The 72089-nt window shown below is 35.7% G+C and overlaps 4 protein-coding genes across 4 annotated transcripts; all 4 read right to left on the bottom strand.

The window, feature by feature from the left end:
• Positions 1–9830: 9830 nt before the first annotated feature.
• On the bottom strand, positions 9831–10886 carry LOC131167672 (polygalacturonase inhibitor-like). The gene has a single exon (XM_058126493.1). The coding sequence runs from the start codon at positions 10884–10886 to the stop codon at positions 9879–9881; it is 1008 nt and encodes a 335-aa protein (XP_057982476.1). The 3' UTR covers positions 9831–9878.
• Positions 10887–21697: 10811 nt separating this feature from the next.
• On the bottom strand, positions 21698–22954 carry LOC131167671 (polygalacturonase inhibitor-like). The gene has a single exon (XM_058126492.1). The coding sequence runs from the start codon at positions 22877–22879 to the stop codon at positions 21851–21853; it is 1029 nt and encodes a 342-aa protein (XP_057982475.1). The 5' UTR covers positions 22880–22954; the 3' UTR covers positions 21698–21850.
• Positions 22955–24511: 1557 nt separating this feature from the next.
• LOC131167670 (uncharacterized) lies at positions 24512–42570 on the bottom strand. Its single transcript, XM_058126491.1, has 5 exons — positions 41673–42570; positions 27329–27413; positions 27076–27245; positions 26099–26373; positions 24512–25013 (listed from the first exon to the last, which is right to left on the bottom strand). The coding sequence occupies exons 1-5, from the start codon at positions 42046–42048 to the stop codon at positions 24837–24839; spliced, it is 1083 nt and encodes a 360-aa protein (XP_057982474.1). The 5' UTR covers positions 42049–42570; the 3' UTR covers positions 24512–24836.
• Positions 42571–69373: 26803 nt separating this feature from the next.
• On the bottom strand, positions 69374–71189 carry LOC131167478 (cytochrome P450 93A3). The gene is made up of 2 exons (XM_058126280.1): positions 70272–71189; positions 69374–70030 (listed from the first exon to the last, which is right to left on the bottom strand). The coding sequence occupies exons 1-2, from the start codon at positions 71187–71189 to the stop codon at positions 69374–69376; spliced, it is 1575 nt and encodes a 524-aa protein (XP_057982263.1).
• Between the last annotated feature and the right edge of the window lie 900 nt (positions 71190–72089).

Genomic DNA, 72089 nt, shown 5'->3' with positions numbered 1-72089 from the left:
GCCTAGAAAAGCCAACAACTATTTATCTTATATTTTATAATTATAATATTTTTAGTAAATGTAAATAGAATATCATGTATTATAATATTAAAATATAATTTATTAGTTAATATATAATAATAATTAATAAATAATAATCATAGCATTACATTTTATTACACAACAATGTTGAATTCTTTTGTATATTAAATCATTATTAAATTTTACTATTATATATTTGCAATCAATGATATTAATAATTAATATTTTATTCTATTGTTTATAGTATTTTATTATTTAATGCTATTCTATTGTTTTTTATAAGTTATAGTATAATTATATGTAATATATTAATAATAATGGTTTAATATTTCTATTAAAAATATTATTATATATTCATATTCAATGATATCATAATACAAATATTATTTTTTAAAATTTATGTAATCTATTAAAGTATATTATATATAAAGATTATATTATAGTATGTGTGTGCCATGTCTATTATACAATAGTATTATATTTTTATATATTATATCATTATTAAATTTTATTAAATATAAATATTATTAATTATAATAATTAATATTTTATTTTATTTTAATATTAATATTATAAATATAATCTAATAAATTAATAATCTTACCACAATTATATCATAATATTTTATTGTTTAATATTTATACTATAAATGAATGCTAAAACATGCTGCAAAGTCCAACGGTGGCGGGTGGGGTTTTATTTATTTTTTATTTTTAATCCAACTTTTTCCTGTTTTTTTTTGTCATCTCTCTCTCTCTCTCTCTCTCTCTCTCTCTCTCTCTCTCTCTCTCTCTATGTCAGGCCAACAAACACGACATCTATGGGCCCTTCTAACATTTTTAAATTTATTTTTGAAATTCCTCTCTCCCTAGTGCTGACATATAACCCTGATTTTTTTTTTACATCAAGTTTTACAAGTTTTTCTTTTATTTTAGTTTATATTAAAATATTTAATAAAGGTTCGGTGAGAACTTTATTTCACACTTTAATGCTTCCTAAACTCGCTGGACCATTTAGCGAGTTTTACATGGTGGACGGTAAAATTCAAAAATACCTCCTGAGTTTTTTGAAAATGACATTCCACCCTACATGTCTTTAAAAACTATCAAAAAAATCCCTAAAATTTAAATTTAGTGACAAAATGAACATTCCATTACTTGATCATTAGTCAACTGTTAAGCATACATGGAAAAAAGAATAAAATGATAATTTTGTCAATTTTTATTCACTTGTGATAAGATAACTTAAGAAAATGACATTAATTTAATAAATTAAGTTGAAAAAATTGTTAAGTACATGTTGAAAGAGTAAACTTGACAGTGAACGGTGGTAGCAATGGTTGACGATGGCTCCCGACCAACCGCTTCTATTGATTGGCGGTCACCAACCTCACCTAACAGCTGCATTTGTTGATTACTTTGGTTTAGTATCTGCTATAAATAAAAGTGTGTGTGTGCAATGTAGCATGTGGTGTTGAGAGAGTAAAACCAGTGAGAGAGAGAGAGAGAGAGAGAGAGAGAGTTGTTCTTTGAAGTTCTTTGTATTTATTTTCAGATTGAAATACATTGTTATTGTAATTTATTCTCACTGATCAAGTTTCAATCACAACCAGTGACTGAATGTTCCTCTCCACCCATGAGTGGTATCAGAGCGTCTAGATACGCCGAAATCCTCCAAACAGTTCTCCCATATTTGAAGTTTCTCAAAATCCAAAATTGAGCTTACCATTGTGAAATTTGCGTCAAGACGATTCCAACGGTGAAAACCACGTCTCAAATAGACTCTGGGAAACTCCGCACACGCTTGCGCCTCCAACATTTTCAGCGCCTTTCCCACGCGCCGCATGCGCCGACGAAGACTTCGGCCATCAACGACATGCGCTCCAACCGCCCTGCACGTGTCTTCCTCACACAGTTGGTGAAATCCGACCCGGCCACCCGATCCAACTCGACCACCCGATCAGAGACCCGGCTCAATGACCCGCGACTCGCAACCCTGTTTCGTCCCCAAGATTCGACCCGCCTTCCGACCTACGTCTAGCTGCCAACACGCGGCACGCGCAAAAGCTACCATGTGGCCCTACGATAAGCATTAATGTCGTTAAACGGTCATTAAGTTAAACCAACCTAGTTTAAAAACCACCCGAAATTCTTGTAGCCGGTTCAGTGATTTTTGGACCGATTCTTTGCAACCCAAAATCGATTTCTAAGATTTTTTGACCTTCTAAACACATTGGTGGTATCAGATTTTCCAAAATCAACCCCCATCTCTTTGTTTTTATATATTAAATTCAATGGCGAACGGTGCTACCTAAGCGGTCATTCCAAAATTGACCGGGGAGAATTATGACAAATGGTCTATTCAAATGAGAGCCTTTCTAGGTGCTCGGGATGTCATGGACATTGTTGAAGATGGGTGCAGAGAAAGCCCATCAAAAGAAGTCGAAGCAACTATATCCGATGCTCAAAGAACGACCTTGCGAGCCGATCGAAAGAAGTATTGCAAGGCGAAGTCCATAATCTACCAAGGCCTTGATAATGCCACATTCGAAATCATCTCCTCCACCAAGACATCCAAAAAAGTTTAGGACTCTCTCCAACAAACACACAAAGGTGCAAACAAAGTAAAGAAGATTCATCTTCAAACATTGCGAGGTGATTTCGAATCTCTAAAAATGAAATCTACTGAATCTATTGCATGTTGACTACTATATATGAGTTATGGTAGTATCAAATCAATTGAGAAGAAATGGAGAGACTCTCAATGACAAGAGAATTTATGAGAAAATTTTGCGATCTCTGGATTCAAAATATGATTATATAGTTGTGACCATGGAAGAAACAAAAGATTTGGAAACCATGTCCGTAGAAGAACTTGTGGACTCACTCCAAGCCCATGAGCATAAAGTCAATAGAAGGAGTGATGATAAATCACTAGAGTAAGCCCTCCAAATGAAGTTATCCCTCACTGCAAATAGATACAACAAAGGGGGGACGTCACAGCAAGGAAGAGGACGAGACCGAGGATCTCGTGGAAAAAATTCTGGAAACTTTGAATCTAGAGAAGGTGGAAGAGGTGGAAGAGGTCCCACTAGAGAATGATGCAATCAATAGAACTATGTTCTACAATTCATAGGACAAGGAAGAAGAAGAGGATACAATAACTGCCCAAACGTAGACAAAAGAAACATTCAATGCTATAACTGCCACAAGTATGGACACTATAGCAATGAGTGTTGGGGGCGACAACAAGAAAAAGTTAGCGAGGAGGCTAACCTTGTCGAAACTGAACATGCAGATGGAGAGTCGTTGATGCTGATGGCACACAATTCAACTCCCCACGACCAAAGTGTTTGGTAGCAACCATATGACTAGAAAAAAGAACATGTTCTTTGAACTTGATGAGAAAGTTCAGGGGGAGATCTCTTTTGGCGATAACTTTAAAATCCCAGTCCGAGGGAGATGAGATGTTTTGATCAAAGAGAAGTTTGGAGATCATGCTTACATCTCCAACGTCTATTACGTGCCAAATATGAAGACTAACATCTTGAGTCTTGGACAACTTGTCGAGAAAGGCTGTCGAATTAGCCTTAGTGATAAGCAGATGGTGATAACAAACGCTCGAGGAAAGCTTGTTACTCGAGTACAAATGGCAAAGAATCGAATGTTTCCACTCGCCATTCAAAATGATACACCAAGGTGTTTGAGCGCTATCATCAAAGAAAAGACTGGCTATGACATCTAAGGTATGTACATATGAATTCTGAAAGTATGAAAAAGTTGGGAAGTAAGAAGATGGTGAAAGGCTTACCCAACATCTACCACCCAAATATGATATGTGAAAGCTGTGTTCTGAGCAAGCAACATAAAAACAGCTTTGGAAAGCAAGCCGACTAGAGATCCACCACACTGCTCTAGCTAATACACATAGACGTTTGTGGTCCATTAAGACCATTTTCAAATGGACAGAATCAATACTTCCTCACATTCATCGACGACCACAGAAGGAAGACCTGAGTCTACTTTCTGAAAAGGAAGTCAGAGGTGTTTGACAAATTCAAAAGTTCAAAACTCTTGTGGAGAAATAGAGTGGCTACTGCATCAAGACACTCCGGTCAGACCAAGGAAGAGAGTATAAAGACGAAACTTTCCTGGAATTCCTTAGGCAACAAGCGATTCAAACATAATTCACACTGACATACACTCCTCAGTTGAATGGTGTAGCCGAAAGGAAGAACTGCACAATCTTTAACATGGCCAGGAGCATGTTAAAGGATAAGAATGTGCCCAAGAGTTTTTGGGCATAAGCAGTGTCATGTGCAGTCTATCTACTCAACCAGTGTCCTATAAAGAGTCTTGATACAATGACACCGCATGAAGCCTAGAGTACTCACAAGCCCAATGTAAGTCATCTTAGGGTGTTTGGCTCCATAGCCTACGCCAAGATTAAAGAAGCAAAAAGGACAAAACTGGATAATAAAGGAGAGAAGTGTATCCTTGTTGGATACGGTGACAATACCATGGGATATCGACTCTACAATCCCATCAACAAGAAAATCATTCATAGTAGAAATGTCATTTTTGAAGAAAATGAATCCTAGAGGTGGGACGAGGCTGAAACTTCCAAAGATGCAGAATTAACACTTGAAGAAGAAGAACCCACACAGACAAAAGAAGTGGCTATCGAGTCACAAGTTCCCTAAGTGCATACACCTCCACACAGTTACCATTCACCATAGAGGAATGAAGTTTCATCACCAATTGAGCGTGAAATCTCAGACATGAGGCCTAGAGGTGCCCGTAACCTAGCTAATCTGTATGAAAATACAGAACCAATGGAAGAGTATGTTGCTCTAAACTGTTTGTTGCTGACTAACGACTCGATTAGCTTTGAGAAGGCTAACGAAGAAAACAAATGGAGAAAAACGATGGATGAGAAGATTCAATCCATCGAGAAGAACAAGACTTGGGAGCTGATGAATCTCCCGAAGAGCCGCAAAACTATTGGTGTAAAATGGGTCTACAAGACTAAGAAGAACGCTCAAGGAGAAGTCCAAAGATACAAAACAAGAGTTGTCGCCAAGGGTTATAGGAAGAAAGAAGTAGAGTTGATATCATGCAGAACATATGATCAGATTGCTGATATTTTCACGAAGCCACTCAGGCATGATATTTTTTAAAAGACTAAATACAATGCTTGGAATGACAAAGTTAGGAGAGTCAAGTTTAAGGGGGAATATTGAAAGAGTAAACTTGACGGTGAACGGTGGCAGCAATGGTTGACGATGGCTGCCGACCAGCTGCTTCAGTTGATCAGCGGTCACCAACCTCACCTACCAGCTGCATTTGTTGATTATTTGGGTTTAGTATCTACTATAAATAGAAGTGTGTGCGTGTGCAATGTAGCATGTGGTGTTGAGAGAGTAAAACCAGTGAACGAGAGAGAGAGAGTTGTTCTTTGAAGTTCTCTTTATTTATTTTCATATTAAAATACATTGTTATTACAATTTATTCTCACTGACTTTCACTCACAACCAGTGACTGAGTGTTCCTCTCCACCCATTAGTAGAATACGTTTTGGAAATTGAATTTGTAGATGAATTGGGCACTTAGTTCGCGAGTTAACTAGCCTAACTGGTTCGAGTCAAGCAGTTGATAGAAGCATGACAATATAATTAAATTATTATTTTAAAAAAGTTAAAATATATGTAAAACAAATAATCTAATAATTTAGGAAAAAATAATTATATAATTTTATCCCAAAAATTGTTATATCTACAATTTACAAGCAAATTAAATGACTAAATACATCTTTAAAATTAAATTATAGTTTAAAAATCAGCTGATATCAACCGGTTGGTCGAATATTGTCAAAAAAATTGTCACTTGTTTTATGAGTTTAGTTGAATTGCATAACCCTTTTTTTATGAATAAAATTTAATAACACCCCCCTGGGTTGAATATGTGAGAAGTGAGTTGATCATGTCATTTTCTTAAATTATCTTATCACAAGTGAATAAAAAAGGACAAATGAAAGTTCAGTGAAATTAATTATCTGATCACAAGGATAAATTAAATTTCAATGAACATGTTTTTGTGTAGGAAAATTTGTAAGTTAATCATGATATATGCAAGAAAGAAACTATTGGGTGCCTTGATCCCATAATAATATGGGCCCATGTTGCAAGGCACCAGTGGGTGCAGGTGTGTGCACCCACTAGTGCCTTGCCAGGTCTTCATGAATCTAAAACATATAGCATGGTGTGAGAGTCCAAATAAAGTTTGTTTGTTTTTTTTTTTTTTTTTCTTCTTATTGGGGGTTCAAACTAGGTATGTGTGACATAATAACGAGGTAACATATATTCCATCTCATATTCCTTTTTCATCCCTCTCAATATTCGAACTTGAAATCTCAAATAAAAAGGACTCGAGCTTTAACTATTAAATTTTTTATTAAAAAACAAAAACTCTCAAGTAAAATGCTAGTAATAGACACTCTTTGCATTGTTACTTGTTAAAATGTTTGCACTCTCTTTTTCTACAAAAAGATACTAATGACGCGACGTCCCGGGCGGAACCAGGCGAATGAAAAAGTGTGATTTTAGTTTTCGAAAAAAATACGAATAAAGTCGTCACTAACCTTTTAGTGTGGTTAGACTTGATTACTACTCAATTAAAGGTAAAATTAGTCTGCGTTATCAAAATCGGGATGGGGAGTTTGGTTACGCGAGGAGAAGGTACGAGCACCCCCTATGTGCCCGTTCTTACGAATAGTGTTTAATTAATTATAAAATTATCCCAAAGTAAATTCGAAAAGCCTTTTTTGTTACTCCTTTTGTGAATTTATAAAATGCAAATGTATATAAATGCATCACACAAATATTTACATAATATATATTCCCTCAGAACTAGGGTACACGAAGTTTGGAAAACTCGTACCCTTTTGTTACAATCATGAGGAAATAAAATCGAGAAAATAGGTTAAGAAAATACACTCCCAAGATTTTATTTTATTTTTTTTTATTTTGTAGGATTTCTCTAAGTATGAAAAATAATATTTCAGAAGGTTTTTTTGAATTTATTCGAGGATGAAAATTTTCCAAAGATGGATTTCCAATTTCAAAAATATTTCTTATGTTTTTCTGCAGTTTTTGAACTTTTATAACATTTTTGATATTTTTCCCCAATTTTTGAAATTAAAAAAAAAAAAAGACAACTAAAGAAAAACCATGAAAATCAAGTCAAAAATATTTTTGGAGTTTTCTTATGAATTTCTTGAAATGTATTTTTTTCTGATTTTTTTTTCTAATTTTTATCTTTTGATTTTTTTAATGTTTTATGCATAACTATAAACACGAAATAATTACAATCAGAAATAACAAATAACTATAATAAAAAAAACTTAGGCACTGTATAACAATAAACATGATATAAAAAAAATCCTAAATATTAAACATACAACATAAATATTTCTTATTTAAATAAATACAACCAAAACTCTAAATATTAAACATACAACTTGAATATTACGTACTTAATAAATACGGCGACAAAAATTACCCCATTTAAATACTAAAGAATAGAATACTTACCACCACAAAAAAAAAAAAAAAAAATCTTACAATAATGAGAACAAACCAATTAATATTTACAATAAAAAAAAACAAAACAAAACAAGATGATAATAATAATATAAAAAAAAATCTTCACAATAAATATTTTACAATAAAATAAAATAAAACAAACACGTGCATGTGTGTGCATGGCCGGAGGTGAGAACATCACCTGAATGCTGCAGGGATCCAGGGGACTGCAAGGGCTGCCGGAGACGACGATGGCGGTGGAGGTTCCAACGGCTCTCTCCTGCGGCGACGACGATGTTCAACGGTGACGGTGACGGTGGCAACCAGTTGCGGTGTAGGGTGACGACTGTGACGGTGAGTATGAGAGCTGGAGCTGCTGGTTTGGCGTGGCTGCCGGTGAGGGTGCGACGGTGGTTGCTGCAAGGCTTGTGGGTGTGTACACCGTGGGGGAAACAGCTGGGGGCTTCGTGGAGTATGGCGTGATCGTAAGAGAGGAGCTGGGAAGAGGGTGTTGCCGTGAGATGCTGGCTGGAGCAGGGAAGAGGCTGGAGTGGCAGTGCGGGTGTGTGTATGGCCGTGAGCGTGAAGTATTTTCTGGGCTGTGGAGGCTGTGCTCATGGCTGGAGACGATGGCCTATGGCTATGGCAGTGCATGAGAGAGAGAGAGAGAGAGAGAGAGAGAGAGAGAGATGGAAGAGAGGCTAGGGTTGTTGTCTCTTGGGTGCGTCCTCTATGGCCCGTGAAGACTCCCATTTTATAAACCTTAAAACCTTAAGAACTTGTTAGTGCCGTAGCTGGGCTGTGCGTGCATTGCATGGCCCATGCGAAAGCCCCTCCTCCCCTTTTTTCTTTTATGTTTAACTAAGGCCCAAAATAAAAATAAAAATAAAGACTCGATCGGACAAAATTCTGGGACTCAATTAAAATTTTGAAAAATAAAAGACTCAATCTAAAAAAAAATATGGGGACTCTATTTATCAGGACTCAATTAAAATACTAAAACTCCATTTAAAAATATCGGGACTCAATTAAAACATTGAGACTTAATTTTAAAATACCAGGACTCAATTAAAACACCAAGACTCAAATTAAAAATTCCGGACTCATTTTTAAAAACTCGAGACTCAATTAAAAGATTGCGACTCAATTTAAAGAACTCATCTGACTTCCTGGAGTGTTAGGTTCTCTCAAAACGGTCTGGTTAAAATTGGGATGTCGTTAACTAAAATAAGTGTTTGGAAAAATAATACACCAAATGTTAAAATTTAATTGTAAATAGAAAAATATAATAATAATAATAATAATAATAATAATAATAGAGTAATATTATATAAATATGTTGAGAGTTAGAAAAATTGAGATTTTGTTAATGACAATTGACAATTTGATCTTTTTACTTGAAAACATCAATATTAACTAGAGAGGGATAAAAGGGTAGACTTATTAATAGACTAGTTGGGTGGCCGGGTCTCGAACTCCATCCTGTTAAAAATAATATCTAATATCATCATGATTTTTTTAAAAAAAATTATATTAAAATCATCACCTAGAAATAAATATTTTACTTAAAATTCAATTTTACTATGTGCTTCAAAGTTTTAGTTATTAGTTGTTGTAAAAATCTTAAGACAATTTGAATAATTCAACATGTTTTGCATTTTTTTTTTTTTTTTTTTTACAGTAGAATAAAAGAAAACCCGACCTTATGTTTGGAGAGACCTTGAATTTAAATTTGTATTGGATTGATATAAGATGCAATATAAAATTATATTGAAAATTGTCCAACTCCATTCAAATTAAAATTTAAGATATGAAACTCGTAGTCCCAAATGCAACATTAAGGTGAAAAATAAAAGAAATTTGAATTGACTCACCTTTTCTTTTTTGCAACTGAAAAAGAAAAAATTCAAAACAAAACACAAAACACAATCATATTAAATTTTAACTAAATCAATTGATTAGATTTGGTTTGGTTTGGTTGGTTTTTTCCTACATTAAATTGGGAAGAGAAAAAAAAAAAAATTCTCTTCATGTTTTTTTCCACCCCAACCGATGGATTGCAGACCCCTTCGAATGACACAAAAAAATTTTAATTAATTTTTATTAAAACAGACAAGTCCTAAAAGTTGACCAAGCTATAACATCACCATAGTCAAACTACGTGGGAAATAATATATACGTTTCCCCATCGTCATCCTCAGCACTTCAAACTTTAGACCTACTATTTTTCACTTTCCGGCCAATATCCCGCCGGAGATTATTCCGGCCACTGACTTCACTTTTTGCAGCTTGCAAGCGGAGCCCCGCACAAGCACCTGTTATGGAAATAAGATGAGTAATCGAAACTCTGCAACTTCCCGCCGACCGGAATCTTCCCGCACATCCGATTGTAACTAACATTCACATACTGGAGCTCCAGATCCGTCAATGTCGCCGGCAAACTCCCGAAGATCTTATTATGGTTCAAGTCCAGGGACGTCAAGCTCTGCGGAAACTCAACATTCGTCAGATCGAACTGAAGCTTGTTCCTGGACAAATCCACGAACTGCACGGACTTGTTCGTGCCGAACAGAATCGACGCGTCTCCTTCGAGGGCGTTCCTCGATAAATCGATCCTCAAGCTGAAGTTCAATCGCCCCAGCGATTTAGGGATCGGTCTGGACAGCCGGTTGTGGGAGAGATAAAGGTCGGGCACGTTCGGCCAGAAGTTTCCGAACTCCTCGGGGATCCTGCCGGTGAGGCGGTTCCGGTCGAGGTGGAGGGCGCCGAGATTGGGGAGGGTCGAGAGGGAAGGGGGAATTTCGCCGGAGAGGTTGTTGAAGGAGAGATCGAGGTAGGTGAGGTTCTTCAGTTGGCTTAGGATGTCGCCGGGGACTTCGCCGGAGATGTTGGTCCAGCTTACGCGGATCATCTTGAGGCGTTTGAGTTTGGCGACGGAGGGGGGGATGTTGCCGCTGAGATTGGAGAGCTTCCGGAAGATAAGGGTTTCGAGGAAGGGGAGGTCCCCGACTTCGGCAGGGATTTGACCGGAGATTTGGCCGGAAAATATGGTGAGGGCGGTGATGCGACTGGTGTTTAGGTCGCATTCGATGCAGTACCAGTCGCAGCAGTCGGTTTTAGGGTTCCAGGAGGCGAGGTGGTAGGGGTTGTTTAGGGCTTTCTTGATTTGGAGGAGAACCTCTTTGTCTTTTGGGTTGCAGCGTTCCGAGAAAGAAGTAGAAGGGAGGATGAAGAAGAGGAGAAAGAAAGAGAGGATTATAGAGTTTCCAGGATGAGCCGCCATTGCTCTGCTTCAACTCTCTGTCATGAACAATGTTGAAAGAGATGAACTTATAAGAGAGAGAGAGAGAGATGTCTGTGGGTGAATTGTGCCAAGTTGGGTTGGGGATTTTGTCTAGTATTTGTCGAGAGGATAAGCTTTTAAATTTAAATAAAGGAATAGAGAGAGGAGGAAGAGGATAGGCTTGAATTGGTTTGATTCAATGAGCATATCTTACCTAAAGTTTTAAGGGTCCATTCACATTCAGCCACCTTATATTGGTGTATTGGAGTTCATATATATAGCTATGGCAGAAGGGTTTTGTTTAATGGGGCATGTGAATTGCCCCAAAGCAATTGTTTGCTTAGTTGGTTAAATTCAAGCTTTTCAACTTCTTCAAATCTTGAGGATTTCCGTTTTAAGTTAAAATTAAATCTCTATTTCAGTGGAAATTACAGTAAAAATTATAGTTATTGCAAATTTAAATGTTGGTACAATGAAAATAGTTGTAGGACCATTATGCCATAATGCAAAACTTGTAAAAGTAATACTAAAAATTATGAGCCATGATTGTTTACATCTTATGATATAGAGGAAAAATGCCATAATTAGTAGATTGATTCGTCTAAAAGCTTTATTTTTTAAACTCGTATCTCTCTCTATGTCCGAGCCCACTTAATTTTTAAAACTCCTCCCACCTCGTGTGTGTACATTTGACCCTATCAATTTTTTTTTAATTATTTTTAAAACTCCTCTCTCTTTTTTTAGCACCACCCCCGAGTTTTCTGAAAATGATATTTCACCCCTATGTCTTTGCAAACTATCCAAAAAACCCCCTAGGTTTAAATTTAGTGACAAAATGAACCTTTCGTTAGTTGATCGTTAGTCAACCGTTAAGTATATATGGGAAAATGAATAAAATAATAATTTTTTCATTTTTTATTCACTTGTGATAAGATAACTTAAGAAAATGAAATTAATTAGTTTAATAAATTAAGTTGAAAAAATTGTTTTGTTAAATAGAATATGTTTTGGAAATTGAATTTGTAAATAAATTGAACCCCTAATTCTCGAGTTAACCAGATTAACTAGTTCGAGTTAACTAGTTGACATAAGCATGATAATATAATTAAATTATTATTTTAAAAAATTTAAAATATATGTAAAATAAATAATCTAATAATTTAGAAAAAATAAATATACAATTTATATGCAAATTAAATGACTAAATATATCTTTAAAATTAAATTATAGTTTAAAAATTGGCTGATATCAACCGATTGGTCGAATTTGTCACATAAATTGTCACTTGTTTTATGAGTTTAGTTGAATCTCGTATCTTTTTTTTTTCTAATGGATAAAATCCAATAACACCCCCCTCCCTATATGAATTTGTGAGAAATGAGTTGATCATGTCATTTTCTTAAGTTGTCTCATCACAAGTGAATAAAATAGGACAAATGAAAGTTCAGTGAAATTAATTATCTAATCTCACAAGGATAAATTAAATTTCAATGAACATGTTTTTGCGTAGGGAAATTTGTAAGAAGATGATTGATATACTGTAAGGAAAATATTGGGTGTCTTGATCCTATAACAACATGGGCCCAGAGGGCAAGGCACCAGTGGGTGTAGGTGTGTGGGTTACCTGCACCCACTAGTGCCTTGCCAGTGTCGTCATGAGTCTAAAACATATAACATGGTTGTATGCAAAAATTATTATATTAATATAAAAGAAAACAGTATGATTCGGGAAAAAATGTAAATATTAACAGAAGTTTTAAGACAGTAGAGCTATTGCCAAGTAGATTTGCACAATCTTATATATGTAAAGGACAGAAGCATAAAACAGTCATTTTAAAAAAAATTATTTCACTACTTGATGATGAATTAGCGGAGGCAAGTATTGAAAAATTAAATGCTAGAGAGATTTATGAGATTTTTAAAATTTTAAAATTGAGAAAAAGTCAAAAGATGGTCAATGAAGAATTGTGATGATGACATAGATAGACTTAAATTAAGAGCATCTAGTATTGTGGTGTCAAAATAGCTTGATCCTCATGTGTATGCATTCCCATTATTTGAAACTAGAGAGTAATTAAGGAGAAAGGAAGTGGGAATCCAAATAAAGTTTTTTTTTTCTTTTTCTTATTGGAGGTTCAAACTAGGTATGTGCTACATAATAACGAGGTAACACATATTCCATCTCATATTCCTTTTTCATCCCTCTCAATATTCGAACTTGACATCTCAAATAAAAAGGACTCGAGCTTTAACTATTAAAGTTTTTATTAAGAAACAAAAACTCTCAAGTAAAATTCTAATAAAAACTCTTCGCACTGTTACATGTTAAACGGTTTGCCACTCTGTTTTTCTACCAAAAGATACTAAAACAAGTGTTTGGAAAAATAATACACCAAATGTTAAAATTTAATTGTAAATAGCAAAACAAAAAAATAATAGAGTAATATTTTATAAATATGTAGAAAGTTAATAAAATTAAGATTTTGTTAAAGAAAATTGTCAAATTCATATTTTTACTTGAAAACATCAATATTAACTACAGAGGGATAAAAGGGCAAACTTATTGTTTTAATAAACTAGTTGGGTGGTCGTCGACGGATCTCGAACACCATCCTATTAAAAATAATATCTAATATTGTCATAATTTTTTAAAAAATTTATATTAAAATCATCACCAAGAAACAAATATTTTACTTAAAATTCAATTTTACTATGTGCCTTAAAGTTTTAGTTATTAGTTGTAAAAATCTTAAGACAAAATTAGAATAATTAGACATGTTTGCAATTTTTTTTTTCTTTTTTTCAGTAGAATAAAAGAAAAACCCCGACCTTATGTTTGGAGAGTCTTTGAATTTAAATTTGTATTGGATTTAGATAAGATGCGATATAAAATTATATTGAAAATAACTAACCCCTAGGTATAAATTTACCAAAAATAAGTCAATCCTTATCCCTTTACTCCGGAGCAATGTGAGTAGCTTCTGTAACACCCCGACCCTCTACATGGGCCCGAAGTGCTACTAATCCATTTATTTACCTGATAATCCACATACTAATATCATGTACGCAACGGAAAACACAAATATTATCTCCACAAATATAATACCAGAGTTTACTATTCTTATCCATAATCCAAATTAACTATTTACCACATGTAATCACATATATACATGTCTCCAAAACATAATCCACAAATACCAGTATTCACAACTATTCATCTATCTAAAGACTTCAATACATAAAACATAAAACATAAAATATACATCTCAAAATTAATATAAAAATATACAATTTTCTATTTCTATTTCCCAAAAATGCTATAAAATCTCGAACTCTCTAAGCTCGATTTCGAGGAAATCTTGAAAAAGATAAATTCATATTCGGATGAGACACATCTCAGTAAGAGAAGAAATAATATATTAAAACAACGTGTGGCTAACATGAGGTTCATAAATATCATTTTAATAAAATTTACAAAACGTTATCATAAATACTGAAATCATACTCTGAGCTTAATCAAATTAACACATGCAAAATATTTAACCCCACGAGATTACCCAAGGATAGGGGTGATTACCCGTTCATACAAGTAGCACTCCTCTACTCTGATACATTTGGCAACCCAAGGGTCGCTACTGAAGCATACCAGGGCACTCACCTTACTCACTAAGCTCTCAAGTATAAGTTACCTCGTACTCACACAGTTCAAACAAAGGTTTATTAATGAAGGCCCCAATGATAGGGAAATCTATCCGCTCATACAAGTAGGTTCCCTCTGCCCTAGTACGTTATGCAGATACTGCCACATCTAAAGTTACTAGCGCACTCGTCTTTCTCAGCAAGCCGTCAGACGAAGAGTACGCCCCGCCCAATCATAATATATTCTACGAGCATAGATACTTCTAATATTATAATATATTATTCTTTCTATCATTATTCAACCATTCACATTTATTCATGTTCATAACTTAAATATTGCATTGCATTCCACTTTAAGTAACTCTTTTCCATTTACATTTCACATTTCATTCCATTTTCATTTCATTCATTCGTACTACAGCCGCTCTTTAGTCATCATCAGTTAGTCCACATAGAAATGCATTAAAATGTGCTAACACATCTCCTTTTAGCTGTCATTAGTTAGTCTACATAGAAATGCGTTAGAATCTGCTAACACGACTCTTTTCAACTGTCTTACATTTACATGGTTGCATTAACATACACAAGCAGCATGGTTCATATCATATTTCATTCTTAATGCTTTACTTACTTAACATGCATCTCATGCAATTAACATATATTTGCACAGAACTTACATTTATTCATGCCACATAATTTAGTAATAAAATTCAAGCATTGCCTGTAAAATAAGTCAACCAACATTTAACATTTATATACTGAAAATACCTTTCATTTCTTACATAATTATCCTGAAAGTATTTTTCACTTTCATCAGTTCATTTTTGCATATACGTATCTAATAAACAGCCCTACACTTGGAAAAAAATAATTTAAATGATTGACATTTTAAATCCATATCGAAACATATACACGTATATATAACACAATTCATTTTTATTAAATTCATAAAAATTCTAGTTTAATATATATTTTTCCCCTTACCTGGTTTCTTGAACTACACCAACAGTAACTCCGAAAAATACCTGCGGCGCTCACCCGGACCCTAAATCGAAAATCCTAATTCCATTAAATCAATCCTAAATAAAATATTATTTTAATATTTCCTAAACCCATAAATTCCAAATAAATAGTTATACCCTCAAATATAACCAATTTACCTAATTTCTCAAATCTTTCTCTCGCTTTGAAGTGGAGCCTAGAAAACCTCAATTGGAAATTTACTCTAGTTAAAATGACGACGATCGCGACTAAGACCCCATGGTAGTGTCTAATCGTCGATTTGATTGAAGATCTAAGGAGAAATTAAGGATTTAGAGGAAATACACTTTTCCCCAGAAGTGGTACCTATGCCGCTCCCATGATAAATCTACTTTAATAGAAATGTCGATGACGGAGTTAAGAATCCAACGACACCTTCCGTTTTTCAATTGGCGCTCGTTAGGCCGAAAAAATCGAGGAGAGAGAGGAAGAGGACGAAGGAGTGAGAGAAACTGAGAGAAGTGAAGCGTGAAAGGCTCTAGAGGTTTCCAATTGAATTGGATTTCAAATTGAAATTCAATTCATTTAATTCTATCTTTACATTAATAAGCATAAATATATACCCATCATATAATTTATTTATTTAATTCAATTAAATAACATTTAATTAATTTATTAATTCAATTAACTAATATTTAATTAATTAATATTTTATTTTATTTTCTTTTATTTTATTATTTTATTATTTATTTTTTATACTATTTCTTTTTACTTGTTTATTTATTATTTTATTTTATTTTTTTCTAATTATCTTAATCATTTTAATTTTTCGGGTCTTTACAGCTTCTTAATCTCCTCAAGGCTTCTAATTCTTCTTCTTTGTCGTCTGCCTTTGTTGTAGATGACAATGCCCCATATGCCACGTCGGGTATTAGATCCTTGCCTAGTGTCTTCTCTATTTTTCAATCTGATAAAATCAGCCCTTGGATCATTGATACGGGGGCTAGTGATCACATCATACGTTCAGCATCTATGTTTCATGCCTATTATCGTATTGTGTCTAGTGTTCAACTACCAAATGGACAAAAGGTTGAGTCCACTCATATTGGTATTGTCAAGCTTTCTAATGATTTATGCTTAACTGATGTGTTGTGTGTCCTTACATTTAACTTCAATCTTATTTCAGTTAGCAAATTGGTTTCCAACTCACACTTACGATTGTATTTTACTCCTTCACACTGCTATATACATGGCCTTGTGAACAAGAAGATAATTGGAGTAGGTAAAGCAACTAGAGGGTTTTATTACTTACTGTCACCTAGATCCGAGGACCTTCCGAAATTAGAATCTACTATGGCTACTTCTCTTTTACCATATTCAGTTCATTGTATGAATTTTGCTTTATCTGAAAAAGATCTCTCACACTATCATTTGGGACACCCTTTTTTTTTTTTTCACTAAAAGAGGGCGGTACCTCCATTTATTTATTAATAAACCTTTACTTTTGGCGGAAGCATATCATGGTTACAAGATAAGTAAAAGAGAGATTATAGAAAAATAAAATAAAACCCTCCTAGAAACAACACCAGCAACCAACCAAACTAGGATAACAAAACTAAACAAAGCTAACAAAAAAGATAGAGACACAAAAACAACCATAAACAAATCAAAATTCACCAAACAAAACTCAAGGGTTGAACTAACGACGAACGAAAGTGAGACCCCATCTATCCATTTGAACAATATCTTTCAAATAATGTGGTTTGGGACACCTTTCTGGTTCATAACTATCTTTGTTACAAAATGACATTCCAAGCACAAATAAAGGTAGTCTTATATCTGTCACATATGCCCATTAGCAAAACAACACAAGTTATCATTCAAACCAAGTTTGATCCACATGATAAAACCTTTTGAAATTATACACTGTGATATTTGGGGTCCTTTTTACATATGTGCAGTGGATGGTTCTCAATATTTTTTTACTATTGAAGATGATTATACTCGAAGTACATGGACTTTCCTTATGGCACAAAAATCTCAAACTCGATCCATTCTACAGTATTTTGTTCAATTAGTTTCCACTCAGTTTGAGGCCACAATCAAAGTATTAAGGTCAGATAATGGTCCTGAATTTAATATGAAGGAGTTTTTCCAATCAAAAGGAATTATCCATCATTTGAGTTGTGGAAACGCCTTAGTAGAATGCTATCATTAAACGAAAACACCAACACCTATTAAATGTAGCCCGAGCCTTAATGTTTCAAGCCCTTTTACCCTTAAAATTTTGTGGGGATTGTATGCTTATAGCCACATATTTGATTAATATATAGAACACCATCTTCATTTTTAAAAGACAAGTAACCGTATGAAATGTTATTGGAAAGCCACCCTTATATGATCAATTACGTATTCTTGGTTGTTGTTACTATGCATCAATACTTAGTCAAAACATATCAAAATTCGATCCTCGAGCAAAGGCATGCATTTTTATTGGGTATCGTCATGGCATTAAGGGTTATAAGTTATATGACTTGCATTCAAAGACCATTTTTATATCTCATAATGTGATTTTTCATGAAACCATCTTTCCCTTTGCATCCAATAAACAACCTTACACAGATACAACTCTTACTCCAATAACCCCTAACCCTGTATCTGAGTATGAATGTTTTGATAACATCTTTAATGGTCAAAATTTTCGGAATCATCCACAAACACAATCAAGTCCTCTTCCTAACAATTCTATTACTCCATCTTCTCCATTTCCTACCACAAATACACTTCCTATTTCAGTTTCTACAGAGCTAGACACACGTCACAATGATTCACCCTCTGTAGACAACACACCTTCCAATCCTGCAGACCAATCACTGCCACTTGTCAACATTCTTTCCAGCCCACAAAGGTCTACCAGAAATAGGAAATATGCTAATTATTTAAAGGACTTTCATTATTATGCAGCAAACCACTTAAAGGATCAATCTTGCTCATCAGGTGCATATTATCATCATTTTTCTACCTCTCAAAAATGCTTTACACTAGCAGTATCCTTGCATCATGAGCCTTGTAGTTTTCAAGAAGCTTCTAAAGTCGCATATTGGCATGATGCCATGGATGTTGAAATTAGGGCACTTGAGGAAAATAAGACCTAAACTCTCTCTAACCTACCGGCAGGAAAGGCTCTCATAGGATGATGGGAGCATTGAGCGATATAAGGCTCATTTGGTCGTAAAGGGTTATACACAATGTGAAGGGATTGACTATAAAAATAAAATTCACCTATTGTGAAGGTGAACACAGCGAGATCAAGATTAGCTTTGGCACCTATTCATAACTAGTACGCACATTAGTTGGATGTAAATAACGCCTCTTTGCATGGGGACCTTGAAGAAGTATGCGTGACTACTCCTCCAGGTTATCATACTTCATCTCAATCACAGGTTTTGCGTTTAAATAAATCTCTTTATGGATTAAAAAAGGCATCGAGGCAATGGTTCTCCAAGTTTTCTAATACTCTAATTTCCAATGGATTTATTCAATCAGAAGCAAATAAATCTCTATTCATTAAGAAGGTTGGTACATTTTTTTATTGGTCCATTGGTTTACGTGGATGACATTATACTTGTTTCTAATGATGCATCACCAATTCCAAAATTTACATCATTCTTAAATACTCAGTTCAAATTAAAGGACATAGGGCCTTTAAAATATTTGCTTGGCTTGGTGATCTCTCGAGCAAAACAAGGTATTTCCGTGTGCCAACGAAAATATGCACTTGATTTGTTAGAAGATGCTGGAATGTTAGCAGTTAAACCAACAAATTTTCTAATGGATCCTCATTTAAAACTTTATCGGTATGAAGGTGACCTATTGACTGATGTTACAAATTATAGGAGATTAATTGGTCGATTACTTTAATTATCTCATAGTTACAAGGCCTGATATCTCTCTTCTTTAACACATCTAAAAGTTTTTTAAGACTCTGATTGGGCAGGCTATGTTGACACCAAACACTCAGTAAAAAGACTTGTGTTTTCATTGGTGATTCTCTTGTGACTTGTAAATCTCAGAAACATACCTCATTTCTCGTTCCTCCGCAAAATCAGAATACAGGGCTAGCTATGGGTGCATCTAAATAATTAGTTTGGATGTTGCAATTATTTCGTGAACTTGACATTCCTCATTCACAGGTTGTCTTGCTGTTTTGTGACAACAAAGCAGCAATCCACATTGCTGCTAAACTAGTATATCATGATCAAATGAAACATATTGAGGTGGATTGTCATTTTATTCGATAACTTATTAAACAAGGTGTCATAAAAACTATGTATGTCAAAACAGATTGTCAACTAGTTGATATTTTTACAAAGGCACTGGGTTGGGTTCTTGAACTTTCAGCAATATTTTGTTCAAGATGGGTATTTATACCATTCATACTCCATTTTGAGAGCGCGTGTTAAAATATTGTTAGAATTCAGTTGTGAATTCTACTATATTTCATTCTGTTATACTGTTATTTGTTATTCTGTTTCTGTTCTATTATATGTGTGTGTGTCTATATATATATATATATATATCCCCTTTTGGGTAAGAGTAATAAGAAATTGTATCATTACTCATCACTCTACAATTGTGATGTGATGAACTCTTTAAATTGTTTGGTATGTAACTAATTGATAAATTAACATGCAAATAATATTTGAGATCTTTTAAAACATAAAAAATATTATAAAAAGGTGTAGAATATATTAAAATAATGACAAAAAAATATTTAATTAATTTTTATTAAAATAGAAAAGTTGTTAAAGTTGACTAATCTAGAAGATCATCCAAAGTCAAATCATGTGGCGAATATAACCACAATTCAAATTTAAAAAATGTGAAGATTTAATAACAAAAATGTTGAATAATAATACCTCTAAATAAATCTTTTATTGAATCAATAACAAGAAACTCTTTAGTTCAGTCAAAATTAAGTTTATTCAAAGAGTGATTTCATTAAATTTTAGATAATTAATCATCAATTTTTCTTTAAATATAGTTAAATGTAAACAAATAGATCATCTGAGTTTTGAGATATTTTGAAGCATAAAAATAATGTGATAAAAAAGTGGGCAAATATATACATATCTTTATTATTAGAAAGGGATCAAAATTTTTTTTTTTTTTTTTTAAATCTAATTTTTAAAAGCTACTGAGAACACTCTCATAAATATACATAAATATTCCAAAATACCTTTATAACCGCTCAAAATTATCCAAAACGTTCTCTAAATCTTATTTATTTTCTAAATATCTATTTTCTAAAATTAAATACAAAAGTTAACAGAAAGCAAATCAAAATCAGAAGATAAGTATATAAAGCTAATCACTAGGATTATTAACTAATAACATAACAAGTAAGTATTGAGAGATCTGTTACTGTAAAAATAACATTTCCTACCATAGTTTGAGCAGCAAATGGTGTCTCTCTTCTTGTACCCCTGATAACTTCTGTCTTGAAAGTTATTTGACATTTTTGGACAATATCTGCGATTCCAAATGGCTAATTCCACAAAAGAACAAAGTCTTTTTGTACAAGGTAAGCTTCAAGAGGCCTATAATGATCAACATAAAGTCGAATGAGCCGACTTAGATCCCTCCATTTCCCCATTCTGACTCTCTTTAAGTGCCAGTAAAAAGACCTACAGTCATTATAATTATCGAAAGTACTAATATGTTAAGAACAACTAGGTCGAGTTGAATAGAAAAAAACTAAACAAACTAAACTACGCCAGCAATTTCATTTCAATTTATACATCCATTCAGTTTGGTTCAATTTTAATTTTGAGAATGAAAAAAAATATATCAATTTGGTTCTTGATTTTGAAAATTAAAATTTAATTTCAACAAAAAAAATCCAAATTTGTATATAGGAAAGGCCACTTAAGGTAATTTGGTTAGTTTGATTTTCAAAAGATAGGCAATTTTGTTGGTTTAGATTCTTGTATAAACCAAATAAATCAAATAATTCGATTCAGTTCAGTTTTTAACTTTAAAAAATGAAATAAAATGGATTGATTCTGGTTTGGTTGGTTTTTGCCTACATTAAATTGAAAAAAAATAAAATATAAAATATAAAAATTCTGCTCTTCATTTTTTTTCACCCCAACCGATGGATTGCACACCCTTTCAACGACATAAAAAAATTGTAAATTAATTTTTATTAAAACATCATAGTCAAAGCTACGCGGGAAATAAAATATAGACGTTGGCCCCATCGCCATCCTCGTACTTCAAACATCAAACCTACTGTTTTTCTCCGGCCAATCTCCCGCTGCCGATCATTCCGGCCGCGGACTTCACTTCTTGCAGCTTGCAAGCGGAGCCCCGCACAAGCACTTGTTATGGAAATAAGATGAGTAATCGAAACTCTGCAACTTCCCGCCGACTGGAATCATCCCGCACAGCCGATTGTAACTAACATTCACATACTGGAGCTCCAGATCCGTCAATGTCGCCGGCAAACTCCCGAAAATCTGGTTATGGTTCAAGTCCAGGGACGTCAAGCTCTGCGGAAACTCAACATTCGTCAGATCGAACTGAAGCTTGTTCCTCGACAAATCCACGATCTGGACGGACTTGTTCGTGCCGAACAGCATCGACGCGTCTCCTTCCAGGGCGTTCCTCGAGAAATCGATTGTCGAGAAGTTCAATCGCCCCAGCGATTTAGGGATCGGTCCGGACAGCTGGTTGTGGGAGAGATAAAGGTCGGGGAAGTTCGGCCAGAAGTTTCCGAACTCCTCGGGGATCTCGCCGGTGAGGCGGTTCCGGTCTAGGTGGAGGGCGCCGAGATTGGGGAGGGTCGAGAGGGAAGGGGGAATTTTTCCGGAGAGGTTGTTGAAGGAGAGATCGAGGTAGTTGAGGTTCTTGAGCTGGCTCAGGATGGCGCCGGGGACTTCGCCGGAGATGTTGGTCCAGCTTACGCGGATCGTCTTGAGGCGTTTGAGTTTGGCGACGGAGGGGGGGATGTTGCCGCTGAGATTGGAGAGCTTGCGGAAGATAAGGGTTTCGAGGAAGGGCAGGTCCCCGACTTCGGCGGGGATTTGGCCGGAGATTTGGCCTGAAAAAATGTTGAGGGCGGTGATGCGACTGGTGTTTAGGTCGCATTCGATGCAGTACCAGTCGCAGCAGTCGGTTTTAGGGTTCCAGGAGGCGAGGTGGTAGGGGTTGTTTAGGGCTTTCTTGATTTGGAGGAGAACCTTTTTGTCTTTTGGGTTGCAGCGTTCCGAGAGAGTAGTAGAAGGGAGGATGAAGAAGAGGAGAAGGAAAGAGAGGATGATGGAGTTTACTGGAGGAGGCGCCATTGCTCTGCTTCTACTCTGTGTCATGGACAATGTTGAAAGAGATGAAACCTATAAATATATGAGGAGGGAGAGATGTCTGTGTGCATTGTGCCAAGTGGGGTTGGCGATTTTGTCCAGTATTTGACTGAAATGATAAGCTTTTAGATTTAAATAAAGGAATAGAGAGAGGAAGAAGAGGATAGGCTTGAATTAGTTTGATTTAATGACCATATTTTGTGTTTGAATGTAAAGGAAAACGGTGCTATTTGGAATAAAAGATAGAAGAATTGGAACGACCTCCATACTGTGGTGTGGGAGTGTGGATGCATCCTAAATTCTGAGATTGTAAGGCAGTGTTTAGCCCACCACAGGTTATGACAGAGATTTTGACTGGTCTACAATGGGGGCCTGCTTTTCTCCTCTGTTCTGTGTGCTTGGCTGGATCCCTATACAGTCCAAGAATCCAAAGTGAAGACGCAAACCATTTGCTTTTGCTCAACCGGCTAAGGCTTTCCTCAATAGTATGCACATACAGCGAAAATGAGGTCAAGATGCTGGACATGAAATAATGAAAATGGAATAGAAAAACAGAGGTAAAAAAGAAAGAGGCTTTCAAGCATGCAGCCTAAAATGTTGCCATTGGGCCTTGGCAGCACAAAGAGGTAAAACAGAAAGAAGCTTTCAAGTGTGCAGCCTAAAATGTTGCTATTGGGCCTTGGCAGCACAAGGATTGAACATTAGATTTAAAATTGTGTAAATTTGTACTTATATTTCAAATTATACAAGCCTTGAGTTCTATATTCCCAAACACACTGGGTATTGGGAGAAGCTCTTGGCTCCCTACTATGCATTGGTGCATAGCACAATACTTCGCATGCTTAAAGATGCATCACATAGGAGCATAATATTAGTGCATATTAAGTTATGTGACTATTTTAAATGAATTTTTTCATCTATTACGTGGTAAAATCTTCCTAAAATGTAATATGCATGCAAAACAGAGAGAGAGAGAGAGAGAGAGAGAGAGAGAGAGAGAGAGAGAGCCAAAATTTTCTGGACAAAGAATTCCGGAGAGAGAAAACTTTCTAGAAAAAGAATTCCAGGTGTGGCATTCTTTCTGTAATGTGCAAGGGGAGTCTAAAAATTTTGTGTTTGAATGTAAAGGAAAACGGTGCTATTTGGGAAAAAAAGATATTAATATTGTCTAAAATTTTAAATATTATACCAACTAAATATTTAAATTTATGAAAAGGTCAAAAACAATGATAGAAGGATTGGAACAACGTCCATACTGTGGTGTGGGAGCGTGGATGCATCCTAAATTGTTGACTTTTAAAATGTTGCCATTGGGCCTTGGCAGCACAAAGAGGTAAAACAGAAAGAAGCTTTCAAGTATGCAGCCTAAAATGTCGCTAATGTCTTGGTAAAATCGTGTAAATTTGTACTTTCTGCATATTTCAAAATATATAAGCCTTGAGTTCTATATTCCCAAACACACTGGGCATTTAGAGAAGGTTTTGGCTCCCGTCTATGCATTTGTGCTATATGCTTTTAAAGATGCATCACATAGGAACATAATATTAGTGCATATTAAGTTATGTGACTATTTTAAATGAATTTTTTCATCACGTGGTAAAATATTCGCAAAACAAAGAAAGAGAGAGAGAGAGAGAGAGAGAGCCCAAAAGTGGACAGTTCATTTATAATTCCAAATAACTTCCCAAAAATGGGGAAATTTTATTGGTAACACAAATGAAATGGCAAAGTTACAGAACAGCCCACTGAAACAAATCAACATCTTATTAATAGTTTCCATAGTGGCAACAGCCCACTAAAACAAATCAACATCTTATGAATGGTTTCTTTGGTGGCACAATGAGATAGTATGATTACAGAACACCCAGTTTTGTGGGGGTGTTTTCCTGTGTCACCTATTATCCCACTATACATGTTAAAACTGTATATCTTCAGCACAAGCATTTGGCTGCCCACCCCTACCCTGTCACAAATGGGACTCTTTCCACTGTAATCTGTTTAGGCCATCAGCAATTGCCCTGCGGAACTCCCCATTGTGAAGAAGAAAGGATGAGACGTGCCCTCCAGTCACCCATCTTACTTCTGATCCCGGCCAAGCTCTTTGAAGCTCCAGCACCGAATGTTTTGGGATGTACCCGTCATCCTGAAACCCACCAACGCAAAAGAAAATATTTTTCAGTGAAAATCAAAAATAATATCACACTTGAGAAAATTAATGATAAGGCAGTATAATAGTTTTTTTCTGGAGTAGATTGTTGGCAATTGAAGGTGGCGGACAACAACAAAAGATTAGCTATTATTGATTTCAGGAAAGAAAATAGGTGCCCAGCACCTTATACTGACAGACAATGAGACTTGCACCAAACAAGAAGCATCCTTACATACTCTAATAAACCTCACAATTATAAGATGACACTCCACACTCTTAGCACTTTCACTTACAAAACACTACCTCGCTGCCCACACAGCACACGATCACAATTCTTTCTCATACTCACACCAAGCACAATATCTGCTTCTTACACTCTCTTGCACACAACACACGCAATTTCCTTGTGTTAGTCCAACATTCGAGCCTTGAGCTCCTTGTATAGGCGCTGAAAGTGGGTGCCAGCTAAGTAGAAACTTCTAGGTAGCTCCTGCTGGTGTTTCTAGATAGAAGTGGAGAGAATTCTAGAAAATAAAGTTCTAGAGAGGGGCAGATAATTATCTAAAGAAAGGAGAAGTTTTCTGGAAAGAGAGAGAAGGAGAAGCTTATAGGAAGAAGAGAGAGGGAGAAGAGCATTCCATAGAGCGAGAGAAAGAATTCCAGAGAGAGAAAACTTTCTAGACAAAGAATTCCAGGTGTGGCATTCTTTCTGTAATGTGCACGGGGAGTCTAGAGTGGTCTAGACATGGAAAATACTAATTGAGACATGGTCTACATGGAAAAATACTCATGTATTGAGTATGATGAGAGCATAAAACTATTTTCCTTCCATGTACAACCTTACTAGTTATTACCAATTAGATTATTGAAATATAACTTCAGAAAGGAAGGTAACACGACTATTTTTGGAAAAAAATAAAATAAAATGTGAGAGGAAATTGAACAGATTTTGACCACATGATATATTGCTGATTCTATGTGCACACTTTTAAATCGGAATTGGACATAACTTACTTTAGATTTCTTATTAATTTTCTTGTGTAAACAACCATATGGGGACAGCAGGAAACAGGACTTACAGTGGCAGCAACAAATATGACAGCATGGGGATTTTTGGGAATTGGAAAGCGCGTGACATCAGTGAGAGAGAGCACAGTTCGCATCCGCTCTCTCACTTCCTCAAGTGTGAGTGTATCTTTCTGCATAGCAAGATCCTCTCTCAATGCTTCCCATGCAGTGCCATACTTCAGTATCCCTTCACAAAATGCCACAACGGCTGAGTGTGGTGAAAGGAATGGGAGTGTTGCAACTGGTGTAGGGTGCAGAGATCCAACCATTGCCGCATGTACTCCTCCTGAAATACAGTATCAAATTTTTCATTCAAAAAGGAACAAAGGGGGCGTTCATCTTACTTTCTTTTTTCTTCATTCCCTGATTCAATATAAAAATTTACGAGTACATCTTCAAAGCCAGAGGCAAAGTAGAACAATGGAATGTCTTCATAATTCAAAAATCTTAACCCAAAAAAATAATAATAATAATAACCACAAATTTTCCTCTATGTTGGGATGCGCTTCACTCAAGACAGCTTAAGCAACAGCTCCTGACAGCAATGGGGCTTGCTTGATGAGGCACCCACAAAAAACATAATTCTCCACTACTAGAAGGTTACAAATAACAATATGCTCATTCATTTAACTTCCATATTTCATTGGAAAAGTGAACAAAGGATAAGATCTTGCAAATGAATTGATAACAAATTGGCCTTTGATTTCAGAAATAGTAACAATTTTGGAGCAGCCAAATTCTGAATTCACTAGTGTTTTATAACTTTGGACCTAGAAAGGCTTGTTTGCTATTTCTAAAAACTGCAATCTTTGACAGTCAGATCCATAACTTAGTACAAAGCCAGAAGTAGCAGTTGCAGATTTGGACCGTGTCCATGATTATAGTGACTATTTGATCCCAAAACTCCCTTTTTGAACCCTTATATTATTAAATTATATAGTTGCCCCTCATGCTTTGAAGTATGGTGGAGGATCCAGATGAACCTTACCCATGCTAAGTCCACAAACACCCAACTTTCCAAACCCTGCCTCGGAGTCTAACCAGTATAAAAGACTGCGGGTCTCTTCAATGGTGACTCTTCCTAGTAACAGCAAATCACTTACACACAAGAGTTTTGCACCATGCTGCAGCACAGGACGTCTCTGTCCATAGAAAGGGCTGCAGCAACATATTCACATTGAATAAGAAACTGCCCATCTTCCAGTTTCAAAAATAGCCAATGGTGGAAAATTGATTCTGACCTCTCAAGCACCATGGTTGCTATGTTTTCTTTCAACAATGGGCCACCAAGACGCAACCTCCGCTCAAATGTATGGTCCCCAGTGCCTGCAAAAAGAGCCTAAAATCTTGCAATTCAAACCAAAAACTTAAGTTTTCAAAATGGCAAAAAGATATCATAAATGGTTGCTGTGAGCAACCAAAAGAATACTATTATCAATTTGTTCTAAAATGGTCAAACTTGTGCTTAAAATATGGAATTGATAACCACATTGATGATTTAGGAATCAAGAACCATCCCATGTAAAAGTATTATAATAAAGTACAACAAAATGCAAGATGACTCTTGGTGGAGGCAACAAACTTTTGCTAAAAGGAAATGAAGAGAAAGCAAATGCTTTCCTTCTGAATGTAGTTAAAATAAGAACAAGGACCTGCAAATAATTCAGAAACTCTCTCCTGCAAAAGAAACGGAATGGAAACATTGCAATTTTAATAAGGCTTTTGCTTTTTGTTTGCCAGCTCACTCTTTGTTTTTGTATGCTGCATGCATACTTGGTTTATGCCCTTCTTGGGCATTTTATTTATTTATTTATTATTAATGAATATACTTATTAAAAAATCAAATGTTTATTTTACAATTATCGACATAAAGTAGGCAAGAGGCAATCAAGTGATAATTACTGTCTTCACATCCACAACTCAAGGCCGACACTGAAGTACTAAATCCATATATTTGGGATAAATTAAATGACTTCTTACGATTCCTAGATTGAGCTTTTCTGCAGAAGTTTTATTCTTCTAATGTACCTCATGTGCCTCGAATCAGAAAGAATTTATTGTCTGACATTGTCAACAAAAGTGGGTGTTACAGCTATATTTGATTCAAATAAAATAGTTTCAGATCTCAGTGAACATGATGTACTCGTGGGAAGGGATTACAATCCTATTGGTTTACAATTTATATTATCTAAATCATAATGACTATGATATAAGCTGCTTCTGCTTATCTGATTGATTCCTCATATTTATGGCATGCCAGATTAGCCTATGTGAATATCAACTAGCAATAAATAGACAAATCCTTAGGATTAATTTTCTAACAAGACGCATATCTCCACTGATGCACAAAAATGGACACTAACCTCCATTGGCATTCAAACATAATTATACATATAAACCTCTTCATTACTTGTTAATCTCGTGTAAAAGGACAAATTAGCTAATATGCCGCCCTTCTTTGGAACTAACATCTAATTTTTCAGAGGATTCGAGGAAATAAATTATTAGCAAATACACAACATCTTTCCATAAGATCAACATTGCATTGGCTGATGTCAGCATTCCTGCTGAAACTCATCCAGGAATGATATGTGAGCTCTTTTTGGCAGGGGGCTTCTTTCACTTAATATTTTAGGGGGGGTCAACTTCATTGTTAAGACAAATTTATCATGTCGCCACAGGGGACATCAGGGGGTCAACAATGAACGGCGTATAAGTGTCATTATACTCGATACATCTTTCCAGACATATGCATCTTCTGTCCAGGTGCATCGTCCAACAGGATTACATTGCATGCTCGCCTCCATTATTAAGACAAATATATCATATCAATAGGGGGCAACAAAAAAAGGGGCTATAAGTGTCATTGTACTCTATATATCATTCCAAAGATATGCGTTAACCGATATCAACATTCTCATGGAAACCCATCCATGATTTCTTTTCAACATTAGGATTCTTTTAGTTACTATCAAGGGGTCAAATTCATTCTTAAGACAAATATAGCATGCCATCATGCAAGGTCATCTAAGAGAGGGTGTATCAATGCCATTATATTCAAGGCTGATATACATTGTTGGCCCACAACCTAACAGCTTAGGGGTCATTTGGTATCACTATTAAAAATCATAAAAACAAAAACCATAACAATATAAACAAAAAAAAAACCCATTAAACAGAAAACTAGCAATATAAACAAACGCATTTTTATAATATGTTTCTTCACTGTCCAGAAATGGAAACAAAAGCAAAAAACAACAACGATGTCAAATAGGCCCTTAAGCTTTTAGGTGAAGTGGAAATCTAAAATTGTATCAAAGCTAAATTTCCAGGAGGTTCTGGGTTCTAGTCTTGTTGCCCACATTTAATGTGTGGTGTTTAAAAATTATTATATTCCCTCTTTTTGGCATGAGGCTTCTTCCACTTAATATTAAAAGGGTCTGATGGGGATCAACATGCCTTATGTATCCCTTTTACTGATATGATGACACATGGATGACCTCCTGATGTCCACTCCTTTGCTAACACAGTGACACACTGACACATGGACGACCTCCACATGTCCACTATTGTTTATATCGATTTTACAGGAACACATGAGATCAATTGAAAATCTTCTACTTCTTTGATGGAAGATTTTTTTTATGTGAAAACTTTGTTATTGTGTTAATTTATATTCTTCGTGGATATGTTATTTCAAGATTATTAGGTGCTTGAAGACCATGCTTGAAGACCCAAGTGAAGTGTTGAAGCAAAGTCCAACTCAAAACCTATGTGGGCCCCACATGGCTTCTAGGCCCCACACGGTTTTGGCCTTCCTTATAGAATATGTTTAAATTTCAAATTTGAATTGTAATAATGCAAGACAACTAAGCTTGACTTGTGTGCTTATAAGTTAGAGTTCCTTATTTTTTAGTAAGTATTAATTGTGTTAGGTTAATAGTTGTTATTGAAAGTTGTTGAGAGTTGTTGAGTATTTAATGCTTTGTCTCGCAAGCTATGCCTATAAATAGCCTTCTTATTGTAAGAACAGATATGAAGTTGAAGTTAAATATAGAAGAAACATTTCTTTGCTTGAGCTTGTAAAGTTTGTCCCTCTCCTTGTGAGTGAGTAGTGTGAGGCTATGGCGTTCTCTCCGGAAATCAAGTGGTGAGAGACCACTAAACTATCCAACGACTCCATCAATCCCTCGTCCATCTAATATTCTCACGGCCCCCATCAACACCACAAGGCCAGCACTTCATACACCCACACGACGATCATCATCTACACTTCATTGCTGCATTCATCTTGTGATTCAAAGCTTGTAAGAAGGACCTACGGTGTGACCTAACTATGTGTGGAACAACGTCAAGTCATCCAAATCAATCCCTTGGTAACTTCAGTACTTGTATTTGAATCCTTTGCTATATTTTGTGAAACCTTGCTAGTAGATTAAAATCACATCTTTGAATAACCCTTTTGATCCATAGATTACAATATTGGCACTTGCTAGTTAAAATCAATTGTATGAATATTAGTTTGCTAACATAGAACTTTTATTCTTGAATCTTTGAAATACCAACTTTTCAGCATATAATTTGATTCCTTTGTGAAAGAACCAATTGGGACTTAATTGCTGGAAAAATCATACACCTTTTCAAAATCCTTGAACATGTGAAATAAAGTATGATTTATTGTGTTTATGTTCGGATAATTAATTCTTAAATTAAAGTTTTTAAGTGTATGTGCTTGTGTAAGGGTTGAATCGTATGACATAGGTCGACCATTCCCGTCCTACACTAGGGTCCACTTCATTATTAAAGCAAATATAGCATGTGACCACAAGTGGTCAGCAACAAAGGGCATATAAGTGTCATTATACTCAATATATCTTCCCAAAGATATGCATCCTCTCTAGGTGTATCTTCCAACAAGACTAGATAGCATGCCTCGACTCCATTATTAAGACAAATATATCATATCAATAGGGGGTCAAAAAACAAATGGGCTATAACTGTTTATTGTACTCTATACATCATTCCAAAGATATGCATTAGCCAATGTCAACATTCTCATTGAAACTCATCCAAGAATGGTACATGATTTCTTTTCAACATTACTATTCTTTTAGTTACTATTTGTCAAATCTTGATATACAATATTGGCCCACAACCTAATAGCTTAAGCTTTTAGGTAAACTGGTAATTTAACATGGCATCAAAGCTGGTTACTAGGAGGTCTTAGGTTCTAGTCTTGTTGCCCACATTTATTATGTTGTGTATAAAAAATTATTTTGCTCCCTATCATGGGTGTTATTTATTGTGTGTTATCTCTCTATGTGCTGTCAAGCTACACGTGTAGGGGAGTGTTAAAGCTTGATATACATTGTTGGCCCACAACCTAATAGCTTAAGCATTCAAGTAAAATAGCTATCTAACACTATTTAAGAGGCCAAATTCATTCTTAAGACAAATATAGCATGCCATCGTGCAGGGTCATCTGAAAGAGGGTGTATCAGTGCCATTATATTTAAATGTCATTGGTAAAGCTTGATATACATTGTTCGAGGTTCATGGAGTTGTGCAAGCAGCATGGCATAAGGAGACATTTCACAGTACACAAAATACCACAACAAAATGGTGTGGCGGAAAGGATGAACAGAATCATAGTTGAAAGGGCTTGATGTCTCAAATTGAACGCAGGGCTCACAAAGAACTTCTTAGCAGAGGCAATCAATATGACGTGTTTCTTGATTAATAGATTACCAAAGGCAGCATTAGATGGGAAAGTTGCAAAGGAGGTGGGAATAGGCATTGAGGTAGACTACTCTGATTTGAGAGTATTTGGATGTCTATGAGCACATTCCTAGTGAGGAGAGATCAAAGCTTGAGGCAAAGTCTAGACAATGCATCTTTCTGGAGTATCCAAAAGGGGTGAAAGAGTTCGAGCTGTGGATCCAAAGGTAAACAAGGTGGTGATCAGTAGAAACGTGATCTTCGATGAGAAAGCCATGTTGCAGCGTACTCAGGAAGAAGAAGAAAAACAGGTGCCAGAAAACTGCAGCAGCAATGAGCGTGTGGTGCAGGTGGACTTAGATACTAAAGGTGGAGATGGAAATGTACAAAACAAAAGGAGTTCTAGCCCAAGAGACCAGCAGCAACGCAGTATAGCTATAAACAGACCCAGATGCACTATCAAGCCACCCAGGTATGAATTTAATGATCTGGCGTCTTATGCACTAAACACTAGTCGTAAGGATCCTACTGATTTTCAAGAGGCGGTGCACAGCCAAGAGAAAATTAGATGGATGGGTGCTATGGTGGAAGAGATGGAATCATTGCATAAGAAGTTAAGAACCAGACGTGGGAGTTGGTGGAGCTTCCAACAGGGAAGCGAGCGGATACAAGTGGGTGTATAGAAAGAAAGAAGCGATTTTAGAAAAAGAATGAGAGAAGTTCAAGGCTCGGTTAGTGGCAAAGGGTTACTCACAAAGGAAATGGGTTGATTATGATGAGATCTTCTCCCCCCTAGCCAGACACACTTCTATCAAGGTAGTGTTGGGATTGGTGGTGCATTACGATTTGGAGCAGATGGACATAAAGACAGTGTTCCTCTATGGCGATTTGGAGGAGCTGATCTACATGGTATAGCAAGAAGGGTTTAGTCAACCTGGATAGGAGCAATTGGTTTGTAAACTGAAGAAATCACTTTACGGGCTGAAGAAGTCTCCGAGGCAGTGGTACAAACACTTTGACTCCTACATGATCCGGATTGGCTACAGGAGGTGTGAGTATGATTGCTATGTCTACGTGAAGAGTCTTGAAGAAGGTTTACTCATTTTTCTGTTGCTTTATGTTGATGACATGCTGATTTCTGCAAAGGATATGACTAAGGTAAATCAGTTGAAGACTCTGTTGCGTAAAGAGTTTGACATGAAAGATTTGGGTGTAGCCAAGAAGATTCTTGGGATGGAGATTCGCAAGGACAGAGCTGCAGGGAGATTGTGGTTATCTCAGGACATTTATGTGGAGAAATTGTTAGAGACCGGTGAGTACACCGTTAGCGAATCACTTTAGATTGTCTACCGCCCAGTGCCAAACGACGGTATGTAATGGTATGTACGAGACAAGACCTGCCACAAGCTGTCAGTGTGGTAAGCAAGTTCTTTTTGAATCTAGGTCGACAACATTGGGATGCAGTCAAGTGGATCTTCAGATACTTGAGGGTACTACAGACTATGGCAAGTTCAGCAGACAACAGAGTGATCCTTCAGTGGTAGGATATGTGGATGCTAACTATGCAAGGGGCCTAGATGACAGAAGGTCTACCACAAGATACATATTCACCCTTGTGGGAGGGCCTATTTGTTGGAGGTCCATGGTGCAGTCACTTGTTACCTTATCTACAACTGAATCGGAGTATATGGCCATGGCTGAAGCTACCAAGGAAGCGTTGTCATGGTTTTAAATAACAATCGCGACCGTTACGTAACGGTCTTTTGGTTACCGATACCGTTACACACCGTGAAATCGGTGGGAAGAAAAATCACGGCTGTAGCGGCCGTTATGAACCTCGACCCTTACATAAAGGTCGCTACGGCTATTACATAATCATTACAGAACTATTACACCAAAAAATTTATTTTATTTTTTACTTTTTCTTCTCACTTTTTCCCTCTCTTTCATAAATCATTCTCAATATACCATGTGGCGAGAGGGGGAAAAGATTATAATGAGGATGACAATGATACAAAATTTACTATTTCTTTAAATACTCACAAGAGATGCATTAATTAACAATTTGAAAATACTAACTTGTTAGGAAAATATTTAATTTTGATAATATTAGTAATGTGATATTTATGTTCTATATTTTTCAACTTCAGCCTTCTTTCTTTTCTAACTATTTTATATTTTTATTATTTGTATGTCTTATGTGTCTAATAGATTAATGGAGTGTATAATGTATTTTGTTTTATTAATTAATTTAGCACACATAAGAATTTATCACAGATAAGAACAATGAGAAGTATAAATATGCACACACGTAATTTTTCTATCAATGATGGTTTAAAATAAATGTAAACTTGGTGCCCTTACCAAATAACTTAGCTACTCGAACTAAAGGATCCAAAATACACTAAAAGCTTAAAACATGCAAGTACGCTAATATGCACAAGGTTGTGTGTGCTTCAAAAAAATTCAGGGTCGTTACACTCGCTTCCCATTATGTAACATTCGCTACTCCCGCTTCCTGTTACACCCATTACTGTTACATTACCCTACCCGGTACTGCAATTTAAAATCATAAGCGTTGTGGCTTACAAGATTTGTCAAGGAGCTGGGCATTCAGCAAGGTGGAGTTCAACTACATTGTGATAGTCAAAGTGTCATTTATTTGACGAAGAACCAAGTGTATCATGCGAGGACCAAGCACATAGATGTGCGGTTTCACAGGATCAAGGAATTGGTTGTTTCTGGTGTACTACTGCTTGAGAAAGTTCACACGTCTAAGAATGCAGCTGATATGTTGACGAAGTCTGTTACAACAGGCAAGTTCAAGCATTGTTTGGACTTGATCAACGTCTCTAGTTGCTTAATGGGAGGCGTCCCAACCTACTGTCCCAAGTGGAGTTGCGGGTTATGTTTTTATATTTCTCCTAAGAGGTGAATATTCGCCAAGGTGAAGATTGTTGGAGTTTGTGGCTCATATTAAATGGAACGCATGTACAGGGAAAGCATGGTAAGCAAAGAACAAGGAAGTTGAGCTACAAGAAGAAACCGTCAACAGTTTGGTCAATGGTTACATCAACGGTTTACCCTCGGGAGAAAACCGTCGACGGTCCTATTCGGCGCAGATTTCGAATTTTGAATCAGAAAGATCAGTAGGTTGGGGACTTGGGAACTTCCTAAGTCCTTTGTACATGTAGGGTTAGCATATAAACAATATTGTAACTCTTGTTTGATGATTCTGATAGTGAAATTCAGCCACTTGCTCCCATGTACATAGGCACATTTCCGAACCACGTAATTTCTTGTTTCGTGTGTTTTATTGCTTTGATATTTACCTGTGCGCGATTGTGTTTCCGTATATTATTCATCATTGGTTGTTGCGTTGCACGATCTGAGCGATTTGTGTTTCCGCTATGCATTGGTATATTTGCACTACAAGGACTAAGTTGCTAGGAGGTTCTAGGTTCTAGTCTTGTTGCCCACACTTCTTATGTGGTGTTTAAAAATTATTATATACCCTATAATGGGGGTTACTTATTGTGTGTTTATTTCTCCACGTGCTATCGAGCTGCAAGTGCAGGGGAGTATTAAAGCTGGATATACATTATTGGCCCACAAGATGGTTTTAAATAGCAGCCACGACTGTTACATAATGGTTTTTTGAGTCCCTAACTTACACCCTACTAAATCAATGGGATGAAAAATCACAGCCGTAGCTGCCACTGCAGACTGCTATCATTACGTAACAGGTGCTACGACCCTACGTAACTGCTAAAGGACTATTACGCAAAAAAATATATTTTATTTTTTTTTCTTTTCACAAATTATTCTTGATAAGCTACGCAAGGAGGGGGAAAGATTATAATGAGGACGATAATGATATAAATTTTTTTTTTAATATTCACGAGAGATGCATTAATCAATAATTTTGAATAAACATTATTTTTGTTACATATTTATTATGATAATATTAGTAATTTGATTTTTATTTTTTATATTTTTCAACTTCAACCTTTTTTTCTAATCTAATTTTTTTTCCGTGTTCAAATTGTTAGTACTTTATTTATTTAATGATAAATTTTATGAATGTATATTATAGTTTTAAAACTTAGGTTATACTTATACAATATAACTTGTTTGTTTAAATTTATTAGATTTTTATTACTTTAACAGAAAAAATAATAGAACTTGACTAATTTATCGTATTATTTATCCTAATAGATTAGTAGAGTGCATAATGAATTTTGTTTTGTTAAGTAATTTATCAAACATAGAATTGATGAATAAAGAAGAAAATATATACATATATAATTTTTTCTATCAATAGCGGTTTAAAACAAATGTAAAATTTGTTGCTCTCAGTAAACAATACTAGTAAGTTGAACTAAAGGATCCAAAATGCACTAAAACTCTTTTTAAGAAGGGGTCATAGCTTAAAACATGTATTTTATATCAATATACAAAAGATTGTGTGTGCTTGGAAAAAATTCACAACCATTACACCCACTTCCTGCTACACTTGTTACAGTTATGCTATGCTACTTGCTACCACTATTTAAAACCATTGTCATGACCTAATAGCTTAAGCTTTCAGGTGAAGTAGTAATCTAACAATTACAAAGGCCAAGACCATTTTCTGAACATTGGGAAAGGCCTACTTTGGCAAACCTAAAGGGAAGTCGAGATATTTTTTTCAAATTTAAATACATGCCAAAGAAAATGATTTATAGACAAATAAGACCTCAAAAACTAATTAGCAGTGATTAAAGCTATTTAAAAACAAGTTATCTAGAGGTTACTATAAATAATACCTAAAAAATATGGTTGCTTTTCAAGAGACTAAGTTGTATTCGGTGATTCATTCTTAAGATTCTTAATACAAATATATCATGCCGTCATGAGGATTCAACTCACAAAGAGGTATAAGTGTCATTATATTTAAATGTCACATAGATCAATTTCATTTTTCAAACATTAAGAGAGGAATGAGTCTTTTGGCAAACCTTAAGGGAAGTTGGTGCATTTAGCCAAATTTAAAATAGGCCAAAGAAAACAATATGTAGACAATAAGACTTTAAAATTAATTAGTAGTGCTTAGAATGACTTAAACACAACTTATCTATAGGTAATTAGAAATAATACATGATTAGTATGATTGCTTTTCATTATATAATATATACTCAAAACTAAAAGAGACACTTAGATTATATAATTATGTGCAAGAATGATACAACAAACAACAACCAAGCCTTTATAGTCCCGCTAGATGGGGTTGGCTATATGAATCATTTTCTACCATTTTGTACCATCTATGGCAATATTCCTACCATCTACAACTTGCCTTGCGACATGAAAGCTCGCATCATCCATCACCATCAAAATTCAGAGCAAGGGATCTTTTGGAACACTCCCTTTCTCAAAAACGTGGAAGACTAGGAACTCCACCATCTCATTAATTTTTATAGCCATCTCTACAACTTCCAAGCCAAAACATTCCCAATCAATCAAAGTGAATCATAGACAAAAACAAGGTCTTCTCAGTCAAATCCTTCTACAGGAAACTCTCACCAATGGAAACAAACCACAGCGATCCCCCTTGGACTCACATTTGGAAGGCGGCTGCCCCTACCAAGGTAGCCTTTCTTGCTTGGGAGGCAACACACGGAAAGATCTTAACCCTAGACAATCTGCAGAAAAAGGGGGGCTGACCACCGTCAATAGGTGTTCCCATTGCATGGCTGATGCAGAATCAATTGAGCATATCCTCCTTCATTGCCCCTAGACCAGGAACCTTTGGAATATGGATCTAACCATGATCAGACAATGGTGGGTTACTGCCAGCTCGGTGGGAGGGGAGTTCTGGGCATGGAAAGGGATTCGAGCAACCAAGGAGAAGAGAAAGGCTTTGTCTCTCATCCCTCTTGCAATTTTCTGGTAAGAAATAGGAGAGTGTTCAAAAACTCTCTTACATTGCTTCAGACTAGTGGACTACCACAGTTTCCAACTTGGATTGTATGGAATGACCATAATCTAATTTTAGAATTTTGTGACATCTTGCAGGGGGATGACTTCGTGTAATCTAGGTTGGCATCCCGTTGATGCCCTTTTTCTTTAAAAAAGAAGTCTAGGGCAATATTCTCAAAAAAAAAAAAAAAAAAAAAAAAAAAGAAGATTGCCAATTTCCAAAAATCTTTCCTTGCTATCTCAGCCCAAAGCTATTCTTGGACCACCATTACCCCTTTGATATCTAACGTCAACTAAATTGCTCTTTCCCACTCAAGTGTTACAAGATCTATGTTATGAGTGCCCAAATCTTACCTTATACAAGTGCTACATTTGGCTTAATACGAATATCGTTACTTAATTTATCTTCTAATGTTATGCCGCTTATTTATCCTAACATTCTCATTTTAAATGCATTTACTTTTTGAATACATTGTTTCCTAGTTGTCCAACATTCCAATCCATATAGCTTAGCTGGTCTTGAAGCTCCCTATACAAATTTCCTTTTAATTTTAGGTAATTCAGTCAGATGATCACACAACAGATAAAATGCATTACTTTATTTTACCCAATCTTCTCTATTTCTATGTATCACATCTTAGATTTCTTCTTTTGCGTGGATAATATATTCAATGTACCAAAATCTACTACTCTTGGAAATTTCTTGACAACAAAGGTCAACATTTTTTCATCATTCCTCATGGAATCTAGCAAAATTGCACTTTGTAACCTTACTTCGATTTATGTTAAAAACTCTAGATTCCAAAGCATCTCTCCATAGTCTTAGCTTATAGTCTATTCCATCTCTAGTTTTACATATCAAGACAATATCACCCTTCACAAAAACAACAAACACCAACAAACCTCAATATATATCTAATAAGTTCAGTCACAACTGAAGCAAAAATAAATAAATAATAAGGACTCAAAACAAACCCTTGATGTGCATGTATTGTGAATAAAAATCCCCTAGTTTCTCATTTTGGAGTTTCACCGCTAGCCATTACCCTATCCTACATATCATCAGTAACTTTTACTTATAGACAACCTACTCCCTACTTTTCCAAAAGCCACAATAAAAGAACTTCAACCTATCAAGGCTTTCTCTAATTCAACAAAAACTATGTGTGAATCGTTACTATTTTCTATTAGTCTCCTAATGGAAATGCATCCTATCTTGTTGATCTCTTGGGCAAATATATCCAATGTTGTTGACATCTTGGGCATAATATCAAACTAATTTTGTGAGACACCCCTACCTAGTCTTAATCTTTGTTCAATTATCTATTCCTAAAGTTTAATTGTACGATTCACAAGTTTAAGCCAATAGAGTTATTATAATTTTGAATATCTCCTTTGTTTTTATGTATAGATACTAAAATACTCTTTCTCCACTCATTCAGCATTTTTTTGTCTTTATTTTTGTTAAATAAACTTCTCAACCATATGACCATATTATCTCGTAAGATTTTCCACTTCAATAGGGATGCCATCTGGTCCTATTACTTTTCTATTTTTCATTTTTAGAGCACACTTAACATCATGTACTTTAATTACATGAACATATCTTAGAATTTTTTACAATGGGAAAGAATTACAACATGGCTCTTTTTTTTTTTTAAAGAATAATTTTGAACAAGAATTAATAAATATACACTTAGCCAAAAGGAAGAATTAACAGTTAAAAAGATGTCAAATGCAATTATGAATAGCTTCAATCCTCATAACCTAAAATGGGTAAGCCATCTAAAATGCTCATCATATAGTAAAGAGAATTCCTCATAAACAATTTAATTAATGAGAAACTACCACCTCAGTCTAGAAAATTTGGGTTTACCAATAAATAAAAACAGATTTTTATAAAACAACAGATTTCATTTTTTTAAACATACAATTGACAATGCAGCCTATAAGTATCTTTAACACTGATAAGAGTATTACAAAGCCTAACGCCATAAACATTTTCTTTCTAATTCAAGATTGAAAAAAGAACCTGAAATTAGAAGAAATATAATTCCTTGAAGAGAACCTGACTATTGAATGACTTTTAAGCATTTTTCATAGATGAGTTCGAGGAACATATTCAAAAAATCCATGTCTTTGATGTATCCTAGATTCTTTACTGCAGCTATTAATATTGGGAATCTATTACTCCAAAAGACACTGAATTTTTTCCACCAAACAGCAAATATTGAATTTTAAAAGCATGATTCAAAGAATTATTTGAGTATGGTGAGGCAAAAAAATGTAATGGATGATTATATTTATTCACCTGTAGCAAATCAACAACTATGAGAACATATTCTTTAGCCACCATAGACAAAATAATTCACCGAGTATTTGAAAAAATAGCTTCTTTAAATGGTCATTAGAGAGAATCTGCCATGACTGCACTCTTTGTCATATATAAAGAAGAACCCTCATACATAAAAAAGAACCCAAAAAAGCAACTTATCAGCTCCATAGCATTTCAAGGAGGTCCTAAGCATAGTATGAGTATTTTAAGAATGTGCAGATTTCTAATGGATATCATACAAATAATTCTTGTACATATGTGTACACAAATTCTCCAATCATTGAGGTGTTAAAATTTGCTTTTAGATTAATAATATCCTGTTTTACCTCTCTCTCTCTCTCTCACGCACACACACACAATATTTTATTCAATAAAACTAAAACACAAGTACAATAAATGGAGGATAAGTAAGACATCTCCAATTCAACTAACCATAATAATGCAGCCCTCAATTCCTTTGAAGATCAGACAGCAAAATCGCCCCAAGAATCCCAAAGGAATGTCTCACAAAGAAGCAAGAAAGTTAACTCAATTGCACACCAAAGTTGGAGAAGTCATCTAAGCCTTAAAAATTTTCAAATTCTTCTCTAGCCACAGATCCAAAAGATGGCATACACTGCACAAGTCCATAAACCTGTCCTTTTTTTACTTTTCCCATAACCCCCAAATCTCACTACCAAGAAATCATAGAGCACCCTAGCTTCACTAAAACAAGAGAAAAGAGCATTCTAAAGTTGTCTCACCATCTGCCAAAGAAGAAAAAGGTAGATATTGCTCTCATTGGAATTGTGGCACAACATATTATCTAGGTTAAGAACCTTATTGGTTCTCTGAACAACTCAATTGTATTAATCCTGTCAAGAGTCAAAGTCCATTTGAAAGCCCACATCTTAAAAGGAACTTCAGCCTTCCAAGCAACACAATACAAAGGAAAAGAACTAGGGGTTGAATGTTTCAAAAAATGAGTAAAGAAAGACTTTGAAGAAAAGGAAGTGAGGGAATAGCGTAATGTGGTTGGTGAGTGAGGACATTAATACATCCTTTTTACCATGGCAAACGTAATGATAAATTGATTTGTTCCCATCAAATTTTGATCATCAAGAGCAATTGAACAGGTTCCTTACATTGTGGTTTTAACTGAAAATAACAGTTACCACAAAGATATTTGCCTCATTAAAGAGACACCTTCAGCATATTTGACAAACTATAAGCAGAGATCAAGCTGCTTATCTATTTTATACAACTTCTTATTGTTTCATTGCAACAAAGCATATGCTAGTTATACAAAGTTTTTGCTTTCAGAAACAAATGTCACCAAGATTTTCAACAACTAACTTCATAGAAAATATTCCTAGTCTTCATCAATTAACTCTCAAATTCTGCCTAAACTTTGTTGAGGCAAATAAATCAAACTCATTATTGGATACTACTTTGAAGCAACCCAAACATAAATCAGACCCCAAATTGAAACCTCCACCAATCAAATGACACCCAGTCAAACTTCAAACTTGAAGTCAATCTATGTGGATGCTTAATACATTAAAAAAAGCTAAATACATTTCTAGAAATACCTGCAAGATGAACCACGCAGGCCATTTTCTGCGGCTGCACAAATTTGGGCATGAGAAAAGCGACTCTTGCCTTGTGACACTCAGGAGGCAATGCACTTAGAAGCTGCTCGTCGCAAGGAGTCCTGAAAACTCCTTCTCTCAACCAAGCCGTCTTTGTCTCCCAAATTGTTCTCCATAAGGGCTGGATCAAACTGGGAGGCCAGTTCTGGTTCCCAAGATCAGGAAATAGCTGCTTGATCATCGTCTCCAGCATATCAAGCTTGTTCCCACCCCACCCTCTTGAGAAAAACGGAGGGCTTATCTTTGTTCTATGAACAAATGCACCATAAACATGATCCAATACATAATGGAGCATCCCGAGATTCACAGTTACCATGTTTGAGACAACCCCACCAATTAAAAACAACCGAAATGCAGAAGAAAAAGAGATTGGCAACAAATTGCGTCGATTTAAAGGATACCCAGAAGACAGACTCACAATGGTAAATCAATGGAATAAGAAATTAACATAAAAACTCATTCCAAACATCGAACCCATTATTCAAAGTGTTACAGAAGCCTTAAATTTAGAGGGACTTTGTAATCTAACAATCATATTTCGGACAAGAGAAGACACGAATTAGATCTAAAAGGGGAGGATATACAAAAGTTCGTTAAGCCAACTTTAGATCTAAGAAACCACGGTGTTCTGTGAAAAGAAAGATTAGAACATCTCGACAAAGACCAACAAAACCATGAGCTGATAATCATTGATTAGGAAAAATACCTGTGGAGAAAAGGGCAGAGCTGAGAGCAGGAAAGAGATCCCAGCTGTGAGAAAATCGAGGGAGGGAGAGAGAGAGAGAGCAGTATGATTACGAAACCGGGTGCGGATAATGCAATATGGTGGCTTGGTCCCACGCGCCACCTGTCGAAACTGCAGGTTGATAATAAATCATTACCAATGACTCCGACGGAGTTTTCCTTAGTTTATTATTAATTTATAATAATATATTAAATAATATCTTATTCGAAAAATTTATTTTGAAATGACATTCATGTAATCTCGGTACTTGATCTAACGAGATTTAGCGCGTAGCGAAATTTGCCATGCGTCAGGATCAGGATCAGCTTATTTCCTAGACAAATCTCGTTAGACCATCCAGCGAGATTTGCATGGCACGTCCATCCCTTACACTCGCCTATGCTCCGAAGTCGCATGTAGAAACCCGAACCAAGAAAATAAAAAAATAAACATAAGCAAAAAGAAAGGTAAGGAAAAAAGAGGAAATTGGTTTGGTTAGGAGAAAATCGGCGTTGCTTTTGTGAGGATTAGAAAAAACGTCGACGGTTTTCCTACAGGTAAACAACCAAGAACAGGTTTAAGGCCAAACCGTCGTCAGTTTGGTCAAGCCCAGAAAAACCGGCGACGATTTTCCTGTGAGGCTGTTCACTTAAGGGCTAAGTTATGTGTTTTATTTCATAACTCTCACAATTCTCTCTCTCTCTCTCTCTCTCTCTCTCTCTCTCCTAAGCCCCCCGGATCATCTTCAGGTGCTCCTCGGTTTACTCTCCCTTCTTTCGGCTCGTAGGATCTTGTTTATCGGTCAGTTTGGAAAACTAGGGTTTCAAGTTTTCGTTAGTTTTGGGTCCGTTTTGGGAAAATAGCTAAGGAAAATATATTATGTCAGTTGTTTTTAGATTATGGACCGATTAAAATATAGTATATGTTTACATACATATGATTACGGCTTTTTTTTTCCAATCCAACCATTCAAACTGAGGTTTTCGAACCTATGGTTCGATTAATAAATATTATTTTCGAAACCAACTGATTAAATTTGCATATGAGATTCCTCGATTGAAGTACTGGATTTTTTTAACATTTTGACCGATTGAAATTATTGATTTCAAATTGTTGTGTGTTTTATTAAGGATCAAAGTAAGTAGGGTTGATTATCTCTGTTTTCCTATCTATCTATATATATATATATTATAATCAAATAAAATCTGTGGAGATAATTTAACCCATATTTTCAACTAAGCAGATATTTAATATGATATAGTATGTTTCAATCGAAAATATAATTATGATTTATCAAATGGAAATTGTGTGGCCTAAGAATGGTTTAAATGGCTTATATAAACAGAATGTTTTTCCACTAATATTATACAGTATGATGTGACGGCCATAAGTCGGGTTTGATATAATGGTCGGGGGCCGAGTTTTGATATAATTGTCAAGGGTCGAGTTTTAATATAACGGTCAGGGGCCGGGTTTTACTTGACGGTCGGGGGTCGGGTTTTATGGAATGTCAGGTTTTATACAAAATGAGTTATAATACAGTTTTTATTATGTAAATTGTCATATATGATTCTAGAACCCTGTGGATATGCAATATGTGATATTGTGAGCACGGTATAGTAGCTATATGTTGGCAGTGAGTGCAATCACATGGGCATGGAACTATGATATGGGATAGTCGATTGGAGACTTGGGCCGCAGTACTACTCCGAGGTTTGTGTCGGGGGGGCCCATCTGAGGCAGTTCTAGGTGACCATAGGTAGGCACAATCGTACTTACAACCTTATTTCTAACTTAGCTACAGTCGGTCGGCTGTAAGTTGAGTCCAGCCTTCGGGTCGCACAACCCGTCATGGGGGGAAGCATGTCGTATGAGTATGTGATAGCGTGACAATGCTAATTTGGCAGTCCAGGTTGTGTCTTTTAGGCATATATGAGCAAATTTACTATAAAATGGACTATATTGAGCCGACAGTTTATTATTCTAAAATTACATATTTATATCTATATATATATATATATATATATTGCAGTACAGTTTTAAAATGTCAATTTTAAATACAGTGAAATAATAGAGATTTATATTCACACGGGAATTCATGCTAGCCACACACTGATAATAATATAATTCATCTTACTAAGAAGTGTCTCACCCCATTGTACAAATCATTTTTCAGGTCCTTCGGGGAATCATGTCTAGTTTACTACGGGGCAGGGATTAGCCTTTTGAGGGTAATAGACAGAGCTGGTGAGTCACCCGCGGGTTCATTTGGTGTTTGGATGGGTTGTATAAAATAGATAGGTAGTTGTGTGTATGTATTTGGAAACAATTAGAACTCTAGTAAAGTGTTTTGAGATTTTAGCAATTTTCGCTGTATGGGTTAATTCCATTAATGGCAGGTGCACCCGGGTTTCGCTGGTTAAGGTGGGTTGCAATATATATATGTGGTATCAAAGAGTATTTATGATTGTAGCAGGTTATAAATATTCGGGTCATTACAAGTGGTATCAGAGCCTAGGTTGCTAGGTTCTGCAGACTATGTTGGATGATATTACCAGAGTATAGGTTCGGGTAGGACAAGGATAGGAATTGGTAGAATAAGAATGTTGGGTTTTGTTTCGTAAGCCTAGAGGTAGAAATTCCTTAACGGACTTCTGTGTTTTTCTAGATCAGTCGACGGGTTCAGAAAACCACGACAATCCATTGACGGTTTTGTTTCCAAGCAGAAGGGCAAGAACTTAAAACTAAAACGGGAATATGAAATTTGCAGAGTAAGTCGTAAATTAGGGGAGAAGATTTAGGCCGATATTTGGAATTTATTTTAAGTGAGCATGTTACTGTTATAATTGCACCAGACATGTTAGGATATTAGAATTCTAAATTCGTTTTGGTTCTATCTTCAGGATGGATCCCAGGGACAATAATGCTATTGTCGGAGGAAGTAGTAGTGAGGGGGCTACCCATAAGGATGGCAGTGATTTTACAGTGGCGCTTCAGGATTTCGCCCAGCAGTTTATGGCCAAGGTTATGTGGTGTTCTCGGGGGCAGGATCGTTCCACTTCTGAACTGGGAGATTCTTTCGAGAAGTTCACTCGTCTGAAGCCTCTTACCTTCATGGAAAGTACCAACCCAATCCTTGTGGAGAATTGGATTTAGGAAATCAAAAAGATCTTGGTCGTACTGCGATGCACAAATGAGCAAAAGGTGCTCTATGCCATGTTTAAACATACTAGAGAGGCCGAGAGATGGTAGGAAGCGGTAAAGCTACTAGAGAAGCAGAGATTGGTACCAGTGGCGATCACGTGGAGCCGCTTCAGAGAGTTTTTTTTTTAATCGGTATTTTCCAACTTCTGTCAAAAAAACAAAGGCAGAGGAGTTCCTAAACCTACTTAGGAACAACTGACTGTTCAGTAGTATGCCGCTCGATTTGTGGAATTATCGCGTTTTGCTCCTTATATGGTACCTAACGAGTCCACGAAGGCCTAGAAGTTCGAGATGGGCCTGCGACAGGAGATTATAAAGCAGGCAGCTATGTTACAGGTACAAGAGTTAGCTATATTGGTGGATAAGGCCACTATGGTAGAGGCAAGCTTAGAGGGAGATGTGGAGGTTCAGAACCCGAAAAAGAGGCCAATGCCTTCTAATTCTTATACAACGGCGAGGCAGGGTCCTTGGAGAAGGTTTGGTAACGGCAGAGGCCAGCGACGGGATTCAGGTGGTAGAGCATTTTAGGGTATCTCATTATACCCTGTTTGTAACGACCTCAAAACTTAGATCATTTTTTTTTTTTAAATAAACACATATGAACTACTCTGATACCCTGCTATGTAATCTCAGGCCTCAGAGGGCACTAGGGTATTCCTGAATGCTATAAAAATACCTATGCAGCAGAAAACATAAATCATACAGTCATGTACATACATACAATGTAAGGACCCAAACCCGAGTGGGTTTCTACATATAAATTTTTCAGCGGATGCAAATAAATCTAAATTATTTTTATTACTAGAGCACTAGTTAACTTTATTACAAAAATATATCTCAATTATTAAAATGCAAAATTCTAAAATTCTAAAATACACAAACGTATTCTAAATTATATTATGCTAAATTTTTATTCTACTCCACTCTTTCTACTTCATGCACTTGCTACTCCAGATTTCTGGTACGCTTCTCAAAATGATCTGAAATGTAAAATAATGATTGGGGTGAGACGAAGCTCAGTAAGTAAATAAGATTATTATTAGTATGTGGCCAAAATGAGTTTTCATAATTTCGTAAAATAATATTTAATATTATAACTTCAAAAATGCTTTTAAAATAAATGTAAATTTAAAATTTTATGCATAAAAACTTTTGCCATCAACTACAAGAGTAAAATTTTATAATCATATATTATAACTATTAAATTAAACTTTTAACTTTAAGAACTATAATTATAATCTTTAATTATATATATATATATATATATATATATATATATATATATATACTTTTTCTTATATGTTTCTTTTAGTTCATCATTTAGGCACAATAATGGTCATTTTCATATTAACTTATACTTTACCTTCAAATCATTAATAACTCTGTACACGTAATTAAATATGTATACACATATACTGTAAAAATCACTCTTAGGCCTGTTAATCGTAAGTCATGTTTACCCCCATGATTGGGTTGTGCGATCCGAAGACTAGACTTAGCTAGTTGGTCGACCAAACTAAATTAACGTATATCATCATTAAGTGAGATTTTCCCTATTAAACTCTGGTCCGACTCAGGTGTGTACTCAGGAGAAATCCACTACCATATAAAATCACTCTATAAACAGTGTGAGTGCACTATGATTCGTTTAAACTTTAAGCTGCGGTACCGAACATCTGTAACTTTGACCTGTTTTTGCCACAAGGGGTTTTAAAAATATTTTTATTATATAATTTGTACAATTAAAATAATATCATGAAAATCTTATTTTTATTCATATTTTCGTGAAATACGTAACGTAAAAAAAAAAAAATCAACTCATGTAATCTTTACTCATATTTTTATGAAATATGTAACGTATAAATAAACTCATGCCCTACAATTTTCGTGTTAAAAATATTTTTTTAAAATAAAAATTAATGATGTAAAATACCTGAGGGGTTTAGAACATTTCTTAACCCAAAAATAAATGCAAGTATATTAAAGACAAAACTAATATAATTAAATATGTATAAAAATAAACTCAAGAGAATTTTATAAAACTAACTAACATAATTGAAATTTACTTACAAATAAATTCGGGTATGAATTTTAAATTTTTTATGAAAAATGAAGGTTGAGAGCTTTATATTTATAGGAAAATTTTAGGGAAGAAAATATAATTTGTAAAAGTGTAAGGAGAGAGGTGAAATTATAATTTTTTTAAATTAAAGAATAGGCATGGGATGAGTTAGGCATGGGTTAGGTATGAGATAGGGATGGAGGTCATGTGAGAGTGCTTGTCACCACTCCCTTTTAATTAATTAATTAATTAATTTATTTATTTATTTATTATTTTATTTTTTAAAAAATTATTATTATTATTATTATTATTATTATTATTATCATTGTTATTATTTTTAAGCCATGTTTTAGTATTTTTTAAAAAGAATTAAATTTAAATTTCAAAAATTCATGTGGGCCCCACATGGTCTTATGGGTCCCACACAACTTCGAGACCCAAGTGAGTCATACGTAACTCCAATAGTTCTCATACGATTTTATGAGCGCTACATAACTTCGGGACTTATGTGGGCCCCACATAGGATATCTATATTATTATTATTATTATTATTATTATTATTATTATTATTATTATTATTTTACCATATATTTTTACAAATTATGTCTGTCAAAACACTATTTTATGTATATGTACTTATTTACGTGTACAAACAGTGTCTATGCTGTTTATCTTATGAAATTCCATTTTAACTAAGCTAACCTCGAAGGGAGCGATTGAATCGTAATGGTCTCTGTGCACTCGCTAAAACAAAGTCTTTCTCAGGCATCATACATGGAATCAATGATCCTATAGAAAAGCGTTTCTGTATTAATATTAACTAAATGACCATTTTTATTATTATTATTATTATTATTATTATTATTATGCTTTAATCGTATATATATTTTTGGGTCATCACATTCTCCCCTCCTTATAAAAATTTCGTCCTCGAAATTTACTAATTTAAAATGAGTATTGTATAATTGGTTGCGCTCTTAAATTTGAAAGAGTAATTTGATGAACGATTTGACTGAGTCTTAAAATAGATTGTGGGTCAATTTGGTGAAATATTTTATTGTGAGAACTGAAGTGTGAATCGTAGGTCTAATAGGGGTTCAAATGGAAAAGAAATACATAAAATGTGGAAAAGGATAACTTTATATATATATATATATAACAAAATGAAATGAAATCTGGCCTTTAGAGCCTTAACTCAACGTCAACATCTATCGAAGTGCTAGCAGTGTCACTGTTAACTGCCTGGGTTCTTTCTTGACCTCTCGTAATGTTACCAGCTTGGGTCATAAAAAGGGAGAGAACGCCCGTTTATTTAGCAATGGAGGAAAAGTTGTCCTCTTCCCCTTGTGGCCTTTGGTGGGGATGCTCATAACGAGCCATTAGTGGCCCGTACATGAGTCTCAACGCGTTTTGGATCTCTTGACAATGGTGGAGTAGGCCAGCATTATCACAAACCCTTAGTGTGGTGACTACGATGCTGCCATTGTAAGGGTTATGGTTCATTAGTGTGATATTAGCTATAAGTTTCATAGACGGAATATTGTTGATAAGGATGAGGGTACCAGTGGTTGGGAAAATGGCAGGGGCACTGCTCTGGGCGGTAGTGGCAAAGGGGATAAGACGGATAATTGGTGAGGCAGTAGTTGAGATAGTAGCTTCTTCAACTGATCCCCGCCTACTCCTACGGTTCTCAAACCAAAATCGTACATTTCTCAGCTCGATTGGACCATATTGTCGGAGTCACGTTGCAAGCAAGATAGCCCGCTCCACAGAAGGGAGTTCCCCTTGACTACTGCAGAAGGCCTCCTCTAAAATCTCCAGTTGTGCCTTACTGGATTTCCATCTTTGGATTGGTGATCTAGTGCTGCTCTCAACAACTTGGGGAGTTGGGTGATTTGGCAACATTTTCGAGTAATGAAACAATTAAGAGAAAAGTTGGGAAGAACTAATCTCTACAAACCGAAATGTGGTTATTCAAGATAATAGAAAGTTGTTATGCTTAGAATTTGAGGAGGGCAAACCTTTTTTTATAAGGGAATGGCCGCGTGTTGTGGAAATCGAGAGAGAGCGACGTATTTTGCAAAAATCGAGAAAGAACAATGTGTGTCGCGAAAATTGAGAGAGAGTGACGCGTGTCACGGATATCGAGCGATGCCTTTTACAAAAATCAAGGGAGAGCGACTTGTGCCGCGAGAATAGAGAGAAAGTGACGCGGGTCACGGATATCGAGCAATACGTTTTACAAAAATCGAGGGAGAGCGATGTGTGCCGCGAGAATTGAGGGAGAGAGCGACGAGTGTCACTGATATCGAGTGACGCGTTTTGCAAAAATCGAGAGAGAACAATGTGTGTCATGAAAATCAAGAGAGAGATACGCGTGTCTCGAGTGACGTATTTTTCAAAAATTGAGGAAGAGCAATATGTGTCGCGAAAATTGAGAGAGAGTGATGCATGTTGCGAAAATTGAGCGAGCGACGCGTATTGCAAAATTTGCGAACTCAAGGTTCTGTTCATGTTTCTACATCTTTATTAATGCGTTAACTATAATTAATTCTATACTCAAGTCACCACTTGGGTGGGTGGCTTAGTGGTAAGGAACCGACCGTGCATTCATGTGATCACGGGTTCGAGTTCCCATTATGCCCAAGTGGTCTCATGTTCTGACCTTACTTCGGGAGTAAGTGAACTATAGCAGATGATTTCCACCCATAAATTTTTTTTTTTTAACTATATAATTATATATATATTATAGTAAAATTTAAGTTGTGTTAACTTTTATAAATTTATAAAACTAAAAATTAAAGATTCCGTCAAAATTTGTACTCCTAAATCAAACTTGGATAATTGATGGGAATTGAATATGCAATGAAAATATATATATTCATATTTAACTTGCACATGCTAAGAGATTTTTTTTTTTTGAATTTAAATATAATACAATAACATTTAAATTATATTTAATTCCTTATAAATTAATACAAAACTAAAATTAAAGATTTCGTCAAAATATACATTCCTAAATTAAGCTTAAATATTTTGATGAGAATTGAATATGTAATGTAAAAATACATATTCATATCCAACTTGCGCATGCAAATTTTTTTTGGATAAATCCAGATTTTACAATAAACCGTTTGTTCATATCTATTCGTATGTATAGCACCTCCAAATTCAGTAGGGTTTAATGTGCTACTTCTTATATTTTTAGTGAAAATAATAACAGCGAAAATAAATAAATCTCGAATATTATTATATTATTATATTTATATATATGAAAGATTTAAATTATTAGTGCATCTAATCTAGTAATTAATTATGAGTCATCAATATGGGTACGTGTTTTTACAAATATAAATAACATATTTAAATTAATTAACGAGTCTTCAATAATACTGCCATTTTTCTTAGAGAATTTAGGATTATTACCTGTCCTTGGGAGCCTTCATATTAATCTCATTTCCTCCAATATTATTATCTTTAGGATCCATTTTTAAACAATGATCAAATGTTATTTTAAATTCATAAATATATTATTAACGTATAATAATATAATAAACTAAAAAAAATATCTTAAACTATCAAATCCTACCCAAATCATGTTTTATACCTAAACTCTTGTAAAATCTCTATGTTAGAGTATGCAGAACCTATATCATATTCTCTGATACCAATTGTAAGGGCCCAAACTCGAGTGGGTTCTTACATATAAATTTTTCAGCGGATGCAAATAAATATAAATTATTTTTATTACGAGAATACTAATTAACTCTATTACAAATATATGTCTCAATTATTAAAATGCAAAATTCTAAAATTCTAAAATACACAAACGTATTCTAAATTATATTATGCTAAATTTTTATTCTACTCTATTCTTTCTACTCCCACTCATGCACTTACTACTCCAGATTTCTGGTACGCTCCTTAAAATAATCTGAAATGTAAAATAATGATTGGGGTGAGACAACGCTCAGTAAGTAAATAAGATTATTATTAGTGTGTGGCCAAAATGAGCTTTCATAATTTCGTAAAATAATATTTAATACTATAACTTTAAAAATACTTTTAAAATAAATGTAATTTAAATATTTATGCATAAAAACTTTCGTCATCAACTACAACAGTAAAATTTTATAATCATATACTATAACTATTAAATTAAACTTTTAACTTTAAAAACTATAATTATAATTTTTAATTTTATATATATATATATATATATATACTTTTTCTTATACGTTTCCTTTATATCATCATTTAGACACAATAATGATCATGTTCATATAAACTTATACTTTACCTTCAAATCATTAATAACTCTGTACACGTAATTGAATATGTATATACATATACTATAAAAATCACTCTTAGGCCTGTTAATCGTAAGTCATGTTTACTCCCATGACTGGGTTATGCAATCCAAAGACTAGATTTAGCTGGCTGGCCGGTCAAACTAAATCAACGTACATCATCATTAAGTGAGATTTTTCCTATTAAACCCTAATCCGACTCAGGTATGCACTTAGGAGAAATCCACTACCATATAAAATCACTCTATAAACAGTATGGGTGCACTCTGATCTATTTAAATTTTAAGTTGCGGTATCGAGTATCTGTAATTTCGATATTTCTTTACCATAAGGGGTTTTAAAAATATTTTTATTATATAATTTGTACAATTAAAATAATATCATGAAAATCTCATTTTTACTCATATTTTCGTGAAATACGCAACATAAAAAAAAAATCAACTCGTGTAATCTTTACTCATATTTTTGTGAAATATGCAACGTATAAATAAATTTATGTCACACAATTTTCGTGTTAAAAATATTTTCTTGAATAAAAATTAATGATGTAAAATACTCGAGGGGTTTAGAACATTTCTTAACTCAAAAATAAATGTAAGTATATTAAAGACAAAACTAGTATAATTAAATATACGTAAAAATAAACTCAAAAAAATTTTATGAAACTAACTAAAATAATCGAAATTTACTTACAAATAAACTCGGGTATGAATTTTAAATAAAAATCTAACATAATCAAATTTACTTACCTCTTCTTTTACCTTGTGCTACGAAAATAATGACTATCTCTAAAAAATGAGATCGGAAAGAGTGGGTGAGTGAGAACTTACTCAAAAATTCTCTCTCCACCACTAATTCTTTCACTCACTAATCCTTCTTTTCCTTTGAAAATTTTTATAAAAAATGAAGGTTAAGAGCTTCCTATTTATAGGAAAATTTTGGGGAAGAAAATAAAATTTATGAAAGTGTAAGGAGAGAGGTGAAATTATAATTTTTTTAAATTAAAGAATGGGCATAGGCTGGGTTAGACATGAGTTAGGTATGGGATAGAGATGGAGGTCATGTGGGAGTGCTTGCCACCACTCCCCTTTAATTAATTTTTAATTAATTAATTTATTTTTAATTTTATTTTTAAAAATTATTATTATTATTATTATCATTGTTATTATTTTTAAGTCATATTTTAGTTTTTTTTTAAAGAATTAAATTTAAATTTTGAAAACTCATATGAGCCCCACATGATCTTGTGGGGCCCCACACAATTTCGAGACTCAAGTGAGTCCTACGTAACTCCAATAGTTTTCACAAGGTTTTATGAGCCCTACATAACTTTGGGACTCATGTGGGCCCCACATAGGATACTTATATTATTATTATTATTATTATTATTATTATTATTATTATTATTTTATCGTGTATTTTTACAAATTATGTCTCTCAAAACACTATTTTATGTATATGTACTTATTTACGTGTACAAACAGTGCTTATGCTGTTTATCCTATGAAATTTCATTTTGACTAGGTCAATCTTCAAGGAGCGACTAAGCCGTAATGGTCTGCGAGTACTTGTTAAGATAAGGTCTTTCTTAGGCATCAAACATGGAATCAAAGATCCTATAGAAAAACACTTCTATATTGATATTAATTAAATGACCATTATTATTATTATTGTTACTATTATTATTTGGGTCATCACATACAATACTAGAATTCAGTATTTTCAGACCATAGTTATATTTTACATTTCTCTCCAATACCATCTACCCCAAAATACAATACTCTGTACAAACTTACCCTATGTACAGGGCAAACAAGTAATCACTCAATCTGTGAGCCTGATTTGCTCGGCTAACTGGCTGACATGAAAAATGTTAAAGTAATAGGGTGAGACGACACTCAGTAAGTGGAAATATGCTATTACTAGTGTATGGTGACTAAGTGGCATACTATTTTAATAACATCTGAAACTGTAAAAATGGTAAATTCGTACAAGGTACATCATATATTTAAGCATAGCTTAAAATATAACCGTGTCATCTGATTTTCTACTTTTCATACTGGTAATAATATACTACTATTATCAAATGCTGTAAAACTATATACATTTATATATGTAACTGTGTTTTTTCTTTAGAACTCTGTATGTCATGATTTGACCCCTCATGATAGGGTTGTGCTGCCCGTAGGCAGGACTTAACGTTGGTTGGCCCTCCATGTAAGTCACTATACTCTACACTACCTCAGTCTGGCCAAACTGCATCCACTCCTAGGCGCGGAACTAGACTGCTACCTCATCAAACCGACCCCCTCAACCCAACGAACTGGGGAGCTGTATCCACTCCGAGCATGGTTTGATGGTACCCACACACTATCTCAGATATATGGTTACACTCTATCTGTATTAGCAATGGTACCGTGCTCTGTAATCAGTATCTGTCAATAATATTTTATCAAGGATCTGATACTGTATAAATACATATACTATAATTATTTTTTTCGTTTTCATTATGTTTCTAAAATAATCATAACACTATAATTATGTACTGTAAATACTGTAATATCTGAATATAATAACTGTAGCATCTTGATGTTATATTTGTATATCTGACTATATAATCTGTCTGTATAATCTATTTATATAATCTGAGTGTTATGGTATAAGGAAACATGGTATTTTGTAAATACTGTAATATATTGATATGAATAAAAACTGTAATATATTGTTTTGAATAAAAACTGTAATATACTATTCTAAATAAAAACTATAATATACCGATCTGGTAAATGTCTGTGTATATTAATCTATATTTGTATCTACTGTATAACATGATATGCTGGAGAAAACTATATAAGTTCTATATCTAATAAATATCTACTCAGACCACACAAACATTAAAAACTCTTATTTTGTAAAAACTGGATATTGAACTGGTATATATATATATACAAAAATCTCCGATAACATTGTTAAAACTCCTAACATAGCATATTTCCCTTTCCTCATTTCTGAAAAGCCTATTTCTATATCTGGTCTCACACCCGCAGGGTTCTCCACTCAACACCCTGAAAACCACATCTCCCATAACAAGATATCGTTATTTCTTCGTATACTATATTTCTTATAACTGTGGGAAAGACAAATACTGAATAAAATGCCTTACCCTGAAATTGGGATGGAATTCAAACCACTTCCTCCAACGATCCACTCTGAACTTTACCAAGAGCGTCGTGGTGGCCTTAAATTGTCGATCCGGCGAGGAATGGAGCCAGGATCAAAGAGAGAAGGGAAGAGAGACGTTTTAGAGAGAGAGAGTGTGTGTTTCCTGTGCCAAATTCTGTAGAAAATCCGAGTTTTAGCTATTTATTATCCCAGATTCGTTGACGAGACATGTCATCTCGTCGACGAGTCCCTAAAGAAAGTTCATCGACGAACATGACCCCTCGTTGATGAATTTTAGATGGCTAAAACCCCCCTCTCGGTATCTTCTTGTCGACGAGACGTGTCCTTGTCGACGAGGTCCTCATATGTTCTCGTCGATGAATTCCATGTATTCATCGACAAGACCCTGTTTAATTCTCTAGGTTATTACACTGTTTGCCTTAAGTGTGGCAAGTGGCATTTGGGAGAGTGTAAAGGCAGACCAGGTGACTGTTTTCAGTGTAGTAAGCCCGAACACATGGTGTGAGATTGCTGCATGACGTTGAGTTTCTCACCTCCACAACAGCAGTATCGGGGAGGTAACCAGGCACCGTGAGGAAACTATCAAAGGGGTACAACCCAGGCGCGGGTGTATTACTTGACTCCTGGCGACACTGAGAATGCGGGAGATGTGGTGACAGGTAACATTTAGGTTGTAACGACCTGCCTAATTTACCATATATTTTTTTAATATAATAATCCTGATATCCTATTCAACCGAATAACATAATCAATCTGGACTCATAGGTACTAGGGATATACCCAAAATACAACTATGATCTAAGCAACAAGAAACGTAATTTACAACATACCATACAACCAATCACAATGCCAGAGTCCTACTAAAACTGTTGTATATATATACAATCATCCACAAAAGATCAAAAGTAGCCTAAGGTCACTTCCCAAAAATAAATCCAACCTTGGCTCTATAACTCACCCTTCTGACAGGGTAGCTCAGTCAGACTCTACTATCTCAGAGCTCTATCTGCTCCTCTACCTGGATTTCGTGAAATGTATATAGCTGGGGTGAGACACCTCTTAGTAAGGGAAATAAACTAATATCAGTGTGTGGCAACATGAGTGTTTTCGTTTTATATATAATATCAATATATACATCATATCTGGTAAAAACTGTTGATATCATATCTGAATAAAACATGATTCCTCATAACTTAATATAACGTACTAAATTACTAACATGAAAATCATCTTATATATCTGTACAATACTGAAATAACACCCAGGATGGATAGCTAGCTGATGTCATGTCTTACCCCCACATGACTAGGTTGTACAGCCCGAAGGCAGGACCTAGTAATAGCTGGCCGACTATGTTAAATCAAACATAAGTCTGTAAGTACGATGGGTCTGTCCCACCTGATCCTCGACTGCCAGGGGAACAACTCCACTCTACACTGATGTCACATCGACTACCATCTCCCACACTACTGGTCGTGTGGTAGCACTATCATAAATTTGAATATATAGCTACGGTATCGTGCTCCTGAAACTGAACTAAACCATACCATCCGGGTTCTAATAACATATACTATATTTCATATACTGAACATAGTTGTTTCGTATTTCATAATAATATCTGACATGATAATATTTCATGAATTCTATCTTGTCATACATAATTATGGCATCTGCGCCGACATAACATTACATGAATCACGACATCTACGCTGACGTAACATAACATGAATCACGGCATCTGCACCAGCATATCATAATATACTGAACATAATTTCTCTGTACTATTTAATATTATAATCATAAAATCATGGTTCCTGTATTGTTTAATAATTGCTCTGAAAACTAATCATGCTTGATCTAGGAAAACATAATATTTGACATACATAATTATATGGAAATTTAAACTCATGCCACACAGAAATGGGTAACCTCTTGAGTGTAAAATCTATTCCCAAAACCATATTTTTATGGTAAAACACATTTAAATCATATCCCTATTCATAACAGTATTTCCCAAACAAAATTATATAATATACGTATTTTCCTGAAATTCAATGTTGTAAAATAATAAATAATTTCATGAAAATTCTAACTTAGTTTTATCACCTTACCTGGCTTACTGAGAAGCCCACAAAACACACAATCCCACACCTGTAGTGTTCCCAGCACAACACCCTGAAATTAATATTTTTCCCAACAAAACTTTAGTATTGTCTTCCCTAACATATTCTCCTCAATCCAGAAACTCCAAATACCCAATAAAATTGAAATTAACTAACTTACCCAAAATTTGGGATGGTTTCCAAGTTAGTCTAACCAACGATCTACTCTAGCATATATGAAGAAGATCTTCCCAGGAGTTGCATAGCAGCTTCAGATTGTCGAACCGGCAAAAACTTAAGCCAGAAACTTAGAGAGAAGGTAGAGGGGATGGATTCTAAAGAGGGGAAGAGGTTGCATGCAAATTTTTTGCGCTGAAATCCGAGTTTGAGCTATTTATACACTTGTCTTCATCAACGAGACATGTCACTTCGTCGATGAGGCCAAGAAGAGAGTTCGTCGACGAACACTTATTTATCATCGATGGATTTCAGACCCTGCAACAGCCCTCTCGGTAATTTCTCGTTGACGAGACACGTGGCGTGCAGCGAATTTAATAGGGTGTTCATTGACAAAATCAGAGGGTTCGTTGACAAACCCTACTTTTTCCTCTTTTTTGAATTTTCTTTTTCTCCTTTTATTATTATTTAATTCTATAATTCTTCGGGTCTCTACATTCTCCCCTCCTTATAAAAATTTTGTTCTCGAAATTTACTATTTGAGCAATTCACCATCCTTTAAAGAAAATGGGCTACTTATTTTATTACTTACCCTCATTTATGGTGGAGGAATACCGTGGTTACATTAAGGGTCCTAGGAGATTACAATACATAAACAAAAATTCTACCAAAACCAAAATACTACCTACAATTGAAAATTATTACATGCATTGACTAAACTGCAAAAGAAACATCACATATCTACTTGTATTTCTTCTTGATTACTGTTGTTCCCCGCTGAACAAATGTGGGTATCTTTGTCATATCTCTTCCTCAAGCTCCTAAGAAGCTTCCTACACTACGTGATTCTTCCACATGAATTTTACTAAAGGAATACTTTTAATGCTCAATTCCTGTTCCTTCCTGTCTAAAATCTGTACTGGAGTTCCCTCATAAGCCAAAGTATCATTGAGTTCTAACTCAGCATAACTGATGACATGGGAGGGATCTGGGATGTATTTCCTTAACATGGAAACATGAAATATGTTGTGAATTCTAAATAAAACTGGTGGTAAAGCCAGCTGATAGGAAACTGACCTTAGTCTTTCTAGAATCTCGAAAGGGCCAATGAACCTAGGGCTTAACTTACCCTTCCTCCCAAACCTCATTACTCCCTTCAATGGCATTATCTTCAAAAATACATGGTCTCCTACTTCAAACTCCAACACACGGCGGCGCATATCGACGTAGCTTTTCTGCCAATTTTGAGTTGCACTGATTTTGTCTCTGATGAGCTGAACTTTATCGTACGCTTGCTGCACAACTTCTGATCCCAAAACTCGCCTTTCACCAATCTCATCCCAATAAAGAGGAGATCGACATCTCCTACCATAGAGCACCTCATAAGGTGTCATGCCAATGTTGGCCTGATAGTTGTTATTGTATGCAAACTCTACCAATAACAAATGCTAGGTCCAACTACCCCCAAAATTCAACACACACGCTCGCAGCATATCCTCTAATGTCTGAATCACCCTCTTATTCTGGCCATTCGTCTGAGGATGAAACATCGTGTTGAAAGATAATTGAGACCCCTAGAGCCTCCTAAAAGCTTTTCCAAAACTGTGACGTGAAACGTGGGTCTCGGTCTAATACTATAGACACTGGCACACCATGTGATCCTACTATCTCTTGAATATATAATTCCGCCAGTCTTTCCATGGAGTAGTTGACTTTAATAGGAATAAAGTGAGCAGTCTTCGTCAATCTATCAACAACCACCCAGATAGCATTCTGACCATGCGATGCCGGTGGCAAACCCATCACAAAGTCCATAGATACATGATCCCACTTCTATTCTGGGATGTAAAGCGGCTGCAACTGACCTACTGACCTTTGATGCTCCGCCTTTACCTGCTATCACGTTAGACACTGTTGTACGAACTCGGCAATTTCCCTCCTCATGCTGCTTCACCAGTAAGACTCTCGCAGACCCCTATACATTTTAGTACTACCTGGATGAACTGTGTACAAGGACCTGTGAGCCTCCTCTAAAATCGTCCTTCTAATATTAGCATCTGCAGGCACACATAACCTGGCACAAAACCGTAAAGTTCCGCCATCTGAAATACTGAACTCCTCCCCCTGTTCATCCTATACCTTAGTTATTAGCTCCGCTAATTATGTGTCATCCCTCTGAGCAGTCTTAATCATTTCCTATAGAGTAGGCTGCAATACCAGGTTGACAATAAATGCCTAAGGATCACTCTCTACCAACTTTATACCGAGTCTCTCCATATCCATCTGAATCGGATGCTGAACCTTCATAACTGCCAATACTGGTCCCACTGACTTCCAGCTCAGAGCATCAGCTACCACGTTTGCTTTCCCTGAGTGGTAACTAAAAGTACAGTCATAATCTTTAATAAGTTCCAACTACCTTCTCTATCTTATGTTCAGCTCCTTTTGAGTGAAGAAGTACTTCAAATTTTTGTAATCGGAGAATATCTTGCATCTCTCACCGTACAAGTAATGCTTCCAAATCTTTAGAGCATGTATCACTGTATCCAATTCAAGATCATGGGTAGGGTTGTTCTTTTCATACTCTTTCAACTGTCGGGAGGCATAAGCTACAACCCTACCATGCTGCATCAATACACAATTGAGTCCTTTCAAAGACGCATCATTTTCAATTACATAACCATCACCCCCTGACTGAATGATCAACACTGGTGCAGTGACAAGCCTTTGTTTCGGTTCTTGAAAGCTCTGTTCACAATTTTCATCCCATTCAAACTTGACATTCTTCCTGGTCAGACGCGTTAGAGGCCCTGATAATGCTGAGAATCCATCAACAAACCAACGGTAATAGCTTGCCAGCCCCAAGAAACTCCTAATTTCCTAAACGTTCTTTGGGCTGACCCAATTCATTACTGCTTCAATCTTGCTGGGATCTACAAAAATTCCATCCCCTGATATAACATGCCCCATAAATGCCACTTTCTCCAACCAAAATTCACATTTACTGAACTTAGCATACAATCTCTTTTCTATAAGCATCTGAAGTACTAGCCCTAAGTGTGTCTCATGCTCCTCAAAACTCCTCGAATAGTCCAGTATATTATCAATAAAAATCACAACAAATCGATCTAAATACTGATGAAAGATTCTATTCATCAAATCCATGAATACTATAGGAGTATTCATCAAACCAAAAGACATAACAAGGAATTCATAATGTTCATACCTGGTCCCGAAGGTTGTCTTCGAGATATCTTCTATTTTTACTTTCATCTGGTGGTAGCCTGATCTGAGATCAATCTTGGAATAAACCCGCGTACCTGAAGCTGGTCAAATAAATCGTCTATGTGGGGTAGAGGATATTTGTTCTTGATTGTCACCTTATTAATTTCCCTATAATCTATACACATCCTCATAGACTCGTCCTTCTTCTTTACAAACAACACTAGAGATCCCCACGGTGATACACTAGGCTGAATAAATCCTTTATTCAACAACTCTTGCAACTGATCTTTTAGCTCCCCAACTCTGCTAGAGCCATTCTCTAAGGAACTTTAGAGATCGGTGTCGTCCTAGGAAGTAGATCAATAGGGAAATCTACCTCACGATCAAGAGGCAAACCGGGTAGTTCGTCTAGAAAAATATTTGAGTACTCTTTTACCACTAGCGTATTAACAAGCTTCAATTCATTTCCTGACATCTTTTTTACAAAAGCCACAAACCTCGATAACCATCCAGAAGTAGCCTTCTCACCTGCATGGTTGACACTAACTGAGGCAGGGAATGCACCTGCTACCCCACAAATCTGAATTCTTGCTTGCCTGGTGGTTTGAAGATCACCTCTTTCAAATGGTAGTCAATATTAGCATAGTTAGCTTCCAGCCAATCCATACCCAGTATTACATCGAACTTATGCATTTCAAGTGCAATTAGATTGACAGGTTGCACTCTTCCCTGAATTTCTACAAGATAACCACTGAGCACCCTACGATACTTTGCCACTGAACCAGCCGGTGAAGCTACTGACATTTATAAATTTAATAACTGGGTATCGCCTCTAAATAATTTAATAAAATTCACAGACACAAAGGAATGAGTAGCACCCGAATCAAATAAAATAATAGCATAGCATGACAAAATAGTAAGGGTACTTGTCTCAACGTTTGCGACTGTCTCAACATCTCCTAGTGTTAGAGCATAAACCCTCACTGGGGCTACATTCCTATGCTAACCTCCACGAGGCATTTGGTAGCCTCCCCTGAACTGCTTGGGAGTAAGAGCAGTACCAATAGGTGTAGAACAATCTCATGCTAGATGCCCCGGTCCTCCGCAACGATAACATACACCTCTCCTAACTTGACACTCCCCCTGATGCCTCTTTCCACATATCTGAAATACAGGATAGGTCTGAGCACCCTGAACCTCACGGCCCCCAGTCTCCTACCTTTGACCTCTGCCGTAATTTCCTCTCCTCCACTAACCCGGACCATAACCCTACTGAAAGCCTGAAGGTGTGAATCTCTTCTTCTATTCCTATTCCTCCGTACCCAACCACTCACCGGCCTCAGCCAAACCTGTTCTATCAACTAACTCAGCAAAATCCTGTATTTTCAACACCATAAATTGCCTGTAGATCTCATTCCTCAATCCCTTTCAAATTGTCTTGATTTCTTTACTTCATCAGGAACAATATACGGGGCAAAGTGGGATAACTCGACAAACCTTGCTGCGTACTGCTAGATTGACTACTGTCCCTGCTTCAAATTTAGGAACTCTTCCACTTTAGCTTCCCTGATAGTGGCTGGGAAATATCTGTCAAAAAATAATTCTTTAAATCGGACCCATGTCATAACTATCGGTGTCGTCCTCTGCTGCTCGAGAAGTTTCACCGCAGTCCACCACCTCTCGGCCTCCACTATCAGTTTATAGGTGGCGAAAAGGACCCTCTGCCCCTCTGTGCACTGCAATACTGCCAAAACTTTCTCGATCTCCTGCATCCAATTCTCGGTGGCTGCAGGATAAACTCCTCCTGAAAATGCCGAAGGATTCATCTTAGTAAATTTCTCTATCGTGTACCCATGGCCTGCGGACGGGCCTCCTTGCTCTCTGGACCTCCTAGCGATCTCAGTCATAACTTGTTGAGCCACACTGCGTAATATCGCATTAGAATCAGCCTAGCCTGCACTCGAGGGCCCTACACCATCACTACCACTCGCACGAGCACTACCTCCTCCAGGGTCTATCTTGAAAAGACAATAAACATGACTTAGGGACCTTATCCTTATAACTTACGCATCTAACTTAAACCCCTATCTTGATATCCTTATCTTATTTCAAGATTCAGTCCCACACTCTAGAAACACAACCCGACAATAGTTTACTATGGCTTTTTTGAAATCGTCACCCTAGGAAAAATACAGAAACCACCACAGAAGTCATGCCTCTAAACTAAAAAACAAAACCTCAAATCCTTTTCCTATACTCTGGTATTGTTTCCGCTACACACTAGAGTCTACAGAACCTAGCAACCTAGGCTCTAATACCAAACTGTAATGACTTGCCCAACATAATCAACTTGAACCCATGGTTACCAGAGATATACCCAAAATACAACTCTAACACCTAAGTAGTAGGAAACGTAATTTACAACATACCATACAACCAATCACAATACCAGAGTCCTACAAATACTGTTTAACGAGGAATTCTGCAGGTGCAGGACTGGTTATTATAGGGGCTTTTCAGTAATTAGGTAAGGAAAATATGCTATACTAGTAAATCAGTTATTTTCACTAGAAAAATATAGTATTTGTTTATGGGTTTTCTAGAGCAGGAATTATACAATTTTAATAATTATGGTTAAAGAGTATTATTTACTTGTGTGGCATGAGAAATACTGGTATAGTACAGTGTTCTACACAACTTTTACAGATTTATAGAATTATTTTTCATATAATAAACAGTTTTAAATTACAGAATTACACTTATCCAGATACACAATTTATACAGATATACAACTTTATTCAGAAATACAGTTTCTATAGTTTCATGATTCACAGTTATAGTACAGGAAGATGTTTTTACAGTTTTCATAGTACCATGATTATACAGTTTTACAGAACCATGACATACAAAAATACAGTTGATACAAAAATACAGTTTATTACAGCGTCATGGTTAATACAGTTACAAAATCATGGTAAAATAGATAGATTTCATATAGAAATGTATTATATAGTTCCAGACCCTGATGGATCATTACATATCAGTTTACAGAGTATGGTATCGTAGCTATTTACAGTTCAGAGTGCAACCACATAATCAAATAGTATGTGGATTTATAGCAGTCGATCGTGCCTATGTTGTGGATAGGCTCCCCGTCAGTTAGGGTTGAGGAGGCCGATCTGACTTTCGGAGTATAGTGATTTATCCTGATAGGCCAGCCAGTGATAAATCCCGCCTATATGCCGCACAACTCTGTCATAAGGGGTTAAATCATGACATACAACCATCTAGAGAATTTTTATTAATTATTATATGTATAATCAGATTTGCAGAAATAGTGGATGTACATATGAATATTAGAAGTATTATGAATAGAAAAATCATAGAAATAGCTATGTTAAGTATCACATATATGAACTATGCAGTACTTTATTTATACATGATTTCTCAGATTCAGTTATCTACAGTATTTCTAAATCAGGTTTTACGAATATGTAGCTCATTTTCCACACACCAGAAATAACATATTTTGTCTTACTAAGCGTTGTCTCATCCCAATGATTTAACACTTTTCAGGTGACCTAGTTAGGCGAGCGGATCAGGCTCGCAGATAGAAAGGGCTATTGTACTGGCCCATTAGTAGGGTGAGTATTTTTGGGAGGTTATTTTGTATAGCCCTGGTTTCGGTTGAGGGTATTTCTGGGAACAGTTGTGTATGTATGTTTTGGAAATTGTTCAGACACTCTGGTATTGTAATGTATTTATATGGTTATGGTTTCATGAATTCAACTTCTCGCTGCTTAAGGTGTTGTTGTGTCTCAGATTCTATGGGTCCTATTTGGACCATGATAATAGTTTGATTTATATTAAAAGGTATCAGAGTAGTGAAATTTCATAGTCTATATTTATAGGCAAAAAAAAAAACAGGTTGTAGAAATCAGGTCGTTACAGTATCAGACCCTGATGGACCATTACAGATCAGTTTACACAGCACGGTACCGTAACTATTTACAGTTCAGAGTGCAACCACATAACTCATATAGTATGTGGATTTACAGCAATCGAGCGTGCCTATGTAGTCGACATGCTCCCCATCAGTTAGGGTTGAAGAGGCCGATCTGACTTTCGGAGTATAGTGACTTATCCTGGTAGGTCAGCCAGTGATAGGTCCCGCCTATGGGCCGCACAGCCATGTCATGAGGGGTTAAATCATAACATACAGTTATCCATCCAAGAAAATTTTCTCAGTTATTATATGTATATTCAGATTTACAGAAACAGTAGATGTATCTATGAATATTAGAAGTATTATGAATAGAAAATTCATAAAGACAGTTATGTTAAGTAACATAGGTATGAGCTATACAGTACGTTATTTACACATGTTTTCTCAAATTTAGTTATTTATGGTATTTCTAAATCAGATTTTACAAATATGTAACTCATTTGTCACATACTAGCAATAGTATATTTCGTCTTACTGAGCGTTGTCTCATCCTAGTGATTTAACATTTTTTAGGTGATCCAATTAGGCGAGCAGATCAGGCTCGCTGATAGAGGGGGCTACTGTACTGCCCTATCTGTAGGGTAACTATTTTGGAAGGTTATTTTTGTATAGCCCTAGTTTCAATTGAGGGTATTTCTGGGAATAGTTGTGTATGTATATTTTGGGAAAATATGCTGACACTTTGGTATTGTATATATATGTGGTTATGGTTTTATGAATTCAGTTTCTCACTGCTTAGGTTGTTTGTTGTATCTCAAATTCCATGGGTCCTATCTTGATTGTGATGAGGGTTTGATTTATATTAAAAGGTATCAGAGCAGTGAAATTTCATAGTATATATATATATATATATATATATATATATATATATATATATATATATATATATATATTTATAAAAAAAAAAAATCAGGTCATTACATCATGTTCCTATACTCATCAGCGTACGGTAATTAATTGCCCATCTGTTTTACAAAACCTATAACATTTTAAATACAACAGTTCATTCCACACTTATTTGAGCATACACAAATCATATCGTTTTTAGTTCAAGTATAAAGTTTAATACAAATACAGGTACGGTCATCTCAATACTACAGTTTTATACAACATACGATTTTCCAACAAAAATAGAGATGATACCCGAAACCCCCAATTTTCCCAAAAACTGTAACCTGAAAATCTCGCATTTTCACTCGATAGATTTTCCCAAATAAGTAGCCAAAACAACTACAGGTTTAAAGATCCCAATTTCAAAAATAACTGATATAAACGGAATCCCCTTACCTTTTCTCAAATACCAAAATACAAACTCTACGACGCTAAAACTACGAACCGAGTTCCCGAAACTTAAACATCCAAGAACTATACTTCACTATAATTCTTACTACTACATATATACCGAAACAAAATTGAAATCGGACCCTTACCTTGGTTTTGGGTCAAAACTCAAAAATCTTCGAAACGAATTTTCGATCCGCTAAAAACGTAGAGATTCCCCTAGTTCTAGAGAGAGAGAGAGAGAGAGAGAGAGAGAGAGAGAGAGAGAGAGAGAGAGAGAGTTTTAGCTTTCTAAGCAACTAAGCCGTGAAGGAGGATATTTATAACCCTTTGACTCTGCCAACCTCGTCGACGAAATGGCACCTTCGTCGACGAATCATCTACACATTTCATCAATGAACCGGTTCTTTCGGCGACGAACCCTATTCCGATATTTTACAACTCATTCGGTATCTCTTCGTAGACAAGGTTCTGAATTTCGGCAATGAAAAGTATGAGGGCCTTCATTGATGAGAACAATGGTTTCATCAACGAAGCCTACTAATTTACCCTTTTACCCTTTCTCATTTATTCAATCTACATCTCTCGGGTCGGGTTCTTGCAATTCAAGATTGATTTGGATCGTTGGACCAAGCATGGGCTGTCGCTTGGAGAGGTTTCTCTTTCTGAAAAAGACGTTATTTGTAACGGTTTTGTTCCACCCAAAAAGGAACTGGTATAGTGGAATCGTTAGGTGGTTAGCCTAACGCGAGGACGTAGGCTGGGGATAAGCCGAACCTCGTAAAAACACCGGTGTCACTCTCTTTCCCTTATTCTCTTTAAATTCCGGCAAAAATATAAACTGTGTGGATGTTGTAATTCTCTCAATCATAAAAACGTGTATTGGAAATTAAATAAACCAAAGCTTAATTTGTTCTTAGGCTTGTGGAAATCGAAAGGGAGTGGGTTGGTTAATCAATACTTTGGGAAAACCGTAAAGGAGTGCGTTGATTGGCTAACAATCCAAAACCTATTAACTAAAGGTTTATTTTAATTCTAATTTTGGAAAGAGTGATTGGATGTTATTTTGATTATCAATTAAAAGGCCAACTACATTCTGTACAGGGCTTACGAATTCATATACATAGGGCTGCAAGTAATCAAGCCGAATATTGCCAAAAGATATGCAAAGTATATATTGATTGGTTACTTATATTGTGGTTGATTGGTCTGAGTAGTTGATTGATTGTTTATTTGTGTTGTGGTTGTGGATTGAATAAAAAACTTAAGCCTTTGTGTGATTGCTAAAATAAGTCAAGAAATCTTTGAAAAAATTATAAAAGGTTAAGAATTCATAAAAGGATTTAAAAGAAATTTTAATAACCCAATTCACCCTCCCTCTTGGGGCTACACCTTAGTTTTCAAAATTCTCGCTGAAAAGCCCAGCCTCAACTTATTTATAATGTGCGGATTCATCGACGAGACACGTCACCTCGTCGACGAGTCCATAAAGGGAGTTCGTCGACGAACACTTACCCCTCGTCGACGAGTTTCAGGCCCTGAAAATAGCCCTCTTGGTAAATTCTTGTCGACGAGACACGTGTGCATGTCGACAAGCGCAAGAGGCCGATTCATCGACGAGCATTCAACACTTGTCAACGAGACCCTGCTAAAACCCCTTTTTGAAAAATCATTTTCTCTCCTTTGTTTTATTATTTAATTATTATAATTCTTCGAGTCTCTACAGATATAATCCCAACTGGAGATAATACAATGGAGATGGAAAGATTGAAGAAAGTCCTAGCCACTGAGTTTGAAGTTAAAGACCTTGGAAAAATGTGGTACTTCTTGGGAATGGAAGTTGCTAGATCAAAAGAGGGTATCAGTGTCTCTCAGCGAAAGTATATCCTTGATCTCCTAACCGAAACTGGCATGCTTGGATGCAAACCTAGTGAAACCCCAATTGAAGCAGTAAAGAGAGTTGAAGACTGCGAAATATCGGTTGAAAAGGAGAGGTATCAGAAATTGGTTGGTAAACTAATCTATCTATCACATACCAGACCCGACATCGCATTTGCAGTAAGTACGGTAAGCCAACACATGCATTCACCAAAGGAGTCACACCTAGAGGCTGTGTACAAGATTCTCAGGTATCTCTAGGGCTCTTCGGGCAAAGGACTCTTCTTCAAGAAGTGTGAAAGTAAGGAAGTAGAAGTTTTCACATATGCTGATATAGCAAGATCAGCGGAAGATAGAAGGTCTACTGCCGGATATTGCACCTTTGTATAGGAAAATTTGGTAACTTGGAGGAGTAAAAAACAGAATGTAGACGGCCGTTAAATCACATCTATCTTGTTTCAAATTATTTTAGTTTTATCCTATAGAAATCCCGAGTATCTTGGAGTGGTTTAGGGGATATTTATGTAGAGAATTGTATATTATTAAGAGAAATTATTTTAGGAGATTGTTTCCATTTTTAGTATACCCGATTATATTATAAGTAGTGTATTAGCTTGTACAAAGATTTATTCAAAAAAGACAGAAATTATTTATTCTGATTTCATATCCCTACCCTTCTACAACCACTACCATTAACTAGCGCACTCCTTCTCAACAGTGCATTATTTGGCCAACAGTGCTGCTACCCAAACCATCGCAGGATCACGAAAAATGGTAATTCTATTTATTGTTCCAATACCAGCACCTTTTTCATAGTCATGGTATATTATTGTGGATTTTATTGATCTAATTATTGTAAAAATCCAAATAGGCAAATATATTCTGCTTAGTTCCAGAATAAATAAACACACACCTATCCTTCCATAATGCTTTGCCAAATTATTCCATTTACAATTTCTTTTATGGCTCCTAATTCTGGTGCTCTTCCACTTAATAATGAGCTTCTCTCTCATGAAGATGGAGGTTATAAATTTGCAAATGGATGAATGTGATGGTCAATATGGAGTAACTATCTCTTGCAGTTCTTAACTTTCTTTTTATTGCTTCTGCAAGTGTGGGTGGGGGAGTGATAGCAGTCTTCTTTTTTTGTGCTCAACTTCATACACTTTGGCTGAACTAAACCTAATAAGATACTGCTTTAAATCTTCATTGGAAGGATTCTAACACATCAGAGAGGATCTTTTTTTGTGCTCAACTTCATACACTTTGGCTGAACTAAACCTAGTAAGATACTGCTTTAAATCTTCATTGCAAGGATTCTAACACATCAGAAAGGATTACATTTGGATAAAGACATAAGAACCAGAAACTTGAGCTGAAATTATTGACCAGTGATTCAGTGAAGCAGCTCATTATGTCCACAATATGCAATTATTGTAATTATCTTATTACTTGCAAACTTCCATGTACTACACCACATCCAGTGCATTTATTTTGAAAGAAGAGTAATTTCCAAGGGGTTGATACGAATGATGGGATAACACGCTAGCGGACTTGTCATGCCTGCTGAAAATCCTAACCCTTCTTCCATGTTAAGCTTCTGATCACCACCTTTGATTTTCCAGTCAAAGCACTGAACTAATGCTCCAATTGCCACATGCATCACTGCTGCAACTAGTGAAGCACCGGGACACGCTCTCCGTCCACTCCCAAATGGTATGTAATGAAAAATTTGGTCCCTTATTTCCTTTTGCTGCTGATCACCAAAGTTCTCAATAGAACTGACCAAAAACCTCTCTGGTACAAACTCTGCTGGGTCTTTCCATAAGTCTGGGTCGCGCATAACGGAGTACAAGTTGATTAATATTCTCGAATTTTCCAATATATCGTACCCATTGATCCGGCAATCTTCCCGACACTGTCTGATGAGCAGAGGTGCTGGAGGGTGCAACCGGAGACTTTCTTTGACAACTGACTGCAGGTAAGGGAGATTGGGGATGTCTGATTCTTCGACTAGCTTAGTAGGCCCAAGAACTGAATCAATCTCCTCTCTTAGCTTCTTAAACACTTGTGGATGATTAATGAGTTCTGCTAGTGTCCATTGCATTGCAACACTCATTGTCTCTGTCCCAGCCAAGAAAATATCCTGCCCAAATGGTGAACCATGAGCACTTCAGCAACTATATTCTGTTCAGTGCTCTTCAAATTTCGTGAAAGAGTTAATATATCTTGAAAATCAAATGAATTGAGTTTGCTATATATACACACATACAAACACACAAGCACACAATAATGTAAATTCAATTCTGCTGATGCATCTGCCTTTGTGGATATCGCAGATAAATCAATAGAAGAGGGGGAAGGAAGGGGAAAAGAGGTGGGCTAACCAGGAAAAGAGACTTGATATCGTTTCTACTTAATTTCACTTCTGCAGTTTCATCTCTATAAATCTCCAAGAGAATATCCATCATATCTTTCTTTTCTCTTCCACCATCAATCCTCTTCTTCTCATGTTCCATCATGATCCCCTCCACAAGTGCATCAAACTGCAGCAACAAGGCCCTGAGCCTTTTCCCAAAACCAAACAAGTCGAACTTCTTCAAAGGACCCAGAACTTCTCCTAAGCTCAACTTGCCTCCCAGCTTCAAAATCTCCTTAACCAATCCTCTGACCTCCGCAGCTTCATCTGCACTCTCTGTGCATCTTGTGCTCATAGCCATCCTGCACACCACATTATTTGCCATTGTCATTAGCTCCGCGCCCAGATCACACACCTCTCCTGCTCCTGACCTCTTCACAAGGATCTCCATGAGCCTCATGATCTCCTGCTCTCGGACATCGATGAACCGACTTAGCTGTGAAGCCGAGAGAAGCTCCGTCATGCATATCTTCCTCATGAACCGCCAGTACGTCCCATACTCTGCGGTGAGAAATCTTGAGCCTCTATATATGCTGTAATCTGAGGACCCAAACTCCGGCCTAGAGGCAAAACTAAGGTCATGAGTTTTCAAGATTTCTTTGGCAACTGCAGCATTAGAAACAACAAAGCATGCTGAGGCACCTATATTGATCCTCATGAGGGGGCCATATTTAGATGCAAGATTCTTGAATGACTTTGGTAAATTGAGACTCAGGACATGGAGGTGGCCAATGATGGGTAGAGCTGGTGGGCTCGGAGGATGTAGAACGGATGGCGCTGCTTGAGATTTAGAGCGTTTCTTTATGAAGGATTGGATCAAGAGAGTGGAAATGAGCCAAATGAAGAAGAGAAATCCGTAGAACTGAACATCTATGGCGGTGGTCATGGCTGGTATGCATATCAAAGGACTAATTACAACTTCTAACAGTATATGTATTAGAGCTAGCACAATATTGGGTAGGCAAATAAATCATACTGCATTTACTCAACAATATAAAACTGAGTTTTGGCAGTATGGGTCTTTGTCCAAGTGATTGTCTTTTGAAATCATTGTTGTTAAAAAAACCTATAAATGATAATTAAGCAAATGAATGACATTACCCTTTTTCATTTTTTATAATGTATGACATGACTTGTGACCTTTTCAAATTTTATGGAGCTTTCATTTTTATGGAGCGTGCAAGGTTTCTTGTTGTTCTATCTTTTTTTTTCTCCTCCAACGATTATTAGAAGTTTAGATTATAAATATAATAGAAGGGAGAAGGCCTTCATAGAACCATTTTGTTGGCATGAAAAAATTTAAAAGAATTATGATAGGTTTATAAGCCCTTTCCACCCTTGTTAGGATTTCAAACTCAAGACTTCTCATATGTAAATTTCATACTTTAGCTACTAAGATGTTGATGACTCTAGGTGGTCCTTACTCATAAAAGATAGAAAATCATTAGTTTAGTAGAAAGTAAGTGTCATTGACTACGTCATAAGCACATTTCCAATCTTTTATGAGAAACCATTAAGTAATCATTTTCCTATTTCAACCAAAAATAATGGAACATAAATTATGTCTTGTAGTGCCTATGGAATCAAAGATGCAAAGCGAAAATGGAAGGAGTTTATCAAAGTGCGGATTAGATGTGGAGAAGTGTTCGATACTAGGTTAGTTTTTTAGCTGAGAGCTTTAATTCTTTTCGAAAATTGAAAATATCAGACATTACGATTTTGAAAGTGTTTCAAATTCAGCATCAGGGAGTTTGTGTCGGGCCCGAAAAAAATTATCTCGTGGGTT

Source organism: Malania oleifera, chromosome 11 (genome assembly GCF_029873635.1).
Source record: "Malania oleifera isolate guangnan ecotype guangnan chromosome 11, ASM2987363v1, whole genome shotgun sequence".
Lineage (NCBI taxonomy): Eukaryota > Viridiplantae > Streptophyta > Magnoliopsida > Santalales > Ximeniaceae > Malania > Malania oleifera.
The sequence above is the reverse complement of the archived record's forward strand: the minus strand, read 5'-3'. Positions and strand labels throughout refer to the sequence as shown.

Coding starts and splice junctions, on each gene's coding strand:
- LOC131167478 (XM_058126280.1), bottom strand. CDS start 71,189: ATGACCACCGCCATAGATGTTCAGTTCTACGGATTTCTCTTCTTCATT. Junction 70,031..70,271: donor ATATCAAGTCTCTTTTCCTG/GTTAGCCCACCT, acceptor CCATTTGGGCAG/GATATTTTCTTGGCTGGGAC.
- LOC131167671 (XM_058126492.1), bottom strand. CDS start 22,879: ATGACACAGAGTAGAAGCAGAGCAATGGCGCCTCCTCCAGTAAACTCC.
- LOC131167670 (XM_058126491.1), bottom strand. CDS start 42,048: ATGGTAACTGTGAATCTCGGGATGCTCCATTATGTATTGGATCATGTT. Junction 26,374..27,075: donor TGTTTGTGGACTTAGCATGG/GTAAGGTTCATC, acceptor ACTGTATTTCAG/GAGGAGTACATGCGGCAATG. Junction 25,014..26,098: donor TCATATTTGTTGCTGCCACT/GTAAGTCCTGTT, acceptor GGTGGGTTTCAG/GATGACGGGTACATCCCAAA.
- LOC131167672 (XM_058126493.1), bottom strand. CDS start 10,886: ATGGCGGCTCATCCTGGAAACTCTATAATCCTCTCTTTCTTTCTCCTC.